This window comes from Euprymna scolopes, chromosome 30, assembly GCF_053919585.1.
Source record: "Euprymna scolopes isolate OS-2025 chromosome 30, ASM5391958v1, whole genome shotgun sequence".
Lineage (NCBI taxonomy): Eukaryota > Metazoa > Mollusca > Cephalopoda > Sepiida > Sepiolidae > Euprymna > Euprymna scolopes.
In genome coordinates, this window is record NC_136511.1 from 78116825 (window position 1) to 78188913 (window position 72089).

General features: G+C 32.9%; 1 protein-coding gene across 2 annotated transcripts; it reads left to right on the forward strand.

The window, feature by feature from the left end:
* Positions 1-26131: 26131 nt before the first annotated feature.
* Positions 26132-49698, forward strand: LOC145254850 (coiled-coil-helix-coiled-coil-helix domain-containing protein 5-like). Of its 2 annotated transcripts, none has more exons than XM_080113698.1 (4): positions 26132-26298; positions 34320-34469; positions 40657-40802; positions 49327-49698. In XM_080113698.1, exons 1-4 carry the CDS (start codon positions 26270-26272, stop codon positions 49347-49349), a joined length of 348 nt encoding a protein of 115 aa, XP_079969824.1. In that variant the 5' UTR covers positions 26132-26269; the 3' UTR covers positions 49350-49698. The 2 variants fall into 2 exon arrangements, with proteins under 2 accessions (XP_079969824.1, XP_079969825.1); XM_080113699.1 differs by lacking the exon at positions 26132-26298 and adding an exon at positions 29035-29184.
* Positions 49699-72089: the final 22391 nt, after the last annotated feature.

Below are 72089 nucleotides of genomic sequence, written 5' to 3' on the forward strand. Positions count from 1 at the left end.
AGGCGATAACTACTTAAATGAATTTTTATATAAACTACACATGCCATAATCGAATATTCCTCAAGCACAAAATAACGGAAAACATAAATATTTCTTACGTTGACGGAACTCTCTTAAATTGTTAACACAGAATGCTCAGGTGCCTCTGCTTCAGATTAAAAACGGGGCTCTCCATTTCAAAGTCGCTGCCATTTTGAATTTTTTAAACCGGTTCGTGAATTAAAAAAAAAGAAATTTTTTACAAACTACTTAAAAATACAAACCAATGAACTTTTCTACCATAAAAGTAACTTTTATTGACTATGGTAACATTTATTTCTTGTATATTTATATTATTATATATATAACATTTTCTCTTTGTAAGGAAACATCATTTTGTTGGTCACTCTTGGCTACGAATGGAAACAAAGTTGATATAGAAAAATATATTTTCACAAAAATTATCTTTACTTTCATCATATTTTGCTTAGGGTAAAAATTTTTAGTATCAAAACCTATCTCTTTACAACCCCCTCCTTTTCATAACCTATCATGCTTTCATCAATCACGACGGGTACTTCTGCTAGTATATATATATATATATATATATATATATATATATATATATATATATATATATATATATATATATATATATGCGAGAACAAGTAGTTAAAAACATGTTTAAAAAACACTTTGTAAAAGAGTTAAAATATATTTAATTTTTAAAAAGGAAACAAAAAATAAATGGATAGTCCTTAATCCACGGAGTTTCGAAGAAATACTTTCCATCTCATCAGAGGGTAGGATTTAGCAAAATGCGGGACCGAATTTTGCTTGCAAAAGTATTTTATGAAACTACAAGTAAGTCTTACTTGATAGTAATAAGTGAAACAGAGGGAATAGGGTGAAGAAAAAAGTGATTGGATAGTCTGGTGAAGAGTAAAGTATTAGCAGTACCCGCTAACTGGCGTTGCCCGGTGGAAGCGTACTCCCCCACCTCGAAAAGGTATGGTTGTTGTTGTTGCTGCCCAAGACACCCTCAACTCCTCATGATAAAAACGGCTATCGGAATGGATACTGTCAACCTCTCCTTGTAAGAACGGGTGGAGAGAGCTGGTGTAGTAAAGATATTGGGCAAGCCCCAGTCGTAAAAAAAAAAAAGAAAAAATGGCAGCGAGGGTAAAAATATATTTAAAAAATTAGACGCATTAGTCAGCCCGGGAGGCAGGCAGACTCGAACATGTAAAGCAAAGGATGAAAAGAAGGAGAAAAAGAAAGCCATCCATTTAGCTGTTGAGAGAGAGAGAGAGAGAGAGAGAGAGAGAGAGAGAGAGAGAGAGAGAGAGAGAGAGAGAGAGAGAGTGTGTGTGTAAGTTTTGACGGACTAAAGTAAAGAAAAACAGGAATAGCTTTATCGGACAGTTTTAAATATGGAATTCCCCCCCAACCAAAAACGAAAATGTGTTTCATTTCTTGTGTTGCTACGTAGTATTTAATGTTTTTAGTGGATCCAATTTGCAGTAACCGGTGTGTCTGTAAGTAACGCGTTGACATTTATAATATAAAAGTGAAAAAAAAAACAACAAAAAAACAAAACAAAAAAAACGAAATGTTTTGTGTCGTTTCATATGTTCCTGTCCGATTCGATGTTTTGCTCTCTCTCTCTTTCTCTCTCTCTCTCTCTCTCTCTCTCTGTCATATATATATATATATATATATATATATATATATATATATATATATATATATGTTTTGTAAGAAATTCTGCAGAAATAAGCAAGCTTTTTATTGGGCGGTTTCTCCGCCCACGGATTTATTTTGGCCAATCAAATTGCATGTTATAACTAACTGCCGAGAATGTTCTCGGCACCAAATTCCCTTTTCAGATCAGAATCCGAGAAGATGCAGAGTTGGAAAGACTGGGTTTCTCACTCGAATCGAGGCAGCGGAAATACTTTGCTGCTTCGAGACGTTTTAAATGCACAAATGTGGAGCGGAACTTTATCATTGCAATTACCAATGCCCTTAAGTAGGGCGAATTTATATTTGTACGCTTGTGCTACAATTTGATGTCTGTAAAGACGAAATTAAGGTCTACTATTTGACCTGTCATTTGTCCACCATTAGACTAACAGCGAAGGAATCCTTGTGTATGCCCAGTTAGCAGCATCCATCTTGGAAGACACCTCTAAATTCCCAACCTGTGTACTACTTCGTCAGTGGGAATTCTACCCAGCCTTTATCAAAGACGAACTATTATTCCCTTCGGGAATGTTACCAGCCCATTGAAGATGACATATCTTTTGCAACATGGACCTTTTTTACTTTAATAAAATTTATGCTGAAGTCTTAAGGTGAGCTTGTTGTAATTTCTGTTTGGTTTTCTTCCATTCTGCCAGGGGCAAAAACCTTGTGAGAGAAATCTTACAGTTTATCTGTCAATCTATATATTTGTTTATCTGTCTATGCATCGCTCTGTTCGAATGTAAACAAAACAGATATAAATCTCGTTCTGTCTGTCTGTCTGTCTGTCTGTCTCTCTCTCTCTCTCTGTCTTGGTAAACACATTTAGAGAGAGAGAGAGAGAGAGAGAGAGAGAGAGAGAGAGAGAGAGGGGGGGAGGCAATTAACTCCGAGCGGCTAAGTAATCGGTTTATTTTAATGTAGAACGCTGGCATCACGTATCTGTAGATGCCGTATTGGATAGTCTCATGCCCGTTCGTTAAAGGTTATAGAATTGTGATCTGGAATAAGAGATCGGTCTGATCTAAACCAATGAGAATAGCTGAAATGTTTTAAGAGAGAATTTATTATTTTTTGAATCGGCGAACAGGAATTTAATGGTTATGCTATGAGTTTATGTATCAGTTACGGGGAGTGAAACCACAGTATCTGTAGCATGTGGATAATGACCTGCGGTGTTTACTGGGTTTGGTGGTTGGACTTTAGTAATAGGGGAAAAGTCGGGACTACTTCCTCTACAGGTTAATGCGATAGTGCCGATGTAGCTCCTCGGATGTAATCTAGGATTTTATTTAAACACGTGGATGTGTCAGAAAAGTCTTTATAAAATTACATAAGACAGTGGCTAATAGGCTAGATGTAATAAATTTGTATGTGGCATATGTTGTTGCAAACCTACGGGATTTTAGTCCAGAGGGGAATTTATGCAATCAAATTATTATATACAGGACAAGATATATATATGGCGAACGTTTAAGAAATTGACCCCCTTCTAAATTCCACAATTTACACTTTTTTCTTTTTTCATGTTAATCTCATCAATTACAAACTTAACTTTCAGATAAAATATAAAAGCTTTCCAAAGATTTTTTGATAACTTTTATCGTCGGGAATCAGTTTTCAATTATAACGTCCTGCTAAATTAAACATGTACATCACCGAGAAAAATATTGCTACTCTCTCATGCGACCGATGTTTCTTTCCGTCTAAAAACAGAGTTCAACTCAAATTTTTATTAATCTGAAAGTTAAGTTTGTAATCGATGAGATTAAAGTGAAAAAAAAGTGTAAATTGTGAAATTTAGAGGTGAGGTGAGGGTAAATTTCGTTTGCCATATATATATATATATATATATATATATATATATATATATATATATATATATACACACACACACATATATATGTGTGTGTGTGTGTGTGTGTGTGTGTGTGTGGCAATTAAGTTACACAGAATTTTATGTGCCAGGCAATATTGCAAATTCTGTGTAGCTTAATTGCCATATATATTTTCAAAACTACTACCTATTTAGCACTGTTGAAGTAAATACTGAAAATAAATACATGAAACTGTTTGTAAATGCACGATATATGCGTGTGTGTGTGTGTGTGTGTGTGTGTGTGTGTGTGTGTGTGTGTGTGTGTGTGTGTGTGTGTGTGTGTGTGTGTGTGTGTAAAGCAAACATTGGTTATTGCCCAAAATTTCCCCATATTAAAAAGCAAAAATAAAAAAAAAAATTTATATGATGTACGTTCCCGTGACGAAAAAAAAAAAAATACTCTTACCTATGACATACGGAAAAGTTAGCACAATAGAAAATTATGTAAAATCATCGAGTAGATTCATCTTTATAATACTCATATGAAAAAACAAACAAATTCTTATCCCTGATGTACAGAAAATTTAGCGCAACAGAAAATTACATGAAAAGTATCGACTTCTTTCATTTTAAAATTAGAAATAAGGTACTTGTACCGTATCCTACCCAAGATATAAGGTACTTATACAGTATAGTACGCATATGAAAAACAAAGAAAATCTTACCTGTGACATGCATAAAAGTAATACAAACTGAAAATCATGTAATATATTCGAGTATTATGATATTTATATATGAAATAGGGTGCTTCTTCACTATAGCACTCTATTGTAAAAACAAACAAACTCTTACCTGTGTCATACAGAAAAGTTAGCACAACAGAAAATTATGTAAAATCGTCAAATAGTTTTATTTTTAATTAGAAATAAGCTACTTGTGCAGTATCGTATCCAAGAAATAAGATACTAGTGCAATATAGTACTTATATAAAAAAAAACCCAAAGAAAACCCTACCTTTGACGTACATATAATTTATTTAAATTAGCAACCACGTAATAGCACTGAGTAGTATTATATTTACATAAGAAATGAGGTGCTTCTTCACTGTAGCACCCAGATGAAGAAAAAAACTCTTATCTTTGATGTACGAAAAAAATTAGTATAAAATAAAATTACGCAAAATAATCGAGTAGTTTTATTTTTTAAAATTAGAAATAAGGTATTTGTACAATATTTCTTACTCTTACCCAAGAAATTAAGTACTTGTACAGTATAGTACCTGTATGAAAAAACAAAAAATAATTTTATGTGTGATGTACTAAAACCCTGTTTATCTTCCTTATTGTTCATATTCTAAAAATCCCTTTCAAATATGAAATAGTTTTTGATGATATTTGTCATATTCGAAAAATCACGTAAATTGATCAAAACTTTTGTATTTAGGCGATGATGGGGGAAGTAGTATCTGTTTTGTTGCCACAAATCAATCTCTCAAGCATTATTAATTACTTTATTTTGCATATAGTTTAAAGAGCGGGATATATGAAGTCAGTGCCAGAAATGACTGAAGCAGTTTACAGTCTAAAAATTACTTTTTACATGCATATATATTTAAGAGGGTGTTATATAGAATCAGCCCTGGAAATGGCCAAAGCAATTTATGATCGCAGGATTACTTTATTTCATATATATTTTTAAGATGAAGAGGGGATATAGAATCGGTCCCGGAAATGGTTGAAGCAGTTTATGATCTAAAAGTTACATTTTATAAAATTATATTTTAAAAAGAGGGGATATGGAGTCAGTTTCAGTAATGGCTGAAGCAATTTACACTCTAAAAATTACATTATTTCATATATATTTTAAAGAAACGTGGTGGGGGGGGGTAAATGGAGTCAGTTCAAAAAAATGGCTGATGTAGTTTATGATTTCAAAGCTACTTTATTTCATATATATTTTTAAGAGTCGGAGGGGGGGTTATAGAGTTAGTCCCGGAAATGGTTGAAGCAGTTTACGATCTGAAAGCTACTTTATTTCATATACATTTTTAAGAGTCGGAGAGGGGTTATAGAGTTAGTCCCAGAAGTGGCTGAAGCAGTATACGATCTGAAATTTCATATTTCATATATATTTTTAAGGGTGTGTGTGTGTGGGAGGAGAATATGGAGTCAGTCCCAGAAATGACTGAAGAAGTTTGCGATCTCAAAATTACTTTATTTAATAGAATTTTTTAAGAGAGATGGGGTGGGGGTTTATTGAGTCAATTCCGGAAATGGCGGAAGCAATTTACGATCTGAAAATTACTTTATTTCATATGTATTTTAAAGAGTGGGAGTGAGATGTGTAGTAGGTTCCGGAAATGGCTGAAGCACTTTATGATCTCAAAATTACTGTATTTCATATATATTTTTAAGAAGGGGGGAATATGAAATCAGTCCCAGAGATGGCTGAAGCAGTTTACGGTCTCAAAATTATTTTATTTCATAGGTATTTTTAAGAGAGGGGGGAATGCAGAGTTTGTCTCCGAAATGGCTGGAGCAGTTTACGATCTCAAAATTACTTTATCTCATATATATATTTTTAAGAGGGATGAATATGAAGTCAATCCCGGAAATGGCTGATGCAGTTTACGATTTCAAAATTACTTTATTTCATACTAGCATGGGTGCCCGGCATTGCCTGGGTGTTTGGAGGTGTGTGTTGAGCAAAAAAAAAAAAAAAGTGGTAGTAGGAAGGCATGCGCGTACCGCGAAGGAGGAAAAGAACGGGGAAAAAACCTGCCGTCTTTGTTGTTATGATCACCGCCAAACGTAGGTTTTAATTAAGGCTAGACAATCGAAAAGAGGGGATGACTTTCGAAAATTTCGGGGAAAAAAGCGACCCCTCCTTGTTGAAAAGTGCCCAGTTGAGGGTGAAAATATTAATGTTTTTAGCCAATTTTTCGGTATTTGTCATCTGAAGGGTTGAGATTGAAAACGATATTGATCTTGTGAAAATCCGTCGCCCCTGTCAAAAGTTTTAGACAGAAATGTAAACATACATACATACATTTATATATTGGTAGCTCAAATTTTCGACCCAAACCGATTAAAAAGCTTGCCCTATCTCTGAATAGCCTTTATGTAAAATTTCAAATGTTTAGATATACTATAGTGTACATGCGGAATTATATTTCCAGAAATGACATCATTTATCTTGCTAATATATTGTCGCTGGTGGGGAGGGAAGAACTACAGTAATATTAAAAATAATGGTGAAGCAAGGGATATCTGATCACTATCCGTGTGGATGCATTAATGTAATTCTTTGGAAAACCTGCTGAGTTCTGTTCAAGAAATTATATCATTTCACAAAAGCTGATAGTGTCGGTATTTGGGAGGGGAAAAACACAGTAATGTGAAATTTTATACTGAAGCAAGTGTTTCCTAATCTCTAACCGTGTCAATGTATTTATGTATTAATTTAAAATCCTGCTGAGACATCTTCCAAAACTGATATCATTTTTCTTAAAATTATATTGCCGATGGTAGGGAAAAAAGAAACCCAGTAATCTTGAATTTTTTTATGAAGCAAGTGTTGCCTAATCTCTAACCGTGACAATTTATTTATGTAATAATTTTTAAAATTTGCTGAGTCATCTTCCAGAAATGACATTATTTCTCTTAAAATTATGGTATTAGTAGTGAGGAGAGAAAGAAACACATTATTGAAATTCATGTTGAAGCAAAGGTTTCCTAATCTCTAACTATGTAAATGTATTTATGTATTAATTTCGAAAACCTACTAAATCATCTTTAATTTCTCTAAAAATCATGGTGCCGGGACGTGGGGACGAAAAATAACACAATAATGTTGAATTATATCATGAAGCAAGAGTTGCCTAATACTAACCGTGTCAATGTATTTATTTATTAATTTGGAAAACCCAATGAGTCATCTTCCAGAAATGGTATCATTTCATTTAAAATTATAGTGTTGATGGTGGTTGTGATGGGAGAATGAGCACATTAATGACAAAGTTTATGGTGAAGCACAAGTTGCCTAATCACTAACTAAGATAACATATTTATTTATTAATTTGGAAATCCTAATGATCCATCTTCTAAATATGCCTTCATTTTTTTTACAATTATGGTGGCGTTGGGAGAAAGAGAAATTAGTTCATACATGTTGTACGATACTTGTCGAGAGTACGTTAAATTGTTTCATATATGTATTTATATTACCCGTCCGAGGGTAGGTAAAATTATTTTAAATATGTGTTGTACATTACCCGTCCTAGGAAAGGAAATTATTTTTTCATATACGTGCTGTAAATTTCCTGTCCGAGGGAAGGTACAATTATTTCATGCATCTGTTGTGTAATACCCGTCGTATGGTAGGTAAAATATTCTTTTGCTCGAGATAGGAAATGATACATAGGCATATAAAAATTCCTCTATCCTAAGAATAACAGGTATGTTCAAAATTAATTTCATTTTTCTCATTGTTTTATATGGTCCCTTGCAATGCCGGGTAGCCCTTGATCAATTTACGTAATTTTTTAAGTATGATTTTCCCGTTCTGTGACAAATACGTACATCATAAAGATTTTTTCTTTATTTTTGTTTTTAAATATGGGGGAAGTTTAGAATGACCACCCAAACATGGATACAAATAACAGAATTTCTCTGTTTAATTATACGTTTTTTTTTTTTTTGTTTTTTTTTTCTTTTTTGGTAAAAGTGCAGTATCTTTCCACCCTCAAAAATCCTTTAAAATTACCACTCTTGAAGGTTCTCGAGGGTACTGGAAACGAAAATAACGTGTAAAATTACAAGAAAACGAGTAGCTTCCAAGATATGAAGAAATTATAGTTTCAAAAAGTGGGGGATCACTTTTCTATATTAATTTAACGTAAAATGAGCACCAATTTTATGGCCACCATTTTGTTGGGGGTTCTGGTCATGTTTTTAGAGGGAGCGTTTATTTGGTAATTCTTGCCTGGTAGACTAACACGTTTATTTGATAATTCTTGCCTGGTAGACCAACACAAAACCCACCTTAAAAAACTTGTTTTCTATGGGTTTTCGGACATACTGAAAATGAATATTGTATTTCAATTTTCCACAAATAAGTTTTCTGGATATTAAGCAATGTAATTCTTTATGTTATTTTTTTGCCGCACAAAAAATATGCACGCACTTGCGTATACAACAATGACCACCACTTATAACATCAAGAATTACATTGCTTAATATCCAGAAAACTATTTATTTGCGGAAAATTTTAATGTGATATTAATTTTCAGTACACCCCAAAACCCATAATGAAGTTTTTTAAGGTAGGTTTTGTGTTTGTCTACCAGGCTACAATTACCCATTTTATGTTAAATTGTGTTCATTTTATGCCCCCCACCCCAAAAAAAGGGTGGCCATAAAGTGGTTACCAAATAAAATCTACAGACTCGAGATTTGACATAAGGGGTATTGAGATTTGGGAAAATCTCTTTAATCGTTTTTCGGCCAGAACAATAAATGTTAAAGGGTCAAAATCTAGATCAAAGTAAAAAAAAAAAAAAAATTGTCCTCTGCAGTCTCTAGCAAATTACTCAGCCAATTTTGAAATTTTACATAAAGTGTATTCAAACATAAGGCAAGCTTTTTAACCAGTTTTTGGCCAAAGATTTTGCTGCCAAGGGATCAAAGTTCAAAAGATTTGACCTTTGCGGTCTCGAGCAAACTATTCTGCTAATTTCAGGTCTAAACATTTGAAATTTTACATAAAGAGTATTCAGACATTCAGCAAGCTTTTTAATCAGCTTTTGGCCAAAAATTTGGCTGCCAAGGGGTCAAAGTTGAAAAAGTTGACCTTTGCAGACGCAACCAAACTTCCCATCAATTTTGGGTCTAAACACTTGAAAGTTTAGATGTAGATTACCTGGACATGAGTTAAACTTTTTAAAATATATATACATATTCACATAAAGTTATGAACAATACATAGGGCCCGAGCAAAGCTGGGCTTAACTGCTAGTATAATAGAAAGTAAAAAAGCAAAATATAAGGTCATTAGCCGATTGTTTAACCTAGTTTCTGTGCTATTTTTCGAACAATTGCTAGTAACAATGAAAGCCAGTAATCTTTTTTAAAAATTAATATTAAAAAGTAACTAAAAATCAACTAATTTGGTGCCGGTTCATACCCAATGGAATCAATATTATAGCATTTTTTTCATGTCTGGAAGTTTTTTTTAGATAAGTATTTCTAATTTGGATTATTCATTGTACTAGTTAAATGGACAAAATTAAGGAATACTGTCTTTCCAGTGTTTTATTGGTCACTAATGCAATAATTATTCAGCATTGCCAATTTGGATATGTATGATTGGATGGAAATAATTTTAAATTGAGTTGTGTTTACAATGTTTGCCGTGAAAGAAAAGTTAAACATCTTAATAGCATGAATTAGGCTTGATTTCTCTATTGGAATCTCTAAAATAGCAGGTGAATGTCGGGCATCTGGTAGGATTCCCCATCCTCAGAAAAGAAAAAAGATTGAAAAATTAAAAGAAGAGAGAGAGAGAGAGAGAGAGAGAGAGAGAGAGAGAGAGAGAGAGAGAGAGAGATCAAAAAGAGATTTCATCTGAACTGCAGTTGAAGTAGGTTTAGATAGTTACATTCAATCTAACCGGAGAAAGGTTGAGGTTAACATTTTGCGGGTTGATCATATCTTTTTTAAAGTTTTTAATTTTTATTTTGTTTTAATGGCAATCAAGTTTCAGTTCTGCAGCGGCAGATCGCCATAAAACACCAAAAAATGTATCAAGAAATCTTTTTTTTTTTTTACACAAGAATCGCTACTTATCAAGGCTAGGAGGCCACTCGAGGATAAGAGGTTAATGAGTGTACATTAGTCAATGTGATTATAGCGTAGTAAGCATAAGTAGTGGGAATTTTGTAAATTGGATTACTTAGGGGGCGGTTCATCAAGAACTTGTTTACGTTGGACTGGAAGACAATCAGATTGTAGTCAGCTGGAAAGCAGGCAATAGTAGTAAATTTTTGAATAAATGCTGCATCTGTTTGTGGGACAACAAGTGTATTTTAAGGCGTCACAAGTCACTTGAATATTGTAAGTCTTCACACCAACAAATCACTACAAAAATAAAACGTGGGAAAACAAGTGTAAACACATCATTGTTTAACAATACATTAATTCAGTCATTTATTTCTAATATAATAATATACACTGTGCCTCTGTTTCAATATGTGCGTGTGCGTGTGTGTGTGTGTGTGTGTGTGTGTGTGTGCGCGCGTATGTGTGTGTGTGTGTGTGTGTGTGACATGCCATTGACAAGAAACGCCACCCACACCCGTTTCTTGTAAATGGCCGATATGAATTGGTTTTCTTTTACCTGTATTTCATTGTTAATGCTGAATATATATATATATATATATATATATATATATATATATATATATATATATATAATGTGTGTGTGGGGGGGTGCGTGTTTTCTCTTATGTATAAATTATTATAAGATTTTTATACAATATATATATATATATATATATATATATATATATATATATATCACGTTATGATATATGTGTATACATGAAATACTACTGCTACTACTACTACTACTACTACTACTACTAATAATAATAATAATAATAATTATTATTATTATTAACAACAACAACAACAACAACAACAACCAAACCTCCACTGGATGAATGCAAAAAGCACTGGTACCTTGGAGAGGTTTCTTGCTGTCCAAATTCCAATGAAAATCAATGGTTGCTACCAACGAGAAATCAATGGTAAACGGCTATTGCGATAATGCAAATAATTTGCAAAGGTTATCAAAAGAGATGGTGAGTACTGGAAATCTCAGGGGACTTGTTGTCATTCAGACACCAGAGATCACTACGGGTTGTCCTCAAAGAGAATTCTTTGATGATGGCCTGTGTGAGCATAAAGTCCACAAGACCTATTAGAAATCTTACAAATCAAACAATTGGATTATAAAATTATTGCTTTTCTCTATGTAGAAAGCTTATTCACTATTCTATATAATCATAAAACTCTGTGGAGCTTACTTATTTTCTTGCTTGCCTGCATCTTGTCTTCGATGATCGGGCAATTCCATCTTTTAAAAAACGGGATGACAGGTGAATTTATACATACATATATGTATATATATATATATATATATATATATATATATATAAATATATATATATATATATATATATATATATATATGGGGAAAAAAAACTATGAAGACAGAACTCACACACACAAAGTGACTTTTATATAATAGTAGTAAAGCTGAGGAGTTTGAATGAAGTATTTCAGGTAATGTACTTTTAGCCATAGCTATTGGTGGTAGAGAAGGTTTCTTGTAATTATTAAAGGAAACAAGCTTAGTCTTAGCAGCATTCAATGTGCCCATTCATTTTTGTCCCCTTTCCACTACAGGTTGGAGGTTTTCCTCTAGCGTTTCTGCCATTTCCTTAGATATGTGTTCATTTGTTTCCCCTCATGCCTGTTATAGAGCGTGGTGTCATCATCAAATATACCCATCTCAGAGACTATTTTATCAGGGAGGCCATTTATGAATATTAGGAGTAATAAAGGTCCAAGGATAGACCCTTAAGGTACACCCACATTTATATCATATTGTTTAGATGTACGACTGTCGAGGACAACCTGGACTCTTCTGTTATTTAAGAAGGATTTAATTATGTTAAGTATTTGTCCAGTAATATCATATGATCTGATTTTCTTGAGAAGACCATCGTGCCATACTCTGTCAAAAGTCTTAGATATATCGAAGCCAACCGCTCTACCCCCCTGCTTTGTCCAGTGAATGGTATATATGTTCAGAGATTACAGTTAGGATATCTGCTGTGGAACAGACTTGCCTAAATCCATATTGACGGTCGGTCAGAAATTTAGCAGCTATAAGGTGATGGACTAGAGCTTGATTAATTATGGACTTAAATATTTTTGCAAAAAGCGGGAGGAGGCTAATGGGGGCGATAATTTGATGGATCAGTTCTTTTGCTAGAATTCTTGTAAACTGGTACCACAGAAGCAGTTTTCCAGAAGCCAGGAAAGCAAGATTTGTTAAGGCATTTGTTGTAAAGTTTGGAAAGGACTAGAGCAACCGCAGCAAAGCATTTTTTAATAGCACAGACAGGATGAGATCGAGTCCGCATGTTTTTGAGGTGTATAGGTTTTTTATGATATCATGCACCTGAAAAGGGGTAATTTTCAGATCATCTAGCTTGGTGGCTGTTCGCAAAGAAAAGTTAGGAGGGAGTAGTTTGTTGGGTCCAATGTTGAGTTTGAGGCAAACCAACTGACAAGCATATTATCTTTCTTGGTTGCTATGTAAACAACCTTATGATTGTTGGATAGTGAAGGAATTGTTGAGTGCTTATTATTTACTACACTGTTGTAGATTTTCCAGAAATCACGGGTTCCTAATTTGTGTGCTTCAATGCATTTTCTGGTGGTTTTGGTACAGTCACTCTTAGCTGTGACTATTTCTTTCTTACTATTACTTCTAGCTTCTATAAACTTATGTCTGTTTGTATTAGACTTATGTCTGTTAAATCTGTGGTATGCATGCTGCCTTTTAGCATTGGCAGCTGCACAAGTAGAAGTAAACCATTGAGGAGAGTGGAGTTTGCTATAGAATTTCTGCATAGAAACATGTGCTTTAATTGCCGTTTTGAACCATTCAGTGGTTTTATTTGCACACTGTTCAGCAGAAAGAGAAAAGATATTTCCTCATGGGGCATCTCTGATGAGATCCCTGATGGCTTCTCAGTCAGCCTTCTGATAATACCTTGTCGCTTTGAGTAATAAAAATAGTCTTTCTCTCTTATAGATAAAAAGAAGAATTTTTACAGGAGAATATTTTACATTACACCGGTCAGAGGGATAATAAAATTTCAGCAAATTATTTCTCCTAAAAAAACAAACAGATTTATTATAATCTGGAGATATAACTTATTGGTAGAGCATTCGATTCCAGATTGAATAATCCCCTGTTCAAACACAGATGAACCTTACCATTTTATTTTAATTTTTCCTTATTAATGAGTTCAATTTACGATAAAAGAAGAGGTACCATTTAAAATCGCAGCAAATCATTTCTTCGTTTGCATATTTTAAAACTAAACATTAGTCAGAAGTGACTTCTCCAGGGAATTCATCATCAAGTCTAAATATCAGCTGATGTGACATTGTAAACAAACACAGATGGAATTTGATGAACGACATTATCATTATTATTTAAAAAAATTTTCTTTTGCAAATTAGTCCACTATATAATAATCAATAGAGGATTGATTCTGTCAGAATACATATGCAATCTGCATAAATTAAAATATCATGTTTAAGTATATTGTATGACCAGGCAATGCCGGGTGTCCAACTAGTATATACACACACACACGTGTGAGCGTGGATCAGAGGCTAAGAAATGAGGATCAAGTGTTGTATGTTGTGGTTTCGATTCTAGCTGATGAAGCCCAAGTCATATATGTATTTTTTTTAGTTTTGATCTCGCTAATATAAATTAGGTTCAATATATTAATCAATATAGATTGTCTCTATAATAATAAATATGTAATCTGAATGAATTAAAGATCATATTTAAGCGTATCTTACAACTGAGCAATGTCGAGCGGCCTGCTAGTGTACTTATAAGAAATACAATTGATATAATTATCAATGATATTTACAATAATTCATCTTAAAATCAGTAAAAGTACTAAAAAGCTTACTATTGCTTTGCACTACTGAAGTACCTTTTTATGACTTCAAGGAAAATATTTACATTCAAATTGATGGAGTTTCAATGGGTTCAGTTCTCAAGCTGACTTTTAGCAAATTCTGTTTGGCAAACGTAGAAAACAAAATATTTAAAATAACACCATAAAACCTTCTACTTACACATACTGTGTCGATGATACTCTTATTTTGGTTGATTATGATGGTCAAATACAAGAGCTAGACGATCTTAAAAACAATCTGTTCCTGAATTCACTGTAGAACTAAACATAATTATAAAACCGCATTCCTTGATATTTTCCTTGACAAGAATAATACGTCTAACATTCCTACTTAAAAAAATTAAAACACACAGCTAAAACCCTAGTCTTAAATTACAAGCATGAATTGTCTCATCGTTGCAAAATTGCGGTTGTTAAAAACCTGTTAGACTATGCAAAACTAATCTTCATCACCAGAAAATTCATTGAATTGAAAAATAGAAATAATAAATTCCCATATTATATCGTTGATGAACAAATAAAATTAATGATTTGAACATTTAAAATGGTATGATAAATAATAATAATATCCAACTTTATAAGTCAAACTATATTAACCTATACTATTGCAATCAATGCAACCAAACCTTAGAATAGAAGGAAAAAATGCCATAAAATATCTTGTAGACCAGTGCATATTTGCAGCTGGAAATTAAATCGTATACTACATGTGGTAACATTTCCTTTCTTTCCTTCTTTTAATTTTTCTTTAATTTTCATTGTTTCATTTGATTTCTTTTCCTTTTTATTTTGTCTCAGTATCCTTCATCCTTTCGTTTTCTCCTTATTTGTAAGCTTTATTTCCCTCTCCTCTCTTTCTTTCTTTCTTCTTCTTCTTCTTCTTCTTCTTCTTCTAATTATTATTATTATTATTATTATTATTATTATTATTATTATTATTATTTTATTTATTTATGTATTTATTTATTTTTTATCTATATCTCCCCGCTTTCTCTCTGAACTGATCATTTTCTTTTGTTTGTACATTATTCTTCAGTTCCATTACCCATTCCTTCCATTCGAGTATCTTTCTAAGTTCCTCTTAGAAGTTTACCGGAAGTTACCTCTTCACAATTTACAAACATATTCATTCACCTTACTTATATTGCATAACACACGCCTTCAAATTAAAACCATTAACAGAAAGGATATTGTTTCATCATTAACTTGAGAACTTTTTACAAGTGAGGAAAGGAGGGAAGACAGCTTTTAAAGCTATTGTAGTGCGTGACATAAATCGAATATATATATATATACTAGCAAAAGTACCCGTCGTTGAAGGTGTTCAAAAACAGCCTACAGAAAATGGACTCTGATTTATGAAAGTATGATAGGTTATGAAAAAGAAAGGTTGTAAAGAGATAGCTTCAAATTTGGGGGTATCAAAACCAAAGCAAAATATGATGAAAGTAAAAAATAAAATAGATAAACCCCATAATTTATTATCCCATACCTGTTCACACTGAAACACTTATCACAATATTCTGTGGATCTATATTAAAAAACCTCGTTAAACTTTGTGACATATTTCCATTCTATGAAGGTCAGGCGCGAACGAACATCCCATAATTTTATTATACCATTTTTCTTCAAACTGAAACATAATTATCAAAGTATACTTATGCAGATAGACATGAAAAATCTTTATTAAAGTTTGTGCCTATTTCCATTCTATGGAGGCCAGGCGCGAATGCAGACCCCACAATTTTATTATACCATCCATATTTAAATTAAAACATACTTATCAAATATTATTATGTATATCTATATCAAAAACCCTTGTGAACGTTTTTTTTATTTTTAAATTTTTTATTTCCATACTTTGTGGACCAGGCGCGAATGCAGGCCCCACAATTTTAATGAACCACCGTTCTGCCAGATCAAACATACCCATTCCTGTGTATCGATACATCTTCTATCATTATACGTGATCAGTTTTCTATAATAGCCAACCATATAGGAGCCTATTCGTGACCACACACACATACACACACACACGTTCATCTTTATATTATATATATATATAGCCATTCACAAACTGTTTCACTATATCATAGTTCTTCAGTGTGGTTAGACTAGCAACTGCCTGAAGCCGGGATTGAAACTTGATCATCTATAAGGTATTCCATGCTTTTTAACAGTTTAGCCATAATCTGACTGCTGCTAAGATTAAACGAAATCACTATGATAAACATTGTCAAGCGCTGAAAACTCGATTTGTTTACATAAAGAATATTGCATTATAGGCTACATGTTTATATTATTATATATTATTTATATTATATTTAAATAATAGAAAATAAAAATAAATAATGTAATAAATTAAAAATCAATAAATATACATATAATAATTTAAAAATTAATATTAAAATGTTATGTAGAGTAAATACTCATAGTTACGTAACGATATGTTTGTATTAGTATGTAGTGCTTTTATGCATTGGAATTTTATTCCTGTTTAATCTTTCTTCCTCGCCTTTTCCTCTTCTTCTTTCTTACTCTTTTATCTATTTCTGATGTGATGATAATGATTGTTATGTTAAGTGACTGAATTGCATTTGCTGATTGGTTTGGGAAGTTCCTACTATTTTTGAAGATTTTTTTTATTTTTTCAGTTGAGGTTTCAGAACTTTGTCTCCGTCAAAAAAGATGTAAAAATTAGACATAGTCTTAACTGGACTTTAAAACAGCTGAAATCAAGAAATTTTGGAAATAAGCTAATCAAATGAAGGTTATGTTTATCCAGGTGTCATTACTAGACTATAAAAGTTGCAGAAGAAGACATGTCAGTAAAGACATAAAAATCAGTAACCTTTGGAAGGTAAAAGACAATATTTCTTCTAGGAATAACGAGATTGTTTAATGGCATACACAAGGTTGAAATGCTGCGAGGCTAAGTTTAGCCGGATTACAAATGGAAAGTCGACTTTGATGTGCATGATAAGAAAGGAAATTCTGCCAAGCAAGGTGGTGGAAACTCAGCTACTGAAGAAGAGAAGTTACAGGAGTTGCCAAATTTTTTTTTTTTATATGAGGTTCACCACTTATCAAGGCTCGAAGGCCACTCAAGGATAAGGGTTATTGCGTGTACAGTAATCTATGAGATAGTATTGTAGTAATCATTAGTATTGGGAGTTTTGATAGAGTGTCTTACTTAATGGAGCGGTTTGTCAGGAATTTGTTTGTGTTGGACTTGAAGACGTCCAAGTTGTAGTCAGATGGGAAACAGGCAAACGGAAGAGAGTTCCACAGGCGTGCAGTTCTAAGAAAGACGCTTTGCTCATGGAATCTACATTTGGATTTAGGCACAGATAAAGAGTGGGGAAAATTATTGACAGTAGTTTCAGCCAAACGGGTGTTTCTCGTGAAAGATTGGTGAGGGGGGACGAGGGATTGGAGCTCAGACGAGCACCTGCCATGGAAATAACGATAAAACAAAGACAGGCATTCAACGTCTCTTCTGTGGGAGAGAGATTGCAGGGAAGAGAAAAGGCATCCCCCACTAAACCACGAAGTCTATTTTGTACTCTGTCAAGGCAGGATAGGCTGTTTTTAGCAGCTCCTCCCCAGATGTGGCAGCAGTACTCCATCCTTGGACATACTTGGCTTTTATACAGATAGAGAATTGCATCAGTAGTGAGATATCTTCTGGAGCGGTAGAAGGATCCCACCATTTTCCCAGCATCCCTGGCAACAGCTTTGATGTACATGTTCCATTTCAGATCAGGAGTAAAGGTCAAATCCAGAAGCTTGTCAAAACATGGAGCCTCCCCAAGACGAGAGCCATCCATTTCAATTGATGCCAGATGGGGATCAGAGCGTTGATGATGTAAAGATAGAAGCTGGGTTTTGGATGCATTAAAAGTGACCAGCCACCTCTTCCCCCATTGAACCACGCGCTCAAGATCAGAGGAGAGAGAATTAGAGAGAACTTTGTCATTTACGGCCTTTGATGTGTTTCCATAGATGGTCGTGTCATCAGCATAGATGTCAACGAATGATTTAAGTATGTGTTTTAGGAGATCATTGATGTAGATCAGGAAGAGAGTTGGGCCCAGGATGGACCCCTGGGGGACTCCAGCATTAATACTGTGAACTTTGAAAATTCTTGGTTTTATTTTCGTCATCTGCAAGAAACTAACATGGATTTATTTACCCAAAATTGAAAAGAGCTATTGCGACGATTAAGAGGAAGTAATCTATGTTGGCTTATTTTCGTCCACACGTGAAAAGATAACATGGTCATCCAATATAAAAAGCGCTTCAGTAAGTAACTTCTTTCTATCTCTCTTTCCTTCTTCTATTCCTCACTCTCTCTGCTGTTTTTTTTATATAGTTATGTAAGGTCTGCTGGACCTTGCTAAAGGGACAGATTTATCAGCTGCAAGCGCATTTTCTTATTATTTTAATCATTATTTTTAGCCTTTTTTTTTTTTTTTTTACTTTTTTCCAATAAATTATTTTATCTTCTAGACAGTCGTTTTGTGCTTCTTTCTTGTTTTTATTGTCGCATTTTTTTAGTACCTTAGTAGCTATAACCCGTGAGATAACCGTCGTTGGATATAGCAGCAAATTTTCTGCATATATATGTTCAAGTAGAAAAAAATGAAGTGAAGAAAAAGGACAGGGAAAGAAAGCAAAAAAATGTCTAAATGCAATTTTATATACAAGGGAGGTAACTCCATGAATATCTAATCATCCAATTTCTTAATTGCTGTTAGAAAATTAGATTTATTGAAATCACCACGAGTAAGTGATTAGTTAATTGGAATTAAATGATTAGTTAATTGAAATTAAAATTAAGCTTGTAAATTCGTATATATATATACCCCTAATTTTACAAATGAGCATTTATTTATATACGTTTGATTTTCAGTTAACTGAGCATGTTTATTTAACATAATTTAATCTGTTAGCTGAGTAGATGTTCAGTAGAATGCAGTAAAAAATATATTTGAAAAGCAAACCTGATTAAATTTAAGGTTTTCATCATCATGATCAGTTTTTTGATGAATAATACCGCCAATATTTATGAATAATTCTTCTTTTTCTTTTTTTTTTATTACATTTTCACCCCAAACAAGGCACAGTGCCACTTTGATGTAGGAGGATATTAACTGGGACATAAGTTGCCGAGATACTATGTAAGGAGTTGAGCAGCAAAATGTCTGTTCACATTACACTTGAATTTCTGCATGTCAATACAGTTGGAGAAGCAGGAACTCGGAAGGGAATTCCAGTCAAGTAGTTCTGGGGAAGAAACTATTAGAGTAGAAGGCTTTCTTAAATCTAGGGATCTCTGCTGTGTAGGGGTGGGACTTTGCTGCTTGTCGAGTTAATCAAGGGAATTTATGTCAAGGGGCCACAAGGGCTTGTAGTTCGTTGCAGCATCCACCATTAAAATACTTGTAAACAGGCAGAGGCATGCAACATTTTGTTGATGGGACAGAGGTTGAAGCTTAGATGACAGTTCAGGACTTATCAGATTGGTGACTCTCTTTTGAATCCTGTCCAGGAGTGAGAGACTAGTAGCAGATGCACCAGCCCAAATGTGACAACAATAATCCATATATAGGCGAATGGTGGCCTTGTAGAGGTATAGGTTACTTTCAGGTGTAAGTAACTTTTTAGGACGTAAAGAGAGCCCACCTTCTTTGCAGCAGCCTTGACAATGCTCTTGATACATCTGCTTCAACTCATATCCCTATGGACGTTAAGCCAAGAGTTTGAACGTAGTACTTTCAAGTAATGTATTTTTAGCCATAGTTATTTGTGGTTGAGAAGGTTTCTTGCAATTATTTAAGGAAACGAGGTTAGTCTTGGCAGCATTGACTGCTACCATCCATTTTTGACCCCATTCCACTAGAGACTGGAGGTCTTCCTCTAATGTTTCTGCCATTGCCTTGGGTATATATTCATTCGTTTTCCACTTGTGTCTGTTATAAAGCATGGTGTTGTGAACAAATATACCCATCTCAAAAACTATTTTATCAGGGAGGTCATTTATGAATATCAGAAATAATAAAGGTCCTAGGATCGATCCCTGAGGTACACCCGCATTTATATTATATTGTTTAAACGTATGACCATCGAGGACAACCTCTAAACCTGGATTCTTCTCTTATTTAAGAAAGTTTTAATTATGTTTAATTTAATGCATCATATTCAATATTGTTAATAAAAAAATACAGAAATATGTATTCAAATATGGTGATATATAAATAAAAAGTTTCCTTGTGTGCATTGGATTTCCAAGCATTTTCTTATTTTATTTTATTTTTATATACTTAAGAAAGATAAGTAAGATCTTTACTCTTATGAATTTTTAGGATTTCTATTTCCTTTCACCAATTTTTATCCTTTTTAAACAAAAGAAAAAAAAAATCTCTAACTGTGTTTTTTTCTGAGGAAAATATGTCAAGAGCAATTGCCCTGGAAAGGAAGCCTTTGTCAAGAGATTCACTAATCCTATTAGATATAACCATTAGCACATCTGCTGTAGATCTTGCGGAGTGGAAACCATATTGCATGTCACTAAGAAGGTTGTTTCTGCTTCCAGTAATTTACTCATGATACACAGGAGACTTATTGGTCTGTACTGAGAGGGAGATGACTTTTCACCTGAATTCTTAAATGATGAGGTTTTTCAGGGTGTTGGAAAGCACTTCTCCTTTAAGCAACGCTTAAACAGTTTTGTAAGTATGGGGGCAAGTTCTGGTTGGAGCTTTTTCAGCACTATAACTGGAATGCCGTCAGGGCCAGTTGCTTTACTGGAATCAAGGTTATTGATTAGCTTGGCAACCTCACGCACAGATATTTGTATGTTGCATAGCGTGTTGTCTGTTATAGGAGGAAATATGGGGAATTGATGGCCTTCGTCGCTTAGGGTAAAATTAGCTGCAAAGTTCTTGGCAAATAGTTTGGCCTTGTCTGATTCTGACGAGATGACCTCAGGTCCATTGATGATGGTTGGGATAGAACGCTCACTTCTGTTCAGGATCCTGTTTGCTATTTACCAAAATTAGTGTGAACCAAGCCGCTGCTCAGTTACTTTAGATTAAACGGACTGAGCATATAGCTCTCTTGCATTTTTTATTACTCTTTTACAGTGGTTGCTGGTAGTCCTGAAAGCAGCTTTAGTACATCTATTATTTTGGTAGCTATGGAAAAAGTGATTTCTGTGTGTGATGGCAGCAGCACATTCTGGGGAGAACCATGGCTGGCTGTTAGGTTTTTGTTGGAATTTTTCCGATGGTATGAATCGGTCTATGCCTACAATTAACCATTCAGTCAGGTCTGATACTATAGAGGACACATCCTTTTTAAACATGGAATGCAGAGGTAGATCAGATATGAATGGACGGAAGCTATCCCAGTCAGCCATAGCGTATCGATATACAGTACGGTGGAGAGGTACATCTGAAGACTTATTACATTTCATTTTTATCTTAACTGATACAACGGAGTGGTCGGAGGATCCCAGAGGAGATAGAACGGAACATGAACATAGCTCAGGGGAAATTGTGAGAAAAAGGTCTAGAAGGCTTGCATACTGACCAGTAGTATCGGGTACATGGGTGGGTTCGTGAACAATCTGAGTGAGGTCATAGGCAATGGCAAAATCATGACAGAACTTCCCCTCGTCATCGGTCTTATTTGAGTGGGTCAGCCATTCCACATTATGGACATTGAAGTCATCATAAATGTGAATGTTAGCCGAAGAATGACAGTATGTGGTCAATTTTCTCAGATTTACTCTTAAAGATAGTAACCCCACTGTTGTGGGGGCGATAGAGGGCAAATATAAATACAGTGGTGTAAGCTGGTGCAACCCGGAAGTACGTATAAGGTTAGGGTCTTCTCTGGAGATATCCCTACCACATGGAAAGCCATCTTTAATGTAGGCACACACTCCATGCCTATGGCGGTTTTGGGGGTCAGATTTAGATGTTAAGAGTATCCTTTAATTATGAACTCATCCAGGGAAGTGATTGGCCCTATGCCAGTTTCATGCAGAAAGAATATGTCCGGTTTCGTCTCCTGTAATTGTGTTTCAACCTCTGGAAGGTTGGAATGTAGACACCTGATGTTGGAGAAGGAGACATGGTAGTAGGGGTCTATCTTGGAGGATGGGGTTCTAGGTTTATTTGTGTTTTTTTTTATGTTAAAAGTGGTGGCCACTGTTGTATGTGCAAACCAAAAATATGCTCGCAACATGGCCACTTCATCTTTTACAAAAAATACACAAATTCTTAATACGATCATTCGATTTGTAGTTCCAAAATTCGGTACTTGTGCAGTTTATAGACCGTGTTATATTTTTTAGATAGGATTTTCAAGTTAAATTCCATTTTTACAATATCTTATTAAATTGTTAGGTGAAAGTACAGAATAAAAAAAAAAGACTGGTACATTTTTACCTGGTTTCCACCTTAACATTTTCCTTTAAAATGACGACTTTTATCTGTTTTCGGGTATGCTGAAAACGAATATCGCATTTAAACTTTCATGTAAAAATTGAATGCATGCACGTGCAAAAACAAACATGGCGACTAATGAAACAGAATAGAATGCATTTGATATCATTGCCCTTAGATTAATAAATGAAAAATCCTTTACATAGGAAGGGTGTGCGTGTTCTCATCGAGTGGTTCCAATATTGGGGATCGATTTACTAGAATGTTGTATTAGAAAACAAGGACTCCATGAGAAATATTGCATTTTTATTTATTTTTTATTTTTTATTTTGATAATATGGTAGATTAGTGTCTGATAATAATCCGTTAAAGAAAGCGAAAAGAAGAAAAATACAAATAGTTTTTTGTGTTAGCAGAGTTAAAAATATCAGGAAATAATTAATTGATTTAGTAATATTTAACGGTGAGACATTTTCAAGGCAAATTTTGAACAAGAAAGCCCCCCCCTCTCACACACATTGTTTAAAGTGTTTCTTCACTTTATAAATTGTTTAGAACTTATGACACCCCCATTCCCACTTCCTACCCCTGCAAACAAACTTGAAACAAATGCTAATGATTACATGTTTCGTTTTCATGTACGAGCGTGCACTCACGCATACTGAAATGGCCACCAGCAATAACATAAGAAATCACATTGCTTAATATCCGGTAAAACTACTTATTTGCAGAAAATTTTAAATCCGATATTTGTTTCAGCATACCCAAAAACCTCTAAAGTCGTCATTTTAAAGGACAATTTTAAGGTGGGAACCAGGTAAAAATTTACCCCCCCCCAAAAAAAAATTACAGTTTATTTATTTATATTAAATAAATAAAGTGTTGCATCTGTTAGGTCCAAAAAGGAGACGTATTCCATCGTGTTATTCTGACAGTCAGGAAGCAATATATGATATAATTTTTTTACGTTAATTAACAAGTTTATTTACTTTTTGTATTTAGTTAATTAACATTGTTTCACTGTTATAGTTTATTTACTTTTTTATTTTACATTAATTAACAAGTTTTACTTGAATTTTTATTTTTTACTTCAAATTTTTATTGTGGTTCATTATTTCACTTTGTAGAAACCGCTATGCCTGGCCGGAACAAATGCTCGGCAGAAATCTTTCACAGCGATCACCACTTTGATGTACCCACGTGTATGAAGAACATGTAGAAACATGATGTCGTGATGTGACCACTGCATGCATAAAACAAAAGTAACTATGTTGCACTCCCTCGATTATAAATACAGTAAACCGGCTGGAACATTCAAGAAGGCCTGTATATAAAGATTTGCCTGCCAAAAATCAAATCAGTTTTCTCAAGTGTTAACATGTGTTTGAGTAAACTCCGTCTCGAGAGACATACAAACACAGCCATGATTCTGTACACGACAGACATGAACTTTATTACCTCCATGGAAACTTACCACATTGAACGAGGACTTAAATGTTCCTTTAAACAAGTTTATTTCGAACTACTGTTCTTAAGATACGAACACACACACACCCAAGTATTCACTTATATATACCAAAAAAGTGATTTTTTAATATCGTATTCAGCTAAATCTATAACAAGCGGCACTTGACTTTTATTTTATTTTATTGATGCTGCACCGTAATCACGTGATTAAAATTTTAGCATACGAAAAATTGGGAGTCAAAAGAGTAAGTTCCTATCTTCCAATGAACAATTTATCAACAGAAGAAACAAACAACAAAAAGGAACATGCATTTAGTTAATTTACATTATAAAATTCTGCAATTTGCAATAAAATGTTGAAGGTGTTAGTCTATGTGCGACCATATTGTTGTCTCCACATACACTTATGTTACCGTGCTATTTTTAAAAATAGTATTTTCAAGTTAAATTCAAGTTTTACATTATCTTTTTTGTATATTAAATTGTTAGGCAAAAGTACAGAATAGTTACAATACACCTGCTAGTTCGGTAACATAAGTGCACGCAACTGAAAATAAAATGTTTTTTTTTTATAATTACAAATTTAAATCATGAATTTATTCAAGCGGTCCTGTATCTCACTAAATCAATCCCTCCGCTCAAAAATAAAAATATATATATATAACTAGCAAAAGTATCCGTCGTTGACTGGGTTCAAAAACAGTCTACAGAAAATGGACTTTGATTTATGAAAGTATAATAGGTTATGAAAAGGAAGGGTTGTAAAGAGATAGCTTCGAATTCGGGGGTATCAAAACCAAAGCAAAATATGATAAAAGTAAAAATAAAATAGATGAACCCCATAATTTATTATACATACCTGTTCACACTGAAACACTTATCACAATATTCTGTGGATCTATATTAAAAAACCTTGTTAAACTTTGTGACATATTTCCATTCTATGGAGGTCAGGCACGAACGAACAACTCATAATTTTATTATACCATATTTCTTAACACTGTAACATAATTATCAAAGTATACTTACGCAGATAGATATGAAAAGTCTTCATTAAAGTTTGTGCCTATTTTCATTCTATGGAGGTCAGGCGCGAACGCAGACCCCACAATTTTATTATACCATCCCTATTTAAGTTAAAACATACTTATCAAAGTATTATTATGTACATCTATATCGAAAACACTTGTAAACGTTTTTTTTTTAATTTTTAAATTTTTTATTTCCATACTTTGTGGACCGTGCGTGAACGCAGACCCCAGAATTTTAATGAACCACCGTTCTGCAGGATCAAACATACCCATTCCTGTGTCTCGATACATCTTCTATCATTATACGTGATCAGTTTTCTATAATAGTCAACCATATAGGAGCCTATTCGTGACCACACACACACACACACACACACACACACACACACACACACACACACACACACACAAACACACAGAGAAACATTTAGCTTTATAATATAGATAAAATGATTATATATATATATAAATTCAAGTTTTAGGATATCGTTTTTGTTTATGAATTTAAGTGAAAGTACAGAATAGTTACAAAACACATGCCAGCCTGGTAACATAAGTGCATAAGTACCAATAAAGTGATTTTTAATATCGTATTCAGCTAAATTCATAAAAAACGGTACTTGAACGAATGGTTTATTTTATTGACCGTTTATTTTATTCACCGTAATCATGTGATTAAAATTTAAGCAGACGAAAAATTGTGAGACAAAAGAGTCAGGAGTCCCACTTGGCTTCTAGCTAGAATTACAATAATGTGATATCCGTAACAATATATATAGATCCGCCCCCCACCGCCAAGAAAAACCCGGTCATTTACTCACGAAAGACAACTGTTAATAATTCACCGTTTCATTTCAAATTCACCGTTTTTTCTTTCTTTCTCTTTTTTTAGCAATCATGTTTTCCACATGAGTCGATCGTTGTTTTGAAATTGTATTTTCTTGAAACAAAATCTGTATTTATTTTTCTGAAAATGACTTTAAAAGCTGGATCTGATAAAAGGTAAGTGGCCAATATTTGCAGACGATTTTACGATGACAAGACCAATATTTCATTTCGTCGTTTTAGATTTGGATACTTCTGCAGTTTTACAAAGTGTGCGATCTTAATTTTTATATTTTTATATATATATATATATTTTTTTGTAGTAAAAGAGATGGTCGACGTTATTGTTAGCGACATAAATTATTTTAAAGCAAATACAGTCGAGAAATTAACCCAAAACAATTAATTTAATTTGGGGTTTAGGTATGTATACCTACTCATTTGTGACCTATTTGCGTTTTTTTTTTTTTTTTTAAATTTTTATTTTAAAGAAAATAAATATTTCAAAAGAGTAGAAAGTGGACCTTGAATTTATTTCCAGCGACGTCGTAACCTTTGCCTACTTTATTGTGTTTCGTTAACTCACATTCTATGAGCAACGTTTTTGACAAAGGGGGGAGAATTAATTGCTGTTTTTTTGAGGTTAGAATCTATCCATCTACCACTACCAGTGGGTAGTTTTTGACTTTGAAGAAGTATGTTTTTTTTCTCCTTGCATCAAGTGGCTTCATGCTTCGTCTGGAGCGATTTCCATAAAAAATTAATATTTTTTTTTCATATATATTGTTTATTTGGACTAATTTAACCTTCAATTTTATTAGATTTTATTAGTAAATATCGTTTCTAAGCAAAGTAGCCATCTTGCTTATCCATTTACTTTGTGGAACTTACTTCCACTTGCTAAAAGTGGCGTGACTCCTTTGTCCAGATCCAATATTTACGGTAAGAAAATGGGAATTTAAAAGCCAGCGTGCAAAACTCTGGCCCGCAAAAATGTCTGAAAATCTCTGTCGACATTCCTCTGTATGGGCGCCTCCTCATGCAATCAGCAGTAAATTAACCCCTTTTCAAAGGAAGAAAGTAAAGCCTAGGAGGGTAGACAATTGCCAAAGGCATACCTCAGCTCGAGAGCAAGGTTATCATCACCTACTTAAAAATCACCCGGACTTTCTAGGACTGAGTGTCAAGAACGTGAAAAACACATGGTAAAACCAAAGAATTTATGGTATTATTTTTATTAGTATTTCAGTACTTTTACATAATTTTCTTTTCATATATATCGTTTAGTTATTTGAACTTTGACCTTCAAATTTGCCGTAAAATTAATTTTAGGATTCAAAAGTGCCATTATTATTTTTTAACAAATTTCTTATCAGTTTGTTTAAAGCTGAGGATGGGGCATCCCGTCGAATGCCATACATTCACCTGGTTTCTCATATATTCCAACTGGGAGATCTTTTTAAGATTCTGACCAATTGTTTGAATCTCGTGCACTTGGTTCACCGGGTATATTTGCCAACCCATCTGTCAGTTATTATTTGATGGGAAAATCTGTTAACAAATGAGAACGGATGAGCCGGTTATATTGAAGCGGTCAGCTCCCAAGGTGGCTGCCAAATGTTATCGATTAGTTTCATCTGTTTCCTGAGTGGTGATAGTGCAAATTAATCTACCGTATTAATTTTCTATCTAATTTTTGTAGAGTTCTTTTTAACAAACAGATGGCAGGATCGAGAAAGTAAAAAAAAGAAGAAAATAAAAACTCAAGTTTGTAGCTGGATTTTTCGTATACATGTGACATTAATTTGCATATGAGGGGAACAGCAGTTATAAGAAGGATAAATTGTTTTTTTTTTTTTTTTTTTTTTTCAGCTGAGAGAGAGCATAGACATTGAGAGTTGGTGTTATGAATTACGGTTGAAGTTTTATTTATTTCGCTAATTGTGGCCTGATAGACCAACACAAAACCTACCTTAAAAACTTATTTTCTAGGGGGTTTCGAGTGTGCTGAAAACGAACATCGCATTTAAAATTGGGGTTGGCGCCTTTATATAATTTGTCCTTGATCTGAGGGAGATAACTCCATTTTACTAAGAGATTCGTTAGTTTTTTTTTGGATCAAGTAAAGATTAGATATCCTGTAGCAGAGATGACGACGACGACTAGCGACAACCGGCGCACATTTCAAGTGACACCGGTGATTCGACCTTATCATTGGCACAAGCACATGGCGTTGGTTGTTTGTAAACATGTCAAAAAGCAGACAATGGTCGAATATTCGCAAGCAGGATTTGAAAAAAATATATTTACAAAACTTTTGAAGATTTAAAAGAAAAAAAAATATTTACAAAACATTTTTATTATAATTATAATTATCATTTTAAGTTTTATTAAAAAGTTCTGTAAATATATTAAAAACGTACTCGGAAAGACACCTATTTATTTAAATATATTACTTTTGGATTTTTTGTCATTTAATAAATTGATCACATGAGGGTATCATGAGATTAAATCAAAATTTAATATTTAAAAATATATTAATTGTCACTAAAGTTAATGTTTTAAAGAATAATTAAATTGAATTGTATTAAAAAAAAAAAAAAAAAAAACCCACTGTACATAAAAATCAATCTTGGTCGCAAAAATCCGTGAAATATTCACAAAAATCTGAACAAGTCAGTTATTTTATATTTGTTCCTGTCATTAATAAGTTTGACTTAAATGTATTTATTTATTTTATTATAAATTTTATTAAAACGTTCTGTAAATATATTAAAAACGCACTCAGAAAGACACCCATTTATTTAAATATCTTTTATTTAAATACGTTCGTTTTGTTACTTACTTAAAAAAAAAATGTTTTGTAAATATATATTTTTCTTTTAAATCTTCAAAAGTTTTGTAAATATATTTAAAAAAAATCTTGCTTGCGAATATTCGACCATGTCTGCTATTTGACGTGTTCACAAACAACCAACGCCAGCTGCTTGTGCCAATGTCAAGGTCGAATCGCTGGTGTAACTTGAAATGTTGTCGTCACTAGTCGTCGTCTTCTGCTACAAGGTATCTATTCTTTACTTGATCTGTTTTTTCATACAATTTAGGATGCTGAAATTAATGCAACATAGAGGAATTGTAGTAAGAAAAGATCTTCCTGCATTTATTTATTTATTTTTTAAAAATAAATGTTAACCTTAAAACAAAAACAAAGAATGAAAACATTACAAACGAAAAAAACTTGTGGTTACTAATGTAACAAAGTTTATAAATGTAGTCAAGGTACCTCCAAAGCGCACCACAGGTGACACTCAAGAACAATGCAACACCATCACCTGTGCCAGCCAATGGGATGTACTGATACAAACAGCGTATAAAAGGCATAGATATCACAACATCACTGGTTAGAGCTGTAAACATCCCGTATAAAGTGGGAGACTGTATCTGGGTAAAAAACACTTAAATGCTCGGTAACAATTCCTCAGACTATATTGGTTGATGGTGTCCCATGTCATGTGAAAGATGTCCACCCACGTGATGCATTTTCCACCTCGGAGAACAATGAAGAAAATAACATACCATTCGAGGATGACCCTAGACCCTCTACTGTCTCTTAGGATAAGCTCAGAAACTTTGCCTACAGAAGAAGAGGCAATGATGGAATTGGCAGATGCAAGTGTGATGGTGATGAGGAGGATGGAAACTAGGAAACTACTCCCACCCCAATCTTCCGTAACAGTACCCATCGAAGGCGATCATCATCTCCCTACCATTTGTGTGTGATAGAGATATTGGGGGAGAGGGTGTAATAGAAGAGGCTACTCACACAAGCCTCTGTTAGGCCTGCCAGATGACTAGATCGAAAAAGAAGAAAAATCAAAACTTAAGTTTGTAGCTGGATTTTTCGTATACAAGTGGCATTAATTTGCATATGAGGGAAGCAGCAGTTATAAGAAGGATGAATTTGTGAGGAGAGGGGGTCGAGTTTTTTTCAGTTGAGATAGAGCATAGTCATTGAAAGTTGGTGTTGTGAGTTACGGTTGAAGTTGAGTTGGTACGAATTGTGGCATTGGTGAGAAAGAGTTCTGACATTTTTTTTATCACAAAATTCTAAAACGATAAATATATTTGTGTAAATATCAAAATCTAAGAAAACAAAATAGTAGCAAAAAGAAAACCCTGTTACTTTTGTTGTTCATATTTAACATTTTTGACCATCTGTTAATATTTAATTTACATACAAAAATGATGAAATCACAAACCTTTTCACAGAAATATTACAAAAACAAAGGAAAACGTGACAAAAGTTGCAGAGGAAATTGGAGTTTTTATTAAAGACTAGCGTGAGTTTCCTAGCTTTGCCAGGTCATAATTCATGCAGAGTTTGTATTTACTATTACAGAACCAATTCTCTATTGAATATTATATTGTACTTAATATATAGTAATTTCAAAGGTTAAAAAAAATAAAATGACTGGAATGCCATCAGCTAGAATCGAAACCAAAGCATTTAGCACTCCAGCCACATTCTCTACTGATGTAGCTATTGGGAGATAGATAAGAAAGATTTAATATTAAATGACTTGAAGAAATAAATTTGGGCATGTGCAGAAAGAAATAGAAATAGGTTGGCAAGTTGAAATGCAAAATGTTCATTTCAACTTGCTGATATGTTTGTATGCATTATTCATCCGTCCAAACAAAGATGTTACTTGTTATAAACTATTCTTTGTGTATGATTACTATTTGCTGTTAATTTTAGTGTTATGTGACGAGTAGTTTAAGAGTTTATCGGTTAAATATTTACACACACACACACACACACACATCTACTGTTTTATATATGTAGAAGAAAACTGTGACTGCTGCTTATTTTTAAATTTTTTTTGTGACTACTTTTTTATTGAAAAATAAACGTTAATGTTTTTAGCTTAAAAAATGAAACCATTACAAAAGTAAATGTAGTTGCGACTAATTCTTGATAACATTAATGTTACACTAAGTTTTTGTGGCAATAATAATTTTAATAAACGCTGTTTGCTTTTGTTATTTGTTAATATTTGCAAAATGAAAATAATCCACAAAAATACAATTTAATCTGCAAAAGTTAGAAAATAAATCAATATTTGCAAAGTAAAAACTAAAAAAAAAAAAAATGGTGAAAATCAAACGAATATTGTAGGTTTATTTGCTCTGTCACTGTTTGAGAAATCAAACAAAACTAGTCAATAAAATCAGGCAGCCATGTTGGGACCTCCAATATAACCTTCTATAACTTCTATTACTGAACATATACTACACTTTAATTCTAGCCAAAATGTCCCTATTAATATATTCCTCATGAGGGCAGAATGAGACAAAGTCGGCTTTTAATGTGGAAGAAATCCAGCTCCTCAAGAAGGGCCACTACAGAGTGAGATAAAAATAAAAAATTGCCCCAGTCTAAAAAGATTTCTCACGGACTGACCTAGGATAGAAAACTGAATTTAGTATCAGAACCTATACTAGTACTACACTTTGCTCGTACAGACAAATGTTATTGTTAATACTGGAGTTTTGAGCTATTAACTCTTTTATTTTTAATTCTATTTAATTTTTGCTGAATAAATTTATTGAAAAACAAAGGAGCTAAGACAAAATATCTAAATTTTAATGTGGTTTGAATAAATAAACGGTTGAGCTTTAAGGATTTTGTAGATTATAAATTAAATTTTAACAGCCCTGTTGCACTCACGTCAGTGTATTTTATTTTTAAATATATATTTTTTGTGGGGGGAGGGAGGACTGAGAATATCATGATAACATTTATTAGAATCCAATTTGGATGGGTTTCTACTAGTATTTTGTTTAATTTTTGAATGATTATCGAGACTTCTCAGATGATTGTCTAATATCAACCATTTTTTTTTTATTGTTCTAATTCTAAATTCGTTACTACTTATGTTTCAAAGAAAATAAACTCTTTAAAATAAGTTAAAACAGAACAAAAAACAACTTACCCAAAGTGTTACTTATCTTGTCTTTGGTAATATCTCTTTGTTATATATTTGTTTTTAACTACTTTTTCGTTTTGTTATCTTTACTGAAAAAGGCTCCCATTTTTATTGGCAACCGATCTTAGGGTTAGTGGTAGGATTAAGGAAAGACAATTTTTTCTTGACTTGTATCATGTCAGTTAAAATTAAATTAAAACTATAAAATTTGACTCAATTTTTTTTTGAACTCCAACTCTAACCTAAGTTTTAAGTTTAGTTTGACAAAAGCCGGTTTTGTTCTGTTCAAATTCTGTAGAAGCATCAATACTTTGGTGACTTCAAAATCTGAGTTTAGCTGTCTCGTTAATTATTGAACAACATTCTCAGTATGCCAGTGACATTAATAATCCTAATATCTTTCTTTGAAAAAAAAAATTATTTTAATAATCAAGTATTTTTTTAATTATTATTAAAAAAAATATATAAATAAGAAAAAAAAAAAGAATAAATATACACAAATGAAAAAATAAATTAATATAGAAGTGAAAATATGCAACACATATCTATGTTGATGTTTCTGTTCAGTCTCAAGAGACAATGGATACCACCTGTAAGGGGAGCTGCATATGTAATTATGAGACAAAGGTTCCGCAATCTCCAAGCACATCTCTTCTGAATTAGCACTGCTTGAGTTCAGTGGGAAGAAGCTGTGTTAGGTGACTAGACACAATGTTGGGATAAGCAGAGAGCACATGCTGGAAAAGAATTTACAAACACGCACATTTGTAAATTCTTTTCCAGAATAAGAAGGAACATAAAGTTCCTTCCCTCTTCACTCGCATGTGGTCTATAGCCTATTTCCTCTGCAATTTTAACTTAATCCTGATGATGTCCCCTGAAATAAGGACAAAACGTTGATTACCATTTATCTATTTTAGGTTTTCCTTTTCATTCGCATATATATATATATATATATATATATATATATATACACATATATATATATATGTCACATAAATTAGACCTGTTTAAAGAGCTCTGATTTACCAAAAAAAAAAAAAAAAAAAATGCCTACATTGCATCATTATTTCTTGTTTCTGCACTTATTTGCAGGCAAGTTAACTTTTTTTTATTTTTTTTATTTTGTCCTAGGTTCTGAAATATGGACGATATATCACGGGCTATTCATTCATTTAATTCACCCCATGTAGTTTTATAATTTTTTTTTTTTTTTGTTTCACTCCTCCCTTCGCCTTCATTTTTAATTATGTGTAAATTGTTTTATTTTAATCGCTGCCAACGTAATCTCTTGACAAGTGTCGGATGAAAAGTACCTCAAGGTTCTGTTTTTTTTTTGTATTTATTTTATTTTTATTGTTTTAATTTAATCAAATAGTCTTTTGACTATTTTTCGTGTCTATTTTTTCTCCCCGCATCGATCTTCCTCAAAATTCTAATAATGACTCCACTTATCCTTTTTAAAACTTTAATATATACCTATATATATATATATATATATATATATAGGTAAGATGCCTGCATGATTTTACCGTAAAGAATCATTGAATTCAATGTCGTAACAAATACATAAGTGTTAAATACAGTATTTATCTGATAGCGAAATGTTTTGGTTTCCATTCTAGCTAATGGTACCCAAATCATATTTCTTATTAAACGTTTTGATATCATTGCTATATATTGGGTACAATATAATAATCAATAGAGAATTGTTCTATAATAATAAATACAAAATCTGCATAAGGCCCTGTCGGTGGGGCATTAGAATACACCAACTGCCCCCCTGCAGAGGGTAAAAGTACCTCAATGCGGGTCCTGGATATGACCTTAAACTATATCCAGTGGTGAGGCCCCAGCTTGTGGGCTTTGGGGAGTGTGGAGCCACCCTTTAATTACCATTGCTCCCAGGTCCACTCTAACCCAGAGTGGTAGTACCTGTTAGGGTCCCAACTATGGGTTAAATAGAAACCGATTTGAAAACAACAGATATATTCTATTAAAAAGTTTTTCTTCAAAATCTTTGGATTTGGCATTAAATAACCCGAAAAGGGTTGATATGCCGTAAAACAACCAACCAACCTAAATCTGCATAAATTAAAATATCATAGTAAAGCATATTTTATGACTGTGCAACACCAAACGGTGTGCTAGTAAATTATAAAATTTTGAAAATTCATGTTTATTTATTTTTTTTATTTTCTCAACCAGGGAGGCCTTGGACCTTGCAATGAAGCTTGTCCAAAAGCATTGTGGCAAATACATGAATGTCTATGCCAACTGCGTGGACAAATACCCAGACACGTGGCACCTCGATTGTGAAGTACCGCGAGTAAAACTGGCTGCTTGTGCTTCTGAAAAGTAAGTTGAAATGCATTCCCCTTCAAACATAACACACATTCCCACGGTACAAAAATAATGACAACAAAATATTGATATTGATAGCAACAACAACAACAACAACAACAACATTTCCTGAGAGTTTCAAAAAATGTGACAAAAAGTGACTTCTTACTCCTACCTCCCTTCTCTCTCTTCTGCTTTCTATCTCTGTTCTTCCTGTATATCAATGTCCACTCTTGTGCCTCAGGGCTTATGAAGGAGAACCTGAAGTCCTACCTAACTAATATTCCTGGTGAACCAAGTGCAAAAGAGATCCACACAATTGCACTTAAGGGAACAGCGAGGATACTAAAAAGAGCTCTCGGTTGGTTTCAATAAAAAGCAGGCAGCTGGTTTGGCTGCCCCATACCCAGCATTACAAACTTCAAAGGAAGAAAAAAAAAAAAAAGTGCCTGTTAGTTTGCCTAAAATAAAAAAACTAAATCACTCCTCTAATTAACTATCAAATAACCATGTACTTTCACTAAATTGCACAAGAATAAGATAATTTTTAAATAAATGTCTATTTAAAAAAACAAATTTTGCATTTTATTGGCTTAACTTAGAAATTCTAATTCAAATTCATACAACGCTTACATTGAGGAAAAATAAAAAAATCTGTAATTCATTTCACACAATCACTAAATTGATTTTAAATTTTAAGCATTTTTTACTATAGACAACAAAACGAAAAATAGAAAATTAAACAAAATACTATGTTCTGACATAGTATTATATGGGGTGTTCATTATCAAGGATACCAGTGTACTAGTAAGCAGCTCGTATGTTTTTTTTTTTTGTTTTTTAAAAAACAAAAAACTAGTTAAAAGAAAATGTTGATGTTTTATTAAAAGCCTTGTGTAATAATGAGTCTTATCGGTGCAGATTTAAAAATAAAATCTAATGATTTGGATGTTAATAGCTATCAGTATATGATATCTCGAGTTAGATTTTTCTGTTCTCTGTATTTGTTACTAGATGGCTTTCAAATCTCTGCAAAATTCTTGGCTTGAAATTCTTGAAAAGAAATTTTAACGTTTCATTCTTGTGAACATGGAATAACAACTTTTGCATTTACTCATATTGATAAGCATTAATATTTTAAGAATTTTGATAGAAATTTATCTTTTAAATATGGCAATAAAGAAGAAAACTCAATTGGTGTTAACAATGTGTGTAACATTATTTGGCTCTACCACTAAATGACGACTCATTTGTCAAGTCAGCATACCTATATAAGAGCCAGATACGTCCAAGGATGGAGTACTGTTACCACATCTGGGCAGGAGCTGCTAGAAAGACATTATCCTGCCTTGGAAGAGTTCAAAATAAACTTTGTAGCCTAGTGGGGGTGCCCTTTTCTCTTCCCTGCAACCTCTTTCTCACAGAAGAGACGTTGCAAGCCTGTTTCTGCTTTATCATTATTTTCATGGCAAGTGCTCGTCTGAGCTCCAATCTATGGTTCCCTCCTCGTCAAACTTTTGCAAGAAACACTCGTCTAGTTGAAACCACTGTCAATAATTTCCTCCACTCTTTACCTGTGCCTAAACCTAAACGTAGATTCCATGAGCAAAACATTTTTTCTTAGAACTGCACGCCTGTGGAACTCTCGTCCATTTGCCTGCTTTCTGGCTGATTATAATATGGTTGTCTTCAAGTCCAACATAAACAAATTCTTGGAGCCATTCCCCTTAAGTAATCCAATTTACCAAATTTCCACTACTAACAATTACGTCACTGTCCCATTGATCACTGTACACTTATTAACCCTTATCCTTTAGTGGCCTCTGGACCTTGATAAGTAATGACTCCTTTGTAAAAAAAAAAGAAAGAAATTGGAATATTTGAAAAAAAACTCACTAAGGCCACACAAACTTTGACTTTGATTTTTAGTGATACCATACTATAACAAAAGAAAAAAATTGCAAACTGATTCCGTTCGTATTATTTGGATTCATTGGAATACAGTTCTCATCCTGAGTGATTTTCACAATGTTTCGGTCGATGTAATCTTCTTCAGGTGTATATTCGACAGAAATATTCCCGTTCGACAATCCTCATTTCAAAAATTCAGAAACATCAAACTGATTCCATGCCTGATGAAGACGTATATTGTCAAGACTAAGTTGAGTTTAAAGTTTTAAATCAACTTTAATAAAAAACATTCCATATTGTGTTGGCTTCTTTATTGACAAATTCAAAGTCACGCAATGCAGGAAAAAAAAATCTAATTCATTTCATGCGAGTCACACGTAATCCTCGTAATTAGAACAAAATTACTGTTTAATACTGCGCTTTGATCTTCAAGTGACACAATGGATGCCACAAGGAAAGACAAAAAAAAAAAAACACAAACTAATTCCATGCCTGATGAAGATGTATATCATCGAAAATAAGTTGATTTAAAAAATTTTGGTACTTGTACAGTTTAATCAAGACATTAAAAAATGAAAATATCGAAAAAAGTTTAAATTGTACGTATCCGTTATGGAATGAAGTTCTCCAAAAAAAATTTCACTTAATTTCATGCAAGTAGTTTTTGTTTTACAGCGAAAAAACAATTTGTTATGATACCGAGCAAAAGGTCTGATTTTTAGGAAGAAAAACTAGTATTAAAGATGGGGAGGAAGTGTCGGTGCTTTAACTGGAGTTATCTCCCCGTGGCATTTGTAAACTCCAAACAAAAATTAAGAAAAAATCCAAGATGTCTGCCTTCCGCTGTAAAAAAAACCCAAAAAACTGCTCGATCAAATTAAGTGAAAATTTTTTTGGAGATGTTCAGGACGGATACGTGCAATATAACCTTTTTTTCGATGTTTTTATTTTTTAATGTCTTGATTAAACTGTACAAGTATAAAAATTTTAAATAAATAAAAAAAAATCAACGTTGTATTGGCTTCTTAATTTAAAAATTGTAACTCAAATTGATGCAACGCTTAACATTGATGAAAAAACAAATCTCTAATTCATAAGAAAAGATATTTTTTGATATTTAGTGTGACAAAATATCATGGAAGGCCAATCATTCTTTCAACTTTTTACCGCCAGAATATTTTTTATGCAATAAATAAATTTTGTAATCATGAAACCCACACGTGACGAAAGTTAGCATGCAACTGACGCATAAATATAAATAAACCCCTCATTCACTTGTTGCACCATGCATAGACCTGTACTTTGAGGACGAGTTGGGCTGACAAGCCATAAGAGTAAGAAATATTTCCTATACACATGTTTTTTTTTTTTTAAAAGGCGACTTGCAAGTACAATTTAGTGATAAAGGGCTAAAAAGCATGAATTAGAGATATTTTTTGCTTGTAAGTTTTGTGTAAATTTGAATTGGAGTTTGTAAGTTTTGTGTAAATTTGAATTGGAGTTTGTAAGTTTTGTGTAAATTTGAATTGGAGTTTGTAAGTTTTGTGTAAATTTGAATTGGAGTTTGTAAGTTTTGTGTAAATTTGAATTGGAGTTTGTAAATTTAAGAAGCCAATGTAGAGTTTTTTGTTTAAATATTTATTTACTCTATTAGTAACACCATGTCAAAATGTAGGAAAAGGAAAAAAAAAACTGATTCTATGCTCGATAATGATGTATATTGTCCAAATTAATTGGATTTAAAATTTTAGGCATTTTTTTTTTTTTTTACTATAAAAAAAACAAATTAAAAAAAATACTAGTAGGAACCCACCCAATGTTACTGCAACATTTATCGAGTTTCTATAAGTATTTTGTTTTATTTTCAATTTTTAACCATATTATGTCATGAGCCATTTTTTCTTTCTTACATAATGCTCAATACTACTTATTTTTCAAACTGAATAAACGCTTTAAAGTCATTTAAAACACTAAAAACTTATCCAATTATGTGGAAGAGTAACTTGCCTTTGATAACATTTATTTATTATATACTTGTTAGTTGACCATTTCTTGTTTGGTGTCTATAGTAAAATGCCCTAATTTTTTAAATGTTTATTTAAAAAAAAATTCTGTGTTGTATTGGTTTCTTAAACCTAAAAAACATTCCAATTTATAATAATTAGAATAATTTTTTTTTTATATATCAATGTCTTCTACGTACCAGTTTGCCAAAAAAAAAAAAAAGAACCCAAAAAGAAAACCTCAATTTAATCACTCCACTAATTATGAAATGTCCATGTATTCTCACTAAATTGTAGAAGAACATGATAACCAAAGATATTTTTTGATATTTAGTGTGACAAAATATACAGAGGGAACCAGAATGGAAATTCAAATTGAACCCTTAATTTTCATCTACAGTAGATTGTTCTCATTGTGTCAGCCATAACTTTATTATTATTATTGTTAGTGATGGATATCTGGCTAAATGCTAAACATGTAATACAATGGAGGTGTTCTTCAGTCCCCACTGGAAAATGATGCAAAAAAATGATAGAATAGAAGATTGTCTCAAAGCAACCTAAAATTATCAAAACTGGATGAAGATCAAAAAGTTTGATTGGATTTCCTGCTAGCTTGGAAGGCTGATTGTGGGCTTGAAATATTCCTTTGAATAATGATGGAATGGTGCTTGTAGACTTAATTCAACACATGATTGTCCCTTATGACTGTCCTCTGCCAGGGAAGATGTCTTTATGAACCATGATACCAAATCGCCATTAGGAGGAAGTGGTGTGCCTTACATGATTTAAGATGTCCGCTCTCATTGAATTTTAGCTGTTCAACATCCCACTTTTTTGTTTATGATATCACAATGACGAGTTACCCTCCTCCTTGTCCTTTAATGTACAACTTTTGTTGTCTATTTTTTTTTTATTTTTGTGATAACGTAGGCATGCAATATTCGTTGATAATAGAGACCATCGATAATACCAACTTCTTGTGTTTATTTTTTATTAGGTCAATGTAAAAATAATTTGTTTTGTTTATATATAGTTGAACGTTAAAAAATGACACTATTTTTGCACCTACCTAATACTTTGTGACAGTGTAAATATGTGTTTTTTACTTGTGTTTATTTTTTTTAATTAGCCGAATACTCTTTTTATTTAGGGTGTCAGAGATAGGCTAGTTTAGACATCAACTTCTGAAAGTCGTCCAACACACTGCAACATTTAAAGCACATGTTAAATTGTACCCAAATCTATCTTTCCCAGTCCTTTCTACCCGTTTTTTTTTTTTTTTTTAATTTAAAACGAAATTTTCCTCTGCCTACTCTACTTTTAAACCCTATGAACTACTCAAATTCTGTCAACCCCAAACCAGTCCTAGGTATTGGAATACAGGGTGACCCACTTAAAAGTAGCCCAGAAAATGTAGTAGAGAGGAGGCACATTCTTTTATTGTTTATATTACCTGTAGTGTTATAAAAGATGCTGGAAGTGCTCCCCGTTGACATCTATGCATTTATGGGCACGTTTAACATCTTTTGCAGAGACTCCCTGTAGATCTTCTCTGGTGATTCTCTTGGTAGCGTTGGCAATGTTCTCCTTTAGTTGGTCTAGATTGTGAGGATTATTTGCATAAACTTTTTGTTTTAAAGTTTCCTAAAGATAAAAATCACATGATGACAAGCCAGGGAACGTGGGGGTCATAACCCTGTGCTTATTGTTCTCTCTTCCATAAACACGTCATGAACTCGTGTCAGTGATTTGTGAGACATGTGGCATGTAGCGCCATCTTGTTGGAAACAGAATTGCATTTTTTCTTGTGGTGTCAGTTGGTCACTAAGAGAAAGATTAGAGAGATCGAGCTACTTTTAAGTGGGCCACTCTGTATATTGGATGTAGATAGATTAGCTAGTTTTCACTAATGGTTATTTTTTTTTTAGCTGTACTTAGAATTGTGCATGGACAGAACTGGGTTAGAGGTTAAATAAGCCAAACATGATAATTAAAGAAAAGTTTAAAAAATGAAAGTTAAATAATAATCTATGATATGAAGCAATTGGCATTGCGAGTCATTACATTCTTGTTTTATATTCTTGCTCTTCTGTTTTGTCTTATATTTTTTTATTTTCTGCCCCCCCCCCTTCTGTCTTTTCCGGGTCATACTAACTCAAAAGGGTGAATAAGAGAAGGAAAAATGAACTTTCACCACAAATGTAAAAATACTGCCGCTCATACACTTATGCACTCTATTTTAGAGAGAATCATCTTTTTCTTTTAATTCTTCTTTAATTTTCAAGCCCTCTTGTGGTAGAAATCAAAAACAAATGCGCCCACATCCACGAGGATTACGAAAAGTGCCTGCTCAAAAACCCGATCCATGTCCAACCCTGCACAGAACTGCTTCATAATTTCAACGACTGTGCTAAAGACGTCACATTAAAAGGTAAGCAGAAGCAAAACCTATGTAGTAATGCGTTCGTTTTTAAAAAGAGGAGAGGGATATTGCAGCATTGTTCAAGTAGTATGCAATATAGGTACAGCTAATTATTATGAATATTATTTTAATATACAATATAATGTATATTAAGTATAATATATTATATACAGAATCTCTCCGTTCAGACATCAGAGAACTATAAACGCATATGCCACACATAATTTCAATATGGTTACACTTCCTGTCAGTACCTGATGAATGTTTCTGGAAATTATTTTTAGTTTGATTCAATTTTATAATTTCCTAAATGAGCCATGATTTGCGAATAACACCTCTAGTTGTTCATGCCTTATTAAATTTATATCTATCATTATCAACCTCTTACATGTGAAATATAATCTTGATTTTTTTTTTTTTTTTTTTTTTTTTTAGATACATTAAGAACCCTCACCTTGTGCAAGGAGAGAAAGTTTTTGCTATTCTCAGAGAATCTGAATTTTTGGTACAAGACATTAAAAAATGAAAATATTGAAAAAAGGTTATATTGAAAATATCGAAAAAAAAGTTATATTGTATGTATCCGTTTTGGACTGAAGATCTCCGAAAAAAATTTCACTTAATTTGATCGAGTAGTTTTTATTTTTATTTTTATTTTATTTTTTTAAAATTTTTTTTACAGTGGAAAAACACGTTTTTATGACGGTGCGTTGAAAGTAGCCATCTTTGAATTTTTTTTTATACGCCACGGGGAGATAACTCAGTTTAAAGCACCAACACTCCTTTCCCATCTTTAATACTAGCTTTTCTTCCTAAAAATCAAACCTTTTGCTAGGTATCATAACACATTGTTTTTTCAATGTAAAAATAGAACTACTTGATGAAATGAATTGAATTTTTTTTTTAGAGAACTTCATTTCATAATTGATATGTACAATATAACCTTTTTTTTTTTTTTTTTTTTTTTTTTTTTTTCGATATTTTCATTTTTTAATTTCTTGATTAAACTGTACAATTACCAAATTTTTTACTATTGAGTTGAAACTGTGTAATACTAGGGCTATGACAACAGCATATTCTTATTGTTTTGATTTTCGAGTATATATCCAACACAGACACAGTTAATCAACTGAGAACCACATCACTCATATAAGATATCAACAAATACACACTCGAGAGTCAAAACAATAAAAAGAATATTTTATTGTCATAGCCCTAGTTATGACTAAAAATAGGTTAGAATGCACAAATTGAAAGGAAAAAGTTTTTATTTGGAAAGCAAAATCTTGACTAACCTATGAATAGGAATGTGTTATATTTTAGGAATCAGGGAGCTATACATTCATTTATACACCATGCTAAGTTCACACAAAGTTACATTGTACTTTTGGCAATAAATTAGTGGTTTACTATTGTAAGACTCATTTATATGAGTTCATGGACAAATAGAAATTTTAGCAAATTTCATAATTTTGAAGTAAGTTCCAACAACTCTCAGAGAAAAGTTGATGAATATCAATGAATTTTATTCTTTCTTCAGAGTAATTATACAGTAAGCAGTACTATTATATACTAGGATGGAAGCTTGACTTGTTTGGGATTGAATGAGGACCAACCTATATAAAAGCCAAGTACGTCCAATGATGGAGTACTGTTGCCACATCTGGGCAGGAGCTGCTAGAAGCTGCTTATCCTGCCTTGACAGAGTTCAAAATAGATTTTGTAGCTTAGTGGGGGATGCCTTTTTCTCTTCCCTGCAACCTCTTTCCCACAGAAGAGACGTTGCGAGCCTGTCTCTGCTGTATCATTATTTTCATCGCAGGTGCTCATCTGAGCTCCAATCTATGGCCTCCCCCTCCTCTTGCTAAACTTTCACAAAAAACACTCGTCTAGCTAAAACCACTATCAATAATTTCCCCTACTCTTTATCTGTGCCTAAACCTAAACATAGATACCATAAACAAAGCTTCTTTCTTAGCACTGCACGCCTGTGGAACTCTCCCCCGTTTGCCTGTTTTCCAGCTGACTACAATATGGTAGTTTTCAAGTCTAACATAAACAAGTTCTTGATGAACCGTCCCCCTAAGTAATCCAATTTACCAAATTTCCACTACTTATGATTACTACACTATAATCCCACTAACTACTGTACACCCATTAACCCTTATCCTCGAGTGGCCTTCAGGCTTTGACCAGCGGTGACTCGTATATAAAAAAAAAAATCCACAAAAAAAAAAAAACGAATGTTCCACACTTCCAATTGTTTTATTGTCATCAAAATCTATGAAAACATCCATTTTTCAATCAAATCGAATGATTGCCTCCTCAAGCTGGAAACCCACTGCAGTGCATCGAGAGGAAGTTTCTTATGACCACCTGAAGTGACTTAATCCACAATATATTGTAGTCTACATTACACTGTAGAGAACCCACTCTTAATTTTCATATTATTTTTATATAATGGCTTGAATTAAAGTTTTAAATGCAAAAGTCAAGTATCATGTTCGATTGTTCTTTTAACAGAAACATTCACTTTGAACGTGTTCCTGTCTGTCTGTCTGTCCTGTCGTTCTCCAAAGAACCTACTGTTGATTTTATATAGTGGGCTGTTCTGTTTTTGTGGTGATAAAACTTCTCAAATGCACTTTTAATGTCAGGCTGTATAAGAGTGTTAATTTTGGTCAAAATCAAAGTTCTTTCTTTCATAAGATTTTTTTAAATTATCTATTTTCGATACTTATCATAGGCATTCCAATACAAAACCTATCTATAAACACTACCAGACACATAAAGTACATTTCTTTGAAATTTAAAAGAAATTGACCTAGCCATTTCAGAGTCCATAGGAAACTCGCAGACAAACACAAAGTTTCTTTCATATATAAGTAGAGATAGAGATTATTTTATTGATTTTAAAAAATTATTTGGTTTCCTATTTATAGGGGAGTTGGGTCTATAAACATTTTTTAATACAAAAATGTGTTTTTGTAAATAAAATGTTTAATTTTGTTGAAATGTATTACAAGTGAAAAAAAAAACAAAAAAAAAGCCTATCAGTACAAAATACAAGCATAAAATTGAAACGAGTTATCTCCCTTACATGATTTACATAAAATCTATGGTGTAATGCATGCATCTCCAAATTTCACATGGGGCGGGGGTATATTGCTGACTTTTAAGAGCTACATGGATGTGTTTTATAGTGTTTTGCTCATTAGCTTTGCCTCCTAGTGAAACTGGTTCGCCAAAACATCATTCGCCACTTCTACACTATTAGGACAACATTTTGTAGTCTGGAGTTCTCAGATAAAAACCAATGGTTTCAACTGATTTTTTGTCAATTCTAATAAATTACAATGGTAGCTTCCAAATTATGCAGTCGAAATTACCTGAATATTACTGAATTATTAAAAAGAACAACTTTGATCGTGTTAGCAGGTGAAAAATTGCGGTCATCTTGTTTAAATCAAAACAGAAAATTACCTCCCTTTTGAACTGTCCTGTGTCTTACGGTCGTTTTCATCAAATTCTATTTTTTTCTTTAATAAATAATTTTCTACCCTCTCGATTTTCGTAATTTTTTAATGTAATCATCTTAAAAATACGAGGAATACGTGGATACCATTGTTTTCATGTGAAATTCAATATTAGGATTGTTGAAATTTCGTCCCAATAGTGTAGAAGCGCCTATCATTCTTTGAATCAGTTTCTGAAGAAAAAGAAAAACTGCCACACTATTTTCACATTTTTAAAAAAAATTTTTACCTGAATATTTTTACATTTTCCATGAGAGCTCTGTGGGCCATAGTTTGGAAATCACTGGTTTAATGTTTTCTTTTTTATGCTGAAGCTGTTTGTTTCCCTAAGAATTTTTTTCCTATATATTTTAATTACACAAAATACATACTAAAATATTCAATTTTAGGATCAAGTTATTTAAGAGATATACTTATATAACGGAAGTTTCCACAAGCCACTGACAATGATCTTTAATAAGAGTATAACTTCTGTACCTCAAAGACTTCAGAGAATGATGTTTAAGCTTCAAGGACACAACTTTACTATAGAATATAGACCTTGGAGGATACTCACCTTACTGGATTCCTTGAGTCGTTTTCTTAATCACAAAATTATGGAAGCTATCGACCTTGACCTGCGGGTAGACCATGTCCAGTTCATCACGCAAAAGATCTCTGACGATCATTCATGAATGACCAGACACTCTAAGAGAGTACTCCCAACATCTATGTGAGTGCTGGAGTTTCAGAGACAAGTTATCAGTAGAAAACAGTGTACTGCTGAAAGAAGAACATAACATTGTCTCAAGACTCCTCCATAAGAAAACCCTTGAACAGTTACGGAGGATCTTGGGCATGATAAAAACAATCCTGTGAGTCAGACAGTCAATATACTGGCACAAGCTCAACAGAGACATAACTGACATGTGCAAACAATGCAGGAGTTCCAAAAAGTCAGCAACATGAATGTCTACTCTAGCATGAGGTGCCAACCAAACTATGGAACTATCTAGGGACAGATCTATTCTCATTGGATGCTGGAAGCATTGTCGATTACTACGGTCAATACATAGTGGTACGGAAGCTTCCAGAACACTGGCTGAACTCAAAAATATGGCTGCAACTAAATAAATGTTTGTGGAATATGGTACACCTTACACAGTAGTATCTGACAAGGTTTCTCACTATAACAGTGCCGGATATCAGAAATTCTCATCAGATTAGGGTTTCAGATATGTAGCATCGTCACCATATTACCTTAGATCCAATGGTTTTCTTAAGAAGCAAATTCAAAAAATAAAAAAAAACACATTCTGGAATGCCAAAACAACCAACGAAGATATTGAACTGGCTTTGCTAACACTCAGAACACCAGTTTACCAAAAACTGTCTTTACACAGTGATCACCACTTATCAAGGCCCGGAAGCCACTCAGGGATAAGGGTTATTGCAAGTACATTACGTTAATGTGGAGATTTGATGAAGTGTTTACTTAAGGGGGCGGTTCATTAGGAATTTGTTAACGTTGGACTTGAAGACATCCAAGTTGTAGTCCGGTGGGAAGCAGGCAGACGGAACAGAGTTCCACAGGCGTGCAGTTCTAAGAAAGAAGCTTTGTTCATGGAATCCGCGTTTTGATTTAGGCACAGATATAGAGTAGGGGAAATTTTTCACTGTGGATTCAACTCCTGCTGAACATAAGGGTAAGGGACACATTTCCTATGCAAACAAGCGACGGGGCTCAAAGTCAAGACGATGTTATCAGTCAGTTGAATGAAAGAATGGAATCACAGAAGACTCAATATGTTAGAATTGCCAGAGATCTACCTCCATGATACAAAGGACCGCAGGTCGTCATACAAGACCAGAGCATCAATAGGTGGCGTATAAAGTACAAAATGTCTGCGAGAAACCCATAGCTTACATGATGAAATAGGACGAATGGTGTAGTTAGGCATCTTGTTTAGCTTGCTTACGAGGTGGAAGTGTGTGGCTGGTTTGAATGCAGATAACAGCATATATTCTGATGTTATATTCTATTAATAAAAGTAACATAAAACTATGCCAGTATCTTGGAATCTTATTCAAAACCTCAAACCACATCGTGACTTCAGAAATCAAGGTTGCATCATCTGGAAAATGCTTTCCTTTCAAAAGCAACTTCATTGCTGGGAATAGGTGAAAGCCAGAAGATGCAGGGTCAGGAGAATAGATGGGATAGGAGAGGATTTTATAGCCACATGCTCGTGCTTCTGAGCTAGCAATATTCATGTTATGGATTGCCGCACTGTCTTACAGGAGGTGTTATACCTTTTCTGATCTTGCCCTGCCTCCTGATTTCAATAGCTTTTTCTTAATTTCCTCAAAAGTGAAGCATAACAGGTTCCTGTAATTGTAATACTTTTGCAAGAAAACCCGTCATCATTATCCTGTCCTACTCCCAGAAGACTGTGAACATGACCTTTCCAGCAGAGGACTGGACCCTTGCCTTTTTGGGAGGTGGGGAGTCTAAGTGTTTCCACTACATTGAATGGGCTTTGGTCTCTGGACCATAGTGATAGATCCAGGTTTCATCCTGTGTAATTAGTCTTTTGAAAAAGCTTTGACTCATCTTAGTACATTTCTAAATTCATCCTCAAGCACTCTTAAGTATTCTTGCTTCTGGAAAAGTGTCAGCAACCTGAGAATCCATCTGACAGACACCTTATGCGTATGCAAATGATCAGTAATGATACTTTCCACAGACTCTGTACTAATTTTAATGTTTTGGCTTATTTGGTGAATGGTCACTCATCTGTCTTCCAAAATGGAAGCCTCAACTTGACTGACAGATGCCTCATCAATGGCAGAAGGTGGGGGGAGGCGATCAGATCTGGGATCTTTTTCCACATATTTTTGGCCATGTTTACATTCACAATGTCAGTGTTGTACAAGGTCAGGGGTATCACATTTCTTTCATTCTATCAAAAGTCTCCTGCAGTGTACATCTTTTCAAATGCAAAAACCTGCGCAACACTCCAAAGGCTCTATTTTACACCTGACTTGGTTCAAACACCTGTAAATCAGAAACTACAAATTAGTTTAGAGCTGTAATTTGACATATAACCCATAGAAATATAAATCATTGCACATGCAAAATTTTAGCTAGATCAGACAACTAGAAGTGGGTTATTGAACACTCTTCATAAGTGTTTGACTCCAATCTCCAATATAAAAATGCACAGCAAGTGTAGCAGTTATAAGTAAAGACCTATTTTCTCTCATGGAGAAATATCCCTGCTTGGTGATTTGCTTACACACTAACCAATCAACTTGCAGGACACATTGATTTTATTTTATCGGTCCCCTGAAGAACTATTTCGGCCATTTAGGAACCATAGTTGTCAACAAAGAAAATCCTGGAAGCAATGAGAAATGAGAAAAGATGCCTCTCCCCTCACACTCCAGATTAACTATCTTCACCTAAAGATAACTGCTGATAGCCCTTTGACAACCTTAAAAACTTTCAACTTTTCATTTTCTTCATGTCCCATTTTCTTCCGCTTATGCCAAACTAGCCTGGGTGCCCCACATTGCCCAGGTGTTTGTAGGTGTGTGTTAGCAGTAGGCAGGCTCGAACCCGTGACGCGAAGGTGGAAAAGAAAGTAAAGGTGTGTGTAAGGGTGTTGGTTGAGCAAAAGAAAAAAAAAAAAATTAGGAGTAGTAAGCAGGTTCGAACCCGTAACGCGCCAGAGGAAAAGGAGATGGAAAAAAAAAAACAAAACAATCTTATCAATGTGCCCACCGCAGTTGTGACGTCACAAGCGGTTGAAATAACATCTTTTATCCGACGTTGACGCAAGGTTTGAATGACTTGCAAAAATATCAGCGAAAAAATCGACCCCTCCTTGTAGGAAAGTACCCAGTTGAGGGTGAAGGAATTAATATTTTTAGTCAATTTTTTGATATTTGTCATCCGAAGGGCCGCACTTCAAAACGATACCAATCTCATGAAAATCCATTGCCTCTGTCAAAAGTTTTAGGCAGACATACATACATACATACATTTAAACAGATAAGTGAGATTTATATAATAGAACTCCCACCCCCCAAAAAAACTTTGGTGGACATACACAAACGCTTGTGCCCATTTTGCCCTTTATGTAATAGATGGTGTAGGTAATTAAGTAATTCTCTTCATTTTTGTTATAAAATGGTTTTGTTTTTTCTTTCGTGGAACGATTTTCATTACATACTACTAATAAATATATAGAAGTATGTTTCCTTTCAATACAAAAATGCGTCTTCCTACAAAAATTGCAGGAAAACAAACTTTTCTTTCTTCTGTGCACCTAAAGCCAAATGCAACTTCCAGGAATATGTCACTATAAGGTATTTACCTAAGAACAATAAAAAGAAATAATAGAGCTATTTTCCCTTGAACCGAAGATAGAATTATTGCCCTTAATAGAACATACTCTTTGGGAGATAAACAAAAACGAGTCTCCATCACAAACCTTAATCATTACACATCCAGTCGCTTCTACCTTACCATTTAATCTGTAAGTTGTTTGATAAATGTGTTAAATATTATACTTTGTCCTTTGATTATTTTTAAGTGGTTATTAAACTTTTAACACATATCATCAAGACATAAGTCATCACAAAATTCCTTCACTACAGTTTTCAAGTCTAATGTCAACAAATACCTCTTGAGAGGACATCCTAAAGTATCAAACTTTGCCCATTTCTTCCATCACTTGCAATCATCTCATTCTGGTGTTACCAGATCAGGCTGTCTGAAGATATCTGCTTCCTGACCCAAAATGCACCAAACATTATATCCCAAAAAGGGTTGATATGCCATAAAAAAAACTTCATCATCTCATAGTACTGTTTTATCATCCAACCGACAATGTCATTAATCCTTATTCTCAAGTAATTTTTTGCTGTTATAACCTGTATTTGTATTTTAAGAAATTGACACGGTTTTTAAAAAAAATTTTATTAACTATTTTTATTTTGTTTTATTCCAGTTTCAAATTCAAATTCCAGTTGATGTCAACTTTCGCCTGTAGTATCTTGGACTTCAAATTGGTGGAATGATTTTTATTGATTTATTTATTTTTTTTTTTTGGACCATTAGAAATTGTATAGTTCCTAGTTCATCTAATGTGACAATTAAAAAAAAAATGTTTTCAAATTTTCTTTTTATTTTTTAAACATATTTTTTCAGAATATTTCTGTTTTTTACTTTTCTGTTCTTTGAAGAATTAAAAGAAATATAATCTGAAAACTGTAAATAATTTCAGCTATTGGATAAATAAACTTTTTTTGTTTGTTTGTAAGTTTGTTTGCTATTAAAAAAACTTTGTTGTTGTTATCAACACCAAAATTAATAAAATAAATTTTCTGTTGTCTCTAATCAAGTTACATCGTAGCTGAGGTATTCGTCCACTACGTCAGCAACGATGAGGTGGCAACTAAATTTTCCACATTTTTCTCTCCGTTGGTAAAGATGTCTCCTTTTTCTGTTTTTAAAAAAAAAAGGAACATCACAAATTTATTGGGTTTAAGCAATCTCTACGTTTCTATTTATTCTTGACAGTATTACCTAACATTAACTTTATGTATCTTATCAAAGAGGCACTCCTCCTAGTTAGTTTCAATCGTCAGGGTAAGCCAGCCTCCTTCCTGGTGTGATGCGTCATTAATATGGTGGAGGAAGTTCTTCACTTGTCATCATGGTGATTGGTTAGAATATATATCTGTTGAGAAGATCGGTGTATTTTGATTGGTTGTGATTCTCGATTGATGTTGCTATATCTTATTTATTTTTTTGTCAAAGCTCTAACAATTTCTTTGAAAAACATTCTAAGCATTTTTTTTTTTCATTTGAAAATGGATTATAGTAAGCTAATGTACTTGCAAATTTCTGGCGTAGCGCTACTAGAAGCAGTGACGAGGCAAATCAGTTCCTTCACTTTTTCTCTCACGCCTATAATATGATGTTTGATATTTTGTTGTTTTGATTTCAATAGTTTCATTTGTTATTTTGATTTCAATAATTTTTATTTTTTATACTTAAACATATTTATTATATAAATTCAAATAAAAATCTTTTATTTTTAAAATAAAAAAAATCTTTTATTTTTATTATTTTATAAACATATTTCTTATAGAATTTCAAATGAAATAAAAACTTTAAAAAATTTTGTTATTAAAAGTGCAAATAAAGATTAATTGTATTATTTGTATCTGTATAGTTTTGTTAAATATTTTTGTATATTTTCGCAATAATGTCCTTTTCTTATATTTTATTTCAATAAATCGCTTCACAATTGAAATACTGAAAAACAATAAAAGTAAAGGAACTAATTTGCCTTGTCACAGTTTCTGGTAACACTATGCTTAAAATTAGGGAGTACTTTAGCTGAGTTTAACCGAAAAATGAGTTGAATGAAAAACATAAAAACAAAACTGTATATTATTTTGGCTCTTCTTAAAATGAAACCAAAATTTGACAAAAAAAATTAATAATGTTCTTTTTTGGCCATTTTGAAAAATTTGAAGAAAATCAAATGAATTGTATATAAATAATGTATTAAAAAGAAAATTGCTTATTCAGATTGGCACTTATGGTAATAAAAAAAAATGAAGAAAATTTTTTTGCATACCTATTTGTCACAGAAATTGATCAAGTAGTTTTTTTTTTAATTTTTTAAACAAATTTGCCATTTTTTTTTATTGATAAGTGAAAGCCATTCTTCAAATTTTGTTTTTAACTTATATAAAATGACCCTTCTTAAATAATGTTTTTATTATTTGAAAATATTATTTTCTGATAAAAAATAAATAAATACAAGTTATGTTAACAAATTATTGTTTGGTTTTATATCTTAGACTTTTGTTGTTTTTTCCGACATTATTCCCCCCCCCCCCACATCACTAAATGTTTTTTTTAATGAAAATCGGTTGTCTGCACTTGATTCCTTAATGGTTGCTGCTTTTTTCCCTCTCTCGTCGACACTGAGTAAAATTTGATTTTCTTGAATTAAAAAACTAACTGTGATCAAATTACATGATTTTTGGAACATTTCATCTTCTTTTCATGATTTATCTGTATTTTCTTTTCTTTCAATTTTTGCGATAAGTGCCAATCTGGAAAGCATCAAAAACGATACCAAGGGAAGTAACTCTATTTAATAAATTTATTAGATTAAGTCCGGAAAGACTATGGAAATGTAATTTGTTATTTATATACTTAAAGAGATGTAGTTTGCTTGAATCATTGTGTGTGATATGTATTTAGGGAAGTATTAGTATGTAAACTACCAGTTACATTGATGCAAGGATATTTATTCACTGCGATGTAACTTCAAAACAACACGATCAGTCCACATGTTTTTTTTTTTAAGGGATTTAGAACACCTACCAAACAAAGAGGATTTTCCTCAAAATGTATTGTGGAACACGGTTACACACTGTGTAAAAGTTTTGACACTTCAAGTAAAATTTACTAATAGACAATAAATATTAATTATTTCGAAATAATAAATTATGAGAGAAAAGTATTATATAAGATATTTTTAGTGTTTATAAAAACAATATGAACATGTTATATATATATGTGTGTGTGTGTGTGTGTGGGTGTGTATATAACTCGAATTACTCTGTCATAAAAATCAAAAATGGCATAAATATCACTTAACACGATGCAACTTCTCTTCAGATTTTTTTTGATTTATGTAATCATATCCAAATTCTGTTTTCTTTTTAAAATTGATGAGTAAGGATGGAAAATATTTAAAAAATTGGCATAAGAAATATATAACTGTGAACCTTGCTTGCGTGCAGCTTGTCTTCGCTGATGGGGTGATTCCATCTTTTAAAAACGAGATGACAGGTGAATTTATATATATATATATATATATATATATATATATATATATATATATAAAAGGAAAAGGTGGACTTTATTTTGAAGTGTCGAAGATCGGATAACACTTATCTTCAGGCGAAGATTGTCAATGCTGGAGTGTCCAGTGAATAGTATCAAGAGAAAGAGGGAAGAGAGGTCTTTCTTTGCTACTTCCAGGGGTCTTATTTCTGAATGACCGTGACTCCCAAAGAGGCTAAAGAGGTTCCTTAATGGATATACAGAATCAATGCGCTCTACAAGCTGATTCGTCAATGTGTGGCCAAATCATCTAGCAAGAGCATTGATTTGCACACCGAGTGGTCCTAGACGTTATATCAAAGTTTACAGTTACCCAAAGGTGCTGAGTTCAATCCTGAACGAAGGCAGTGAAAAGTAACATTCAAAACAGAGAATCAGCAACTATGTCCTAGAGCTTAGCTGGGGTCCGAACACGGTACCCCCGTAATAATAATAAAGGGTTGGGTTCGAGACTCCTAGCAAATGGTTCCCCAGTTTAATACAAAACACTTGATGAAGGCCGGAGGGCAAAATGGCCGAAACGTTGTGACTATAACAACCAAGATGAGGAAGTCAGTCCGACAATCTCAATCAAGAAAATGTTTATTTATGCCTGTTATGGGTGTGTCACTGTGTCATATGAAAATAAAGAAAAATTCACCTAAAACTAAAAATCAGCAGGGTGGTAGATAACCCATTTTAAATTGAAGAATATATTTGGAGTTGTCTAAAAAAAGTTTCAAAATTTTGAAAACCAACAAAAATTAAAATACCACTACATCCCGAATATTGATATACAGAGGGGGAGGGTGCGATATAGCATGCTCCTGTTCATCAAAATTGGTAGTAGAGACATTCAATCATACTCAAATTATCCCCCTTTCTCATATTTCTCAGTACTTGGACTTGTACTCGACTCTTTTGGCATACACTGCAGGAATTGACCCCGAACAAGTCCGAGTAAGAACTATTTTTTAAAGAAGCTAAAGTCAACATAGTTCTGTCCAAAGTTTTTCAAGTTTCATTTCTAAAATATTTGTCTTTTCTTGAACTTTCTATGACATAAAAGATTTATTAATTATTCGGAGTTTTCTATTGTTTTAAGGGACGTAACTCTATTTTACTAAAGTAGTTGAAAAATGATTTTTCTTATAATTACGCGAATGTTTTATTTAAGAAAAATTACAATATCGGCGCATTTTGCATTGTTTTGTTATTAATGTTATAAAACTTTGTTATTTTAAATGAAGTAAAAAAAGGGTATGTTTTTTTTCTTAGTTTTCTTACAGTAAAATAGTTACCTCTTTACGAACAATAGGTTGAAATTCGAATAACCGATTTTGTTTCCCTGTTCAAAATGAGATTTAAACCAAGGGAAGTAACTCTATGTAATAAATCAATCCAAGGGAGATAACTAACATTTTATTTTAGTAACTTTGTATTGAGAAGTAAAAATCACCGCTTTCAGATAATTTTACATTTACACCCGATATAATATATATATTAGGGGTTAACCGATTAATCGGTAATCAACCGATTTACCGATTAATCGACCGATTAATTACTTTCCTCTTTCTTATTAAATTTAAACCATTTCATGACTGCCAAATGATTCATCAGATAGTTTTTACACATTAACATATGAAATGCTAATTTAACTTAACTTTTGTTAAATGACTGGCAACTATTATGACTTTTTGCCTTTATTACACAAAATTCCAAAATACAAAGTACAATTTCCAATTCTTAAATGAATATAATTAAACAATTAGATAAGGAAAAAAGAAATTACAAACCAACTATAAAGTTCAAATGGTAATTCTTTAACTGAATAACTATAAGCTGAAGTTCTGCACCTGTGGCTGCTCTACTGCCTCTTCTATTCTTGCTGCCTGCCTCCTCTGCTCTCATAGTCTCCTCAGTATTTAAAGTTGAATACTTTTAAGTTGTAATGTTGAAACATTAAAGTTTCTCCATTTTCAGGACACAGCCTGTTCCTCGTAATTTTATACACATTACCACCTGTACTAAAGAGCTTCTCACTCTCCACAGATGAAGGTGGTGCGCTTAAATATTTCGACACCAGTTTACTCAGTAGTGGTAAGGTCTCCTGTGTCTTCTTCCACCACTGAAATAGATCATCACCTCTTGCGAGTAGTTGTAAATCTACATAATGGTCAAGTTCTTTTGTGCATTTAACCATAAGGAATTTACTCCTTTTGAGTTTAGATTGTGATTCTTGTATTTCTGTTGTAATTACAGTCTCTAGGTGTAACTCAGCTTCTACCTGCTCTAAGTTTTGATTTTGTACTGTATGCTTATTTGAAGCTTGGAAGAAATAGTTTTACTTTCACTTTGATCTTCTTGACTCTCAACAGCTTGAAGAAGTGTCTCCTGATAATTCTGCTTCATTATCATCAGTAGAAATCCAATACTTAATGTAGAATTCAATACCTAATAGTGTTTTCCATGTCATTCTTTTGAAATTTAAATTTGAATCTTGGATCTAGAAAAGTAAACACACAAGTTTTTATCATGTAGATAGGGTGAAAATCTTGTTTCCATTGATTCATTGAATTTTTCAACAGTGGTAAGGATTCCACTAAAGTCAGAAATACCAGAATTAGATTGGATAGCTTTTGAAAGAAATAACCTCAAAGCTAAAATTGTAGGCATTATCATCGATATGGTTGAAGTTCTGTAACTTGCTTCTTTGGTGATTTCTTCAAATGGACTCAGTAACTAGACAATTTTTTGAACAAGTCCCCATTGGTAAGTTGTTAAGGTAAGGACCTTATTATCAACAACGTATATTACAAGAGTTTTTCGTTGTTCTAAATTTCTTTTCAGCATATAATATGTTGAATTCCACTGTGTGGTCACATCAAATAAAGCTGATCCTGTATTTCAGTTAATTTGCTAATTGCTAATGGAGAGTGGTTAAAGTGAGAGACTATATTTCTGTTAGTTGAAATAATTGTTTTAACAGCCTGTTGGGAAAATAATGAGTCATTTACTGAGAGTCGGAATATATTTATGAAGCATGATAGTGATTCTTAACTACATTCCTTGACACCAGCAACCATATTTGTTCCTGAATTCTGCAAGACTAAGAAAACTTTGTTGAACATTTTGTACTCACTAAGAACATTGTGGAATTCGTCACTTATTCTTTATTTGTTTGTGCACCAGGGAATGGAACAACTCTAAGCAAAACTCTGCACTGTTTGGTGTTTGACTAGAAGCTTGTAGTTTCTGCCATTTGTTCTTGGAATGTCTGTCCCTGAATATTCATTGTGCTTCCTTTTCTTATCTGAAACTTTTGCTTCTTTTGAACGAACCTTCTAAGATGGTTTCACATATTAGTCATTGTAAAAGTTTTGCTGATTCGCCACCCTTTGATGTGATGGTTTGCAGGCAGCGACATTCTTATTCTTGGGATTGACATAAAAATACTTCCAGCAGAAACTGGTTGTCATAATGGTTGAAGGTTATTGTCAATATTTAGTTAATTTTTTTACATATTTAAATTACTTATGTCTGATATCTAATTATTAATTTATCTCAATAAAATATACATCATCTAAACCAGAAAAATAAAGATATATATGTAATGGGAGCAAGAGTCCAAAAATGAGGAACAAGAGTATGACTGAAGACTGCTTTATTTTTGGTTTGCACATCATCACAATTTACTGTACAATTCCTCAACATGAAAACTGGAAAATAAACTAATAATTTTCTTTGACAATGACTTGAAGTACAAAATAATAATATTAATTTGGTAGGAAGAGAAAGGAGGGAAATTTTTCATATGCTTACATTTATTTGCCTCAAATTCAGTGCAGTTGTAAAAGTTAACAGCGTGTCACACCTGTTATTTGATAATATGGTGTAGACGATGCATGTCTCTTGGGTAAATTTTCACTAGCAAGCAAAAAAAAAAAAAAAAAAAAGAGTTAACTTGTCTTCGTTTATAATATGATTTAATCAATATTAGTATCATTTATTTGGAAAACCTGTTAGTCGGCCGATTAATCAGTAATCGGTCGATTATGTAAGGCTGATTAATCAGTAATCAGAAATCGGCCAATTTGCTAATCGGTACATCCCTAATATATATATAATGTTAAAAAAAATTCTGCACTTGTTTGGTCTTTAAACAATTAAACTTTAAATTTCATATTAACAGTGCTTCTAATGCAGTAGACTTTTATCATATATATATATATATATATATATATATATATATATATATATATATATATGTGTGTGTGTGTGTGTGTGTGAGCAAACAGTTAATGAAATATGTTAAAAAACACTTTGAAATGAGTTAAAAACATATTTAATTTGAAAAGGAAACACTAGATAAATTGATAGTCCTTAATCTGCGGAGTTTCGAAGAAATACTCTCCTTCTCATCAAAGGGTAGGAATTAGCAAAATGCAGGATCGGATTTTGCATGCAGAAGTATTTGATGAAACAACAAATAAGTCAAAGATCTTACTTGAAAACAAAATAAGTTAAGCAGAGGGAATATGGTAAAGAAAAAGGTGATTACACATTAATGGATAGTCTGGTGGAAGATAAAAAAATCCAGTGACGGTAAAATCCAAATGTAAAACTTCAAGAAAGTTAAAAGAATTTCCCTTTGTACAAGTAAAATAACTATAAATAAAAAAAATCTGGGAAGAGAAAGGAGAAAAAAAAATGATAAGGTTAAATATAAAATAAAGGGAAACAAAAGTCAAACTGACCCAGACAGGAAATGTTAAAGGCGCGAAAATATATATAGGGCAAAATAATATAGGTCAACTGAAATGTACTTAAATGTCACTTTAAAAAAAAAAAGGTGTCAGCAAGAATTGTTAAAGGACATTAAAAGGAAAATAAAATAAAATAAATAAATATATAATAAATAAATAGAAAATAAATAAATAAATAAATAAAAAATGAAATATAACAAAAAATAAAATATAAAATATAATATATAATATAAAATAAAGTAAAATAAGAATAAAATTAAAAATAAAAATAAAAATTATTTAAGGGGAGAAGATGGTCGGTATCTGCAATTTAAAAAAAAAAAAATTAAAAAATTAAAAAAAATATAAATAAAAAAATAAGTAAATTCATATAGTAAAATTTAAGTAAATATACATACAAGATATGAAAGTGTGGGTAGATTGATATATTAGATAGATAGGAAAGTTTAAAGAATAAAACAGAAAATGCAGATAAAAATAAATAAATAAATAAAACAGAACAGGCAAATAAAAACCCGGCCATGCAAAGAAGAGATAAAGAATTAAAATAAAGGATTATTAAATTATAAAATATTAAGTATGTCGAAAAACGATAAAGTCAAAGAAAAAATATTTTATATCTATATAAAGGGTAAAAGTAATAACTATGTAATTTCAAAATTGCCATAATTAAATTTGGACTTATGTTTACAGAAAGAGATCAGTTCATTTTTAGAATTTATTATATTGTTACTTAGAGGGGAAGTAATTATAGTTATAGCTTCGGTTGTGCAGAGGCGACATGACATAGAGCCTGGAGTATAAGACTTAACTTTTTTTATAATAGTCCATTTGATTGAGAAGGGAGTATTGTTAGAGTTAAGTTTTTTAATTAAAGTGGTTAGAGAAGTTCCTTGGTTATTATTAGAATTATGGTCGTTAAAAGAAGAAATGTGGTTTGATATTCTTTTCTTAATTAATGTTGCAGTAGCGCCGATATATGTTTTATATATATATATATATATATATATATATATATATATATATATATATATATATATATATATATATATATATATATATATATATTTCTGTACAAATATATTTTCTTATATATATCAATCCTTATTTAAGAAGCTCAATGTAATTACAGAGCAATATAGAGAATAAATGACAAAGTTATATTCCAAAATTCGTGATGTTGACCATCTTATTATTTATTACTTTAATTCAGTTGAATTCTTGACAATATCTGTTTCATTGCACAAAATCAATAACTTAATTATTATATCAATCAGTGAATCTATTATGCCCTTAAATCACTAGAAGAAATAGCAACAATCAATCCGCCAAAAGAAAATTAAGTGTGATTTGACATGATTACAATCCGAAAATTGGAAGAGAAGCTGCAAATACCTTTATATTTTCCCATTACGCCATATTGAATTTACTTGAATTAGATTCACTGATTGATATAATAATTAAGTGATTGATTTTGTGCAATGAAACAGATACTGTCAAGAATTTATGTGTGCGTGTGGACACATGTGCACATCTAAATATATATATATATATATATATATATATATATATATATATATATATATATTTAAAACTGTACCGAAGGTCAGAAAAATATTGGTAGGTACCGTCGGTTTCAAGCCTAACATAAGGGGGACCAGTTAATCTCTATATAAATAAAATGAACTCATTTTTCCTCGTGTGAGTTTGACCTTAATAGGATTAAAAATCACGACATTCAAATTCTTCCAGTTTGGGCTCATTCCTTCAAAGTAAACCAGTTCATTTATAAAATGCCTAAAACTAAAGAGTTGTCAATAGACATTCGTCAAAAAATCATTGATAAACACAAAGAAGGAAAAGGGTATCGAATAATATCAAGGGAACTTAATCTACCACTTAGTACAGTTGGAAACGTTATTAGAAAGTTTAAAAACCATGGTGGAGCTGTTGCAAATCTTCCAAGATGTGGTCGGCCAAGGGAATTACACGAAAAAATAATCAAGGTGAGTAAACAGAAAGGTACAAAAAAAAAACCCTTTTCTTACTCGTGGTGAAATTCAAACTGGTCTCAGAGAAGCTGGGTTAATATGAGCAAGGATACAAGTAGTAGAGTTCTAAATCGTGCAGGTTTTGTATCAAGATCCTCAAGAAAAGTTCCATTATTGAAGCTTAAACATGTCAGATCACGTTTGAATTATGTTAAAACATATGGAGAACAACTCCAAGAATTTTGGAACAAGGTAATCTGGCCAGACGAAATGAAAATCGAAATCTTTGGAATAAACACAGCAACACATGTATGGCGTAAAAATGGCGCCACCTATAATAAAAAGAATACCATTTCTATGGTAAAGTTTGGCGGTGTTTCGATTAAAATATGTGGTGTTTTTCATCCAAAGGTACTGGTGAACTAGAAATCATCAATGGTAGAATGAATGGACGCATAAAACCCCCCAGAAATCTGATTTGTTGGGACATAATAGCAACTTCGTGTTTCAGCAGGACAACGATCCCAAGCATACTGCCAAACTAACCAAAGAATGGTTTAGAAATAACGGAATTGACGTTCTTATTTGGCCCAATCAGTCTCCAGACCTCAACCCAATTGAAAATTTGTGGAAAATATTGAAGATAATATTTACAAGAGGAATCCACAAAATATTCAACAACTAAAACAGTTCTGCAAAGAAGAATGGCGCAAAATACCTGCATATCTTTGCAAAAAACATGTGTGCAACTATAGAAAGCGATTGGAAGCTGTCGAACGTAATAAAGGCTATGCAACCAAATATTAAATCAATGTATCCAATACTTTTGCGTTAGTTGATTTATATTTTTCCAAATATGTTGAAATATGTTTCAACAAAGTATTAATGTGGCAGCGCAGTAGAGTTGTTTTACCAATGGTGTTACGTAGGTGTCTGTTTATATTGTGTCCATGTTCACTTTATGGCATATCAGCCCTTTTGAGGGGGTTTATGAAAACGAAGCAGAACGTACCTTTTATATCTTCTTTGCATCTCTTGACCGTGTCCTCGAGCGGTTTGTGTCTCGACGTCGACTCACCTTAAACAAAAGTTCTCTCATACATAACAACAGACGCAAGTCTCATTTATCTGGACAATTGGATCTTTATTCAGCTTCATGGTTGAAGTTACGTCTCTGTTTCTCTGCTCATCCTTAGAAGGAGGGTGGGAATTTTGCTATCAGTTTATCTGCCATCCATCCCCACCTTTCGTCGCCTCCACGAAATGTCTTTTCTCTTCTCAGAATTGTGACAGACAAACTGCCTGTGATTAACTGTAGACTCTAGACTGTAGACTGGTGAACTCAAACTGACTAGAAAAACCATATGCGTCCCTGTTTTTTTTAAGGTGTATGTGTGGGGTGGTAAAACCATTAACCAGCTTGCACTCAAAACACACTGATCTGCCTCGTGATCCATTGCTGCATGCAGGTGCACGCGTTGTCAATGGAAGTCAACCTCAACCCTTCGACTTCTATGCACTTAACTTAGAACACAAACCAGTTGCGTTCAACTTGTATCGCGTTATTGACACAAAACAATAGAACAGTTTGTGAAAAATAGAAAATCATATTGTGATGCGTTATGTAATATAACTTCTCATCTCTGGAACACATCACCATCAGGCTAAAACATGGCCATCGTCTAAACAAATTTTAAAGACACTAATGGAATACAAATTAAGTACTGGTGTACTAGATGAGTCTTTCTGAAGACACCGGCTTCAGAACCTAAAATGCACAAAACAAACATTAATATTTCTAATTTTTGTCTTTTTGCAAAGCCCCCCCCCAAAAAAAAGCCATAATTTCCTGTACAAAATAATTAAAGCAAACAAACACCACGAATAAATATTTGAAGATATAAAAAACTTGAAGAATTCAAACTTTTACGAAAATGAGCGAATTCGACATTAAATAAGCCGAAAATGGTTGACCTGCCATAAAGGAAAACAAGCAAACCAAACCCCATGAATAAATAGTTGAAGATATAAAGAACGTAAAAACGTTTACCAAAATTACTGGATTCTGCATTAAACAACCCGAAAAAGGCTGGTATGTCGTAAAACAAAACAACACATTGGGTGGATATTATCTTTTGATATAATATGTATATATACTTATAAGAAACATGGCGAAACCTTTCCTGTATAAAGTTTTGTTTCATTAATTAATAATTTCACAGTGTGGAACGATAAAACTGTGCTCACCCCCCCCCCCAATACAGTTTTATTTTAAAACTTTTATTGAAAAAATCAATTTAGGTAACTTGATTATGTAGTAGAGCCGACATCTATTCCATTTAGCCGCCTTCAGCCTCAATCATTGCCTCGATGTGGGTCCGGAACTAGGAGCATGCCTTTTCCACAAGTGCCGGCGGGAGCTCGGCGAATACTTGGCGAATGGCGGCGATCAGGCTGGCTTTGGTGTTGCGGGAGATCATGTTAGTGATGTTCTCAACATATGACTAAACGAAGTAGTCCAGGGGGTTCAGGTCGGAGGAGGAGGAGGAGGAGGAGGAGGGGTGCCAGTGTGAGAAGGGTACAAAGTCGTAGCACTCTTTCTGAAGCCAAGCCTGGGTCTCTTTAGATTCGTGGACCGGTGCTGAGTCCTGTTGCCACACCCAAAGTCTGTCAACGGCCATCTGATTGCATCAGGGGATCATCAAACTCTTCAGAACATCCAGGTACTCTTTGGTGTTGACTTTCAAGCCGACTTCGAAGATGTGAGATGGCATGATGTGGCCCTCACTTGAAACCAAACCAAAGACCATAACCTGGCTGGAAACTTTGTTTTCATTACCCTGGGCACGTCTCTATCATTCGTGGCATTGCAGCGATGCATTTTGAAGGTGCTGACAATGATCCTGTTGTCATAATTTGGATCGGTAGAGAGCATGAGTTGTACAGCGGCGCATCTCCGATCACGTTCGTTTAACATTATGTCACTTATGGCCTGCAACAAAATAGAAAACCTGTTTTAATCAAACGGAAATGGAACCAGGTCGTCTTTTCTGGGCGACAATTGTATCATTCCACACTATATTTTTAACCCCCAAATTGGATGCTGACTTTTTAGATGACATCGTACAAAAAGAAGCCACTCAGAACACATGGATATAATGGCCAACCCATTTATTTTGCACATCCTTTCAAGGTGACACCACTGAGGAATTAAAATATTTCATAGTTTATTTCATCAAATTTAGCCATGCGTGGGTAGAGGAATTAAAATAATCCTTGGCATGCACAGAGGACTGCTAAAGTTTGTTGTGTATATGTTGAAAATAAATTATCAGAAAATAAAAGACGGTTAAAAGTCATATGAATCAGATAATTTCACTTATTAATAGCTTGTCTACAATTAACTGTAAAGACAGTAAAAGAGAATTGTTAAACACACAGAATACAATGTTCCCACACAACAAAAGAATGCATAAGTTATTCTTAAAAACTAAACACTTACAAGATTTAAAAGTACTTGATAGAATTATAACAAGTTTAACATAGAGCATCCTTGTATCATTGGAAGTATCCTAGAAGGTAATCAACTACTGCCATTATTATTAACATGCTATTTATACTAACATATTTATGCTAACACTATTACTGCTAAATCTAAGACTAAAAAGACAACAAAGACTTTTCAGATTCAAAAGCGGCCGAGAGAAGAGCACAGAGTTTAGCATAGAACATCCTGGTAGATAATAGACATATCGTAGGGAATGATATACTACTACTGCTACTATTGTTACTACAAATACTATTACTAATACTACTAACATTAAAAACCAACAATTATAGGCTTCAAAATAACTGGACAGATTCCTGAAAATTTAGCATGGAATATCATTGAATTGACATGGATTTCATTGAAAATGGACAGCTACTAATACTACTACTAGTGTTACTATTAATAATGCCATTATTGCTGCTAAAAATAACAATTATAGGGTTCAAAACTACTTGACAAGAGTGCACAGAATTTGGTATGTATTATACAATATCCATTTGCTTATAATATAGTCGTTAAAATTTAACAGTTAAAATCATCTTAATTTAAAGCATACTTTCTTCTTTTGCCGGCGTTCCGTTGTGTACACGTACTGTTAACGTCTTCCTCTCGGAAGCGAGAATAATTCGTTAGCCGTAATAAAAAAATACCTCGTATTTTTGACAATAGTTATTTAATTGACTAATACAATATTTGGGAGAGTTAATTCATCAGCTGTCGGTTTCTATCGTTAGATGTAAATCAAACAGCGATAAAACGAGGAGAGAGCGAACAAGAAACGCAAGAGAGAGAAATAGATAGATAGATAGATAGATAGATAGATAGATAGAGAGAGAGAGAGAGAGAGAGAGAGAGAGAGAGAGAGAGAGAGAGTCAATCACTAATTTTAAGTGCATTGCTTAATTACTGAAACATGTCCTTAGATCATTTTAAATACGTTTCATCTCTACACAAGACTTGTTGATTAAAACCAGCAGTTGCTTAATCGTCTGTTTGACGTCACTTACGTCTTCTAAGTTATATCGTTTCTTATTTTCATGAAAACTGTACTTGCTTCTTTATAGAGCATCCCATAACATCTTCATGAGCTCTTGTCGAAATTATACACTGTTTATAACTCCATGCGACATACACCTGCACAAAACATTTAATATTTGGGTGCTTGTCCTTAAACGAGCAAAAAAAACAAAAAAACAAACAAAATCTTTATAATGTACGTACTTGTCACTGCATGAAGATGTTATATTCCAAAAATCACGTAAATCGATCAAGAATTTTTTTTTTTAAGAAAATCAAATATTGGCCCTCGGTTTATCGAAGATATGCTCGACGCCATGTTGTCGGAGAGGTAACGACAATGACGACACCTGGTGCAAATCTGTGATCAACAAGGGCACACCATCGACTTTGTTTATATTTTTTCCTAATATGTCGAAAACACTTTCTTTTTTTGAATACAAATAAAAAAATAACCATCTTTTCCTATAAAGAATGTTTGAAATTTACAAAATAAATTTTATTAAGCGAATATGAAAAACAAAATATCGAAAACACTTTTTTTTTATAATACAAATAAAAATGATTAAAATAACGACTTCTTTTCATCAAAAGAATGTCTGAAGAAGTTATTTTTTATAATGAAACATTTTTGGAATTAAAAAATATACTTGATTGATTTATCTTGTATATTTTCATCTAAGTTTTTCATGTTCGCTTATTAAAGTCTGTTTACAGACGAAAAAAAAAATAGTATTTTCGACAATCTCTTTATAATAAAAGAATTCAATTTAATTATTTATTAAATAAGTTAATTTATTATTTATTATTTGGATTATAAAAAACGTGTTTCAACATTTAAGAAAAAAACTAAAAATAGTCGATGGTCTGCCCTTGTGGATCCCATATTTTCGCCAGGTGTCGTTACTGTCGTTATCTCTCAAACAAGATGGCGTGAAGGAAATCTTCGATATAACGTGCGATAATATTTGATTTTTTTAAATAAAAAAAAATACTTGATCGATTTACGTAATTTTTGGAATATAACATCTTCATGCAGTGACAAGTACGTCATTATAAAGAATTTTTTCCAGATATTTCTTGTAAAAAAGTTTTTTTTTTGGCCCGTTTATGGACAAGCACCAATATTTGTACTAGGAAAAATTACTCATCAATATTTAAGGGTAAAGTGGATCCTTCAATTGCTGGGAATGAAACAGAACTACTACCAACATCACAACTGCTAATACTAAAATAAAATAAACTTATAGGGTTAAAAGATAATCGACAGAATCCCACCAAATTTGTTAAAGAAAATGCTTAAGTCGCCAGGTGTGTCATGGGGGGAGGAAGTTCAACTGCTACTACTACTGCTACTACTATTACTACAAATTATACGACAACTGTTGCTGTTATGACGAGGAACAACAAAATAATAATTCCTTTGAAGTAGATGCAGACATGTATTCAAAAACGTGTTATGAAAATTGGAACATAAATATTAAACGTAAACAGGAGGGTAATGAGTAGGGCTAGGACAACAGCATATTCTTTCTATTGTTTTGACTTTCGAGTGTGTGTCTGTTGATATCTTATATGCTTTTATATAGAGTGATGTAGTTCTCAGTAAATTAACTGTGTCGGATATATACTCGAGAGTCAAAACTATGAAAAGAATATGCTATTGTCATAGTCCTTGTAATGAGCTATCTTCGATTGGTTTTTAGGTTAAAAATACGGATAAAACGCAACGTTTAAAATAAATGTACTCATGAAAGTTACTTCTTCGTTCTTAGTATTCTGTTGATTGTGCTAGTAGCTTGGTAGACATTTGTTGCCAAATTAACTGTCGGTTCTATTTTCAAGCGAAAGAGAAAAGAAAGAAAAAAGATTCGGTGATCCTTGTGATTTAATTTTAGATAATAGAGAAACAATCTACTTGACGTTTTCTGGTTTTGGAATCGGAAATAAACAAGTGATATTTATTAAAACAAACTGTTAACTATTATATTTTAGGTCAGATATGTTTTGTGGGAGCAATTAATAATTTGATTTCATCACGTCTTTAATTATTAACACACACAAAAAACCTGATTTTTATAATTGGAAATTTTAAGTTTTATTACAAATCTATATAATTATAAAACTCAAATGACCTTGTAATGAGTGTTGTAACGACACATCCGGTTTACGACTTCCGGTTGCGCATGTGTACATAAAAATAAACCCATAACAGCGTAAACAAATAAACACAAATTGCTACTTTTGCAGAATTTGATCTGTGACTGAAATTTAGCGTTATTATTTAGAAATTATTATTCAACATGGGAAGGATGGGGATGTTTTGCAACTATTCTGTATTACAACTATACTGTAGCAATTTTCTTACAAATAAATCAACTTTGACCCGTTGACAACTATAAGAACATTTTAAAACTGCGATTTACTTACGTTCTTCCCTTTTTTTAAAAAATTATTCTCCATTTTTTAATACACCTTTCTTAAAAACATTCATACATTTTCTTCTACGCTACCAACATAAATAAATAAACCCGAAAATGTTTTTAACAAATAAATAATCAACACAATAAAACGTATTGTTTTACTGTGTACGTTTTCAGCGTCCCAATTGTTTTTATTTCGTGTTTAAATTATCCAAATAAACAATTGTTAATACTTTCTGCTTTTTTTACATCGTTCATTTCCGCATTGTCTTAATTAGTTTTATTGACCTTATTATTAACATAAATTAAATATTTCACCCAATGGATCATGAATGTTTGTTTAAAATAAATAAAAAAACTTACATTTTATTTTCATTTTCTATTTAAAAAGCCATTCTTAACATGGGGAGAGTGTTTTTAACTGCTTTTTTTACATCGTTCATTTCCGCATTGTCTTAATTAGTTTTATTGACCTTATTATTAACATAAATTAAATATTTGACCCAATGGATCATGAATGTGTGTTTAAAATAAATAAAAAAAGTTACATTTTATTTTCATTTTCTATTTAAAAAGCCATTCTTAACATGGGGAGAGTGTTTTTAACTATTCTGTACTTTCAACTAACAATTTCATTTAAAAAAGATATATCAACATTTAAATTTAACTTGAAGTATTACGGTATCTGTTCAGTGCACATTTACCTATAAGTATGGCAAACCACTTATAATTCAATGGCTGTAAGTGTTTTTTCCAAAATAAACAATTATAAACAGAACGACTCATAGAACTCTATCTATATTCTTTTTTCATTTTAATATACTTTCGCAGAAATGTTTCTGTTATGTCACAAAAACTATTTTCTTTACGTGAGAAGTGTCACGCTCATACATTAATTCCATAGCTAATCTAACATACTGACCCAACGGGTCACGGGTAGTCTAGTAATAAATAAAACTTTTTAAATTGGAATTATTTATTTATTAAAATGATAAACGTTGGTAAACTCAATTACAATGTAAAACAAACAAACAGTTATTTGTTTAAAATTGATATTTCGACGTAATATGCCATTATCAGAATTTTTTCTCTAGATATAGTGGTATATAGAAGAATTCAGAAATAGAGAATTCGTGCGTTGTTCTTCAACAATGATATGTTATAATGTTCAGAAAATTACACTTGGCGTACGTGGTATGAAAGTTAAGGTTGTGTTTTCCGTGATATAAGCGTTGTTTAAATTTTAAAATAAATAACGTACAAATAATCAAATAAAATATTTTTATGAGTGAAATATTTTGGTTATTTATTTACTTTTTTATAATTAGAATGATTTTTTTTATTTAAATACTACTTAAATAGTTTATATTGAAAACTATTTTTAAATACTCCATGTTCAAGTTAATAAAATCAAAAGGTTCTAATGCATTGTACGAACAAGAAGTCGGTAATTGGGCATATTACGAACTGTATTTCTAGCAAATGTCCGCTCGGGCTCGACCGGCACTTGACGTCGTCACCGAAATATGCCGAGCGCAGTTAAAAATGCTCAGAAACCCGTTCGAATTATTATTATTAATTTTTAAAAAATAGTATTTTCAAGTTAAATTAAACTTTTACGATATTTTTGTTTATTAAATTGTTAGGTGTGATACAGAATAGTCACAAAATAATTCCTCTCTCCATGTTAAGAACGGCTTTCTAAGTAATAACTTTATTTTATCGCGGTAACACAGATGCACAATTACTTGCCATTGTTGGTCCAGCTATTACTGGACATTTACGAGAAATCCGGTTCCTAATATGCAACAGTAATGACATCCGGGTCAGACAATGCACGAGTACCAATTAAAATTCCACCCAAATCTAGGCAGTAGAAAATAATGAGGAACTGATTTTTTTATAAACATTGCTTATCAAAGAAGATTTAAAAACCGGAAGTCGTCGTCAAGTAGATGTTTCTCTTTTTAGTTCATTTGATAACTTACATCATAGAAATAAAAGGAGTAAGAAAATATAAAAAAGAAAGAACATTATAACAGACGTTGAAATTGGTGAATTAAAGATGGCGTCGCCTTCTTTAATGCGCTTAAAATACTTAGATCGTCTTGAAGTTTTCGGAATTTTGTTTAATTTCTCTCTCATATATATGCTTTAAATTTCATGCAAATCGGAGCTACTTAAATTTTGATGCGGGGGTTGTTTTAGTGTCAATTTTTGACCATGCAAGCCATCAAAATATATGCAAACTGTGACTAAAAATGTCGAGTAACCTTCTATGTATGTATTGAGTTTTATTTTTAACCCGATTATCATTTTTTGTTTTCATTACTAACATTATAGCGAGAGTAGGAGGAGATAACTCTCCCACAGTTCCAAGCTTTTTTCTTGCAACCAAGTACATCGTAAAAATAAGGGAAGAAATCTAATTCGGGCAAATATTTCGAATTACATCGTGTATTCGATCACGCCATATGAAGAACCATGTGAATAACTTGTGAATAACGCAGAATAAAAGAGTAACTAAATTATTTATCCTAATATAAAAATTAATTAAACCTAGCTAAATATCTATTATTTATGTTCCAAATTTCGTATCAATCTGACGAGTAGTTTTTTAAAAATGCATATCTACATTTAATTCAAAGGAAGAGGCGTTACCATTAGTTTTTGTTGTTGTTTGTGCTCTTATAGCAACCGTTGAGGTATGTAAAAAAACAACATTTACTTCCCAAAACGAAATTTGTAGTGACTCAATCGCAAAATGATTCCTACGAACGCTGAAAAGCAAATGGCTCTAATCGCTATACCCTTTCTTTAGTTGCTTCTTTGAAATTCGCTTTCTTCCCCACTCTCCAAAGCAAGTAAGTTTTCACAAGAACATGTTGACTCAAAGTATTTTCAACCAATGGAAATTGTTCTAAATCTCAAGAAGCAACACATCTATGTAAAAGTATAAACCAACACGAACTTAAAACCTCCTATAATACATAGCTAACAAAATAGGTTTTCTTCAGAATTATAAAGTCGATTGCACATTGAACAGGACTCCATAACGTCTGCTCTCCGGTAATTACTCTGGAGGAGCCAGAAAGGACTCAATGACTCACATACTAACTTTCTTCATCTCATGCGCATATTCTTATACACCAGCGACACTGTTTGTCGCTAGTGCATAAGAATATACAAGCGAACAGCACGAATTGCTACTCAATTATACATATACTAAGAACAACATGGTAAACCAACGCACACACATAAACAATGCTGCTCTGTCAAATACTTACATGCTTATATTACTTACATACGCATATTATTCATGTTATAAACATTTTGACTTGCACTTACATTTCTTTATCCAAACACGTGTTTGCAATATAGAGATTTTCATGATTGAATATAACTTTTATATTCTTATCACTTGTATAATAATGTTTTTGTTTTCAAATAATATTTCGTTTTTTATCAATTTTTCCTGTACAAAACTTTGTTCATGTTTAATTTAGCCCTTGCTAACAGGTGACTCTTCTATTTTTTATGTTTAATTTATTTTCATTTTAATATGCATACATGCTCTGTATATATCCTTCATTTTTTATTCACTAAATCATAACCTTTTTATTTATACACAATTCATCTTAAATACTGATGTGGTTCTTGGGTATACACAAAATGGTGTAGAATAAGATGTCGACGAACGTTTGCCATCACGTTGGGGTCACCAAAATGTAGAATAAAGAAAACATGAAATCTCATTCTAACATTTAATTTATTGGTCATCTTCCTTAGTAAGAATAAGGAAACGGGTCAATCGTTGAAATTGTTCACTTTTAAAAAAAAAAATATTTTACTTCAGTAAATTTTAAGAGATCAAGGGTCTCCCTCCCGGAGCTAACATTTGATTCTTTTATGATTTAAATTTATATCCGAGGACTCTTTTGAGAATATGGCTGCTATTTGTATTTCGTTACATCTTGGTCTTCCGAGGATTGCTTCTAAGTATTTCTGAAGATTCGTTTTTATTAAACCAATTGCTCCTATCACAACCGGTATAATGTTTATTTCTTTCAGAGACCATGTAGTTTTTTAGATAATTTTTAGGTCCTGATATTTTGTTATCTTTTCCCGTTCAGCTCTGTTAAGGCTAAAATCATTCGGGACTGTGACATCGACAATGAGCGCAGTTCTTTCATGCTTATTCCATATTACAATATCTGGTTTGATGGCCTTGTCGTATATGTATCTGCCCGCCTGTATATCTTTTTCCTACTGTGTGGAGACGTAGATTAAGGATTAGACAGGCCTGTTGAAAGAGTTCATGTATGTTTGTGTCTACAGTAGTAGTGGAAACGTGCGTCACGAAAAAATAAAAACAGTACTGTAGGACGAGAAAGGAAGTTCGCGTGTGTTGTACCGCATTGAAGTCTGTGTGTGGAGATGGCCATGTTGGCTTGTTTGTATTTACGTCTTAGCCGAACCCCGAGCCTGAAGATCAGGTGAGTTCTGTTGAGTCACAAGAGAGAAGTTGGGGATAAACAGGTCCGTTCCGCGTGGAGTTGTCCGCTCAAGACCTAGGAAGAAAGAAAGTGTGTTGCCGGGTTAAACTATTATAGACGCGGTCACGTGACTAAGAGCTGGCTTCTGATTGAATAAGCCAGAGAAGAGATGAGATCAAAATCTCCAGCCGCGAGAATTCGCTCCTGTTGACGCTTGTTGCAATTTCGTCTGCTACAATGGTCGCTACCCAAGCCAAAGAACACGACACAAACTTCCTAAAATGATCAGTTTTAATGCAGTATTAAAATATTCCATGTTTGTTTTAGGAAATTACAAAGTGCCTTGCTTCTAAGCGCAAGCAACAGATGGCGGGCGTTTACATTCTCTGCAAACAAATAATAAGGTGTGTTTAACACTAGAGTATATTTTACAATTTCAAATAATACTTTGTTCTTACCTTCAAACTTTCGACATAAATTACTTTCTAATTGACGGTTTCAAGAACTCAACATGGTCTCCAATTTCGAAACGTGATACTAAAGTAAACGAGTCGGTGCAGAACACAAGCGAGATGTTTCGTTTATTTTCACACACACACACACACACACACACACACACACACACACACACACACACACACACACACACACACACACACACACACACATATATACATACATACATATATATGTACACATACACACAATATTTATACACACATACACACACAATATGTATAAGCACATACACACAAAATTCCTTTTAGTAAAATATCTATCTATCTCTCTCTCTCTCTCTCTATATATATATATATATATATATATAGAGAGAGAGAGAGAGAGAGAGGGAGAGAGAGAGTGTGTGTGTGTGTGTGTTTGTGTGTGTGTGTGTGTGTGTGTGTGTGTGTGAGTAAAATCGCGTTAACACACCGGTTCTTGTTACATCACTGAAGTTAAGCAAGGTTTAACTTGGCCAGTACTAGATGAGTGACATCTGGAGCGCTGTATGTACAGTTTCGATTAATCCTGCCCCCCTCCCTATCTGTCTCAAGCGTGCCCTACCGCTGAATCAGGTTGGTTGGGATGAGAGAGGGAGTCAGGCTGTGTGCAAACCAGCTTTACTTAAAACAAAAAAAAAAAAATTGTTTATTTTAAGAATATATTGTTGTTTGCCGTTACGCATCTAATTAAATGTTCGATTCTTTTCTTCATCAATTTATCAACTTGCTACTCTCCATCTCTAATCCAAACTATGCTAAGCTTAAATTGCACAGCTAGCCCATAAGAAGCTCTCTAGATGGAGTGGATTGCCGAAAAATACCCATACTTGAATTGAGGCAGAACAGATCTACCTACCTAGCTACCTACCTAGCTACCTATCTATCTATCTATCTATCTATCTATCTATCTCCCCTTCATTTTCTTTCTTTGTTTCAATCTTTGGTAAACCAAAAACATTTTGTTTATGTTAAAAGTTAATTTTTTTATTAACTTTTTTACTCACTCTTACTAAATCGTACCAAATAACATTAAATACTTTAAAATTCCAGCTAGACGTATTAATATAGGATCGACCAACTAATGTATATATGTACTAATGTATATATCTATATATCT

Coding starts and splice junctions, on each gene's coding strand:
- LOC145254850 (XM_080113698.1), top strand. CDS start 26,270: ATGACTTTAAAAGCTGGATCTGATAAAAG. Junction 34,470..40,656: donor GCTGCTTGTGCTTCTGAAAA/GTAAGTTGAAAT, acceptor TTAATTTTCAAG/CCCTCTTGTGGTAGAAATCA. Junction 40,803..49,326: donor TAAAGACGTCACATTAAAAG/GTAAGCAGAAGC, acceptor GTTTTATTCCAG/TTTCAAATTCAAATTCCAGT.